At 44.4% G+C, this 72,089-nt stretch overlaps 1 protein-coding gene and 1 non-coding gene across 2 annotated transcripts; both read left to right on the plus strand.

Annotated features, from left to right (window-relative positions):
- The first annotated feature begins 627 nt into the window (after window positions 1-627).
- On the plus strand, window positions 628-41,494 carry nedd1 (NEDD1 gamma-tubulin ring complex targeting factor). Its single transcript, XM_052033676.1, has 16 exons — window positions 628-896; window positions 4,811-4,954; window positions 5,676-5,770; window positions 5,930-6,046; window positions 10,816-10,956; window positions 13,547-13,776; window positions 16,417-16,618; window positions 21,743-21,956; window positions 23,086-23,229; window positions 23,324-23,371; window positions 26,715-26,923; window positions 27,886-27,957; window positions 30,910-31,051; window positions 36,035-36,182; window positions 36,482-36,548; window positions 41,016-41,494. Exons 2-16 carry the CDS (start codon window positions 4,819-4,821, stop codon window positions 41,118-41,120), a joined length of 2,070 nt encoding a protein of 689 aa, XP_051889636.1. The 5' UTR covers window positions 628-896; window positions 4,811-4,818; the 3' UTR covers window positions 41,121-41,494.
- A 10,273-nt stretch (window positions 41,495-51,767) lies between these two features.
- Window positions 51,768-51,925, plus strand: LOC127580647 (U1 spliceosomal RNA). Its single transcript, XR_007957850.1, has one exon. It is a non-coding gene; the product is annotated as a U1 spliceosomal RNA (small nuclear RNA).
- The last annotated feature ends 20,164 nt before the right edge of the window (window positions 51,926-72,089 follow it).

A 72,089-nucleotide genomic window follows, 5' to 3' on the forward strand; every position in this document is an offset into this window, starting at 1 on the left:
GCGCGGGCAGGGGGCGGGGTCAGTGGGCAGGGGGCGGGGTCTGCGGGCGGAGCGCGCGGGCAGGGGGCGGGGTCAGTGGGCAGGGGGCAGGGTCTGCGGCGCGGAGCGCGCGGGCAGGGGGCGGGGTCTGCATATGGAGCGCGCGGGCAGGGGGCGGGGTCAGTGGGCAGGGGGCGGGGTCTGCGGGCGGAGCGCGCGGGCAGGGGCGGGGTCAGGGGGCGGGGTCTGCGGGTGGAGAGCGCGGGCAGGGGGCGGGGTCAGTGGGCAGGGGTGGGGGCAGGGGGCGGGGTCAGTGGGCAGGGGGCGGGGTCTGCGGGCGGAGAGCGCGGGCAGGGGCGGGGTCAGTGGGCAGGGGGCGGGGTCTGCGGGCGGAGCGCGCGGGCAGGGGGCGGGGTCTGCGGGCGGAGCGCGCGGGCAGGGGGCGGGGTCTGCGGGTGGAGAGCGCGGGCAGGGGCGGGGTCAGTGGGCAGGGGCGGGGTCTGCGGGTGGAGAGCGCGGGCAGGGGCGGGGTCAGTGGGCAGGGGCGGGGTCTGCGGGTGGAGAGCGCGGGCAGGGGGCGGGGTCAGTGGGCAGGGGGCGGGGTCTGCGGGCGGAGCGCGCGGGCAGGGGGCGGGGTCTGCGCGGCGCCGCAGTGCGCACGCGTGTCCGGCAGCCGTTGGCGCCAGAGCTCGGGCTGCGCTGCCGCCGGTGAGCGGCCTGGACGGGCGGAGCCGGGAGACCGCGGTCGTTCGCCCGGGGCTCGGTGGCTCCCGGGCACCCAGCTGGGGAGAGAGTGAGGCCCCGACGGCCCACCGGCCGCTCTCTGCACTCGGGCCCTCGGAGCCCGTGTCCCGAGCGGCCTGGGGTTGGCCGGGACCCCCGGAGGGAGAGGCCCGGGAGCCGGCTGAGGCCCGCAGGTAAGAGCGCGTCCGCTTCCCCCACCGAGAGGCCCGGGCCTCCGGGAGGGAGACGCCAGCGGGAGCTGCAGCTTCCTCTTACCTTGGTAGGAAGCGGGAGAGGCTGCGTGTGGGCAGTGGGCAGGGAGACGGGGCGTTGGTCGGGGGAGCCCCCCACCCCCCGCCCGGCACCGGGGTCGGCGGGGTACCTCACCCAGTGTCCGCAGGAGCACCGGACCCCCACCTGGCAGTGAATGGAAGGGAGCAGGGTCACTCAGACAGCGTTCAGGTCATGAACTGCCGGCTGGGCAGGTCCTGGTCTCTGCTGGGGTTTATTTACTTGCCTTATCCCCTGCTCCCAACACAGCCCTGTTTCCCTGTCCAACCTATTGTCTTCTGCATGCCCACTTTGGTTTTCCCATTGACCACACGAAGCAGTAATTTACAACAGCCTGTTAACCTGTCAGCACATTTGTTAAGACCAGGGAGTGATTAGATTCAAACAACTAATTGTTGGATGAAGGCTTTAGCTAAATAAGATTAGTCAAGGATGGGACATAGCAGGTTGTGTGGCCACGATGTGTGGGAATTTGTGGATGATGAGAGTATCCTGAGCAAACACTTCAGGAGGTGTCTCCAATTTGAATCTGTTTGGCTCTTTCATTGAGCTGGGATGTAATACGGGGATTCTCTGACACACAAGAGAAGGGAAAGAATTACATTCTACAAGTAAGCAAGTTCAGGAAGGAATTGGTGTGACTTAGGAACTGGGGATTTACAAGAGACTGTGAGGTAGAGTCAGTAGATGCTAGTTCTGTCCAACGAGTGTGAATTAATCACTCTTGCGAGGATAAGGAGAGAGACTGCAGGGTGGACAGCCACATCTGTCTCAAGTGTGGAGACGAGCAGAATCGTGATGTGTTTCTGACATGGGGCTTTAGTTGTGGTACAGAGATCAGTCCTCTGCAACCACATCTGAGAATCCCAAAAGGTGTGTTGCATATGGTGCCAGGTAGGATGGGCCTCACGGTGGGTAGAAGGGAAATTAAGAGAAATGGAGTAAATGCAGTTATTGTGGTGCATGTAGGAACACTCACAAACCACGTACATAGTAACAGGGAGGACATCCTGTTGAAAGAGTCTTAGGAGTTAGGCTTGGAAAGCAGGATCTTAAGAAAGTCTATTGTCAAAGCCATGTACAAATTGGCCAAAAAATGAAGCAGCAGAAATAGAAGTGAAAGAGAGCATAGAAAACACGTACTCCCACATGTTGTAGGAGTGAAGAAGGATGTCAGTGAGGGAAAGATAGAGGAATTGATAAGAGAGTATGAAGGTGTTCGAGGTCAAAATGTATGGACTGGTGGGGCGGAAGTTGAGTACAAATGCCTCCTAAAAGGGTACTGTCAGTTTCTTTTGGCTCCTGTGTACCTCTTCTAGAACATACAACATTACAGCACAGGAACAGGCACTTTGGCCCACGATGTTGTGCCAAACTAGTAATTAAGTGCCTAAATAAATGAATCCTTTCTGTCTGTATGATGTCCATATCCCTTCATTTGCTACACATCTGTGTACCTATCTAAAACGCCTCTATCCTATCTGCCTCCACCACCACCACCCCTGGCAGCACATTCCAAGCACCCACCACTCTCTGTGTAAAAAAAAATACAAAAACAACTTGCCCCGCACATCTTCTTTGAACTTACCCCCTCTTTCTTAAATGTATGCCCTCTAGTATTAGACATTTCAACTATGGGAAAAAGATATTGGCTGTCTACTCTATCTTTGCCTCTCAGAATCTGATAAACTTCTATCAGGTCTCCCTTCAGCCTTTGTTGCTCCAGAGAAAACAATCCAAGTTTGTCCAACCACTCCTCATAGCACATCCCCTCTAATCCAGGCAGCATCCTGGTAAACCTCTCCTGCACCCTCTCCAGAGCATCCTTCCTATAATAAAGTGACCAGAATTGAATGCAATACTCCAGATGTGGCCTGACTAGAATTTTATAAAGCTGCAACATAACTTCCTGACTTTTGAGCTCAATGCCTGAACTAATAACGGCAAGCATGCCATATACTGCCTTTGTCACCCTATCAACTTGTGCAGCCACTTTCAGGGAGCTATCGACTTGGACCCCAAGATCCCTCTGTACATCAACACTATTAAGGGTCTTGCTATTAACTGTGTACGGTCCCCTTGCGTTTGATATCTCAAAGTGCAACACCTCACATTTGGCAGGATTAAACTCTATCTGCCATTTCTCTGCTCATGTCTGCAACTGATCTATATCCCACTGTATCCTTTGGCAATCTTCTACACTATCCACAACACCAGTGATCTTTGTATCCTCTGCGATCTTACTAACACACCCATCCCCATTTTCATCCCGGTCATTTCTGATAACGTCTTTCACCAGTGCTTGATGCATCTTCCTTTTCCCTTGGCCATGTTTTCCTTCTGCCATAGTTGATTCTCACCTCTCCTGCTATCCCACCAGTTTCCCTATTCTTCCATAAGTTCCATCACCTTAAATGTGTTGCCTTCACCTCCACTCTAAGCATTCTGAAGGGACTGTTCCCTAGGAGACTCACTGTTTGTGTCTGCTCCAACCCCACTCCCCTTCGTATTGCACCTTCATGTACAAATGCAGGAGATGCAGCACCAACCATTTTACCTCTTCCCACTATCCAGGAATCCAAACACTGCTTCCAGGTAAAGCAACGAATCACTTGTAGGTTGAGGTCCCTTGTGGTCCCTTCTACACTGGGGAAATCAAATGCAGATTGGATGACTGCTCTGCAGGACTCGTACATTGAGTCCGCAAGAGTGACCCCTGAGCTGATTGCATGTCGTTTTAATTCTCCATTCAGCTCTCACTGTTCCGTCTTCAGCCTTTCAGATGTCTGAGTATGTACTAAATTGGGATAGCTGTTCCACAGATCAGCTGGGTAAATGACTACCACACACCAGAAAAATATCCTTCAGCCAGTGACCCAGATTTCACCACTACCATTGCTGGGTAACCCCCACCAGGTGTATAAGCACTGTTGTGTATTATGGGTGTGCTGTCACTGTGGTTATGTTACTGGAACAGTAATCCAAGGAAGTAGGATACAGTTCTGGAAATGGTTCAAAATTCCACCAAGCTAGTGAAATTAAACTGGGTTAAGTAATTAAGGTCTGTTGTAATAAATGTTGCTATTAGTGCTCTTGATTGTCTTATGTAATGTAGAATCAAGATAGGAATTGTTTGTCACAGGATACATTGCTGCTTAGTTTCAGTCAAGTTTCTGCTTGATGGTGACCCTCAAGATATTAATGGCAGGCAGCTGATGGGGGTGGAGAAATGCTGTTGAATGTTAAGGATAGGTGTTTAGCTTCTTTCGAGGTGGTCATTGCCTGGTGCTTGGGTTGCATAAATGTCTAGTCTCGCAGCCATGGGCTGCAACGTTTACTGGGGAATAAGAATTGAAATGAGCATCCTGAATTTTGACCTTGTAATGTAGGAAAGTAATTGATGAAGCAGCTGAAGTTGGCAGTACGTAGAGCGGTGTCCGGAGGAAATCCTGCAGTGATGTTCTAGGGCTGAGATGATTAATCAACAACTGCATCTTTCCTCCTGTGGGCAAGGTACGGCGTCAGATAGTGGAGGGTTCAGAAAACAGTCCTGTGAGAATACGTTCACCTGATGAACTCCAGTATTTCAAGATGGGTCATGACAACCTTGTGCTGCCTGATGGAGAAGAAGCATTAATTGTTGCCCTTGCTGGTCATCCAAAGAGTGAATATAAAAAAAATGCATACTTGAAAGAACTGACTAGTGTAGGATGCATGAATTTTGTCTTTTCCATTTATTTGTATAGAGATATCAATTCAGTTTTTATGAAGCTAATTGTTTTTAACCAAAACCTTTACTTTGGCTCATACTTTACAGGACGTACCATGCAGGATAGCATCCAATTAGCCTCTTGTGGGGATGACATTAAAATCTGGGATTCGGTTTCCATGACAGTGGTGGAACAGTTTAACCCTCACAAGAAGCCCTGTGAAGTAACTTGTGTTTGCTGGACTGCCGATAATATCCTTTGAGGCTCCTTGCTGCCAATACGGCTGTAATCATGTGAATCGAGTTAATTGCAAAATGTGATCAGTTGTCATTCTTAAAATGTAGTGATAATTGATTTTAATGTCTTAGCAGGACCCTGGTTTATTGAGGGACGCATTTTGCACTGATGTTTGCAAATCAGTGTTTCTGAGTATGCAAGGAGGAGTGATTTTTTTATTGACATTGATTTTCACATGCAGTTTGCTCTTACTCCCAGTGGAATTTGTTTTCCTGATCTCTCTTTGCCTTTGCTCGCCTTTCCTCCTACTTTTTCATTTGAAGCCCTCGATATGCATTTATTTTACTATGTTTTGTTGCTTTCATGTGGTCTCTGCACTGTTGATCTAACTAAAGGCTAATGCTGCCATGATCAGTTAATTCTCTTGTATATTAATATGTAAAATGTTTAAATTCTTAATACAATAAAACCTAACGTGTGTTCAGTGCCAGCTTTAAAGTAATTTGGCTAAAATAGAGCATTGATGGAAGAATTGAAGATTTTTGTGATGTTGAGGTTTTAAAGACTGTTTTATGTTAATAAATTTCTTGCAGATGAGTTTTGTCTAATTTTGAATGCCTCAAGATATCATTGGTTCATTTACAAAAGTTTATGTCGTCCAGAGTGTTAATAATTAGGTTCTTTTAATGAAGCAAAGTAACCAATTTTTTCAGTCATTTTCCTTCATTCTTCCACATCAGCATCTGTTGAGTTCATCCAGCAGTGGGGACAAAATCGTGTTATCATCCTGCAAATCTACTCCTGTTCCTATAAAAGAATTTGCAGATGGGGTAGGTAACCTTTTCTTCAAATGCTAGAGCTTGTGTTGATTTATGGTTGACCTGCAATTCTTAAGTTGGGGGAAATTCTATATGAATGTAACATCAGTTTTGTTTAAATGTCTTCCATTAATGTGATGCCATTTTGATGTGTTTTGCTTCTTTCTACAGAAAAAACAGACATGTATAAGTCTGGGTTCCACTAGCAAGTATTTTGTAAGTGGCGGCCTTGATAACACAGTTAATATCTGGGATGTAAAGTCAAGGAGATGTCATAGAACGCTGAAGGTATTCTATTCAATAATGGTTCATTGCTGATGGATGTTAGTTTGTTGTGCCAATTGCATATAGGGACAGGAACAAATAATTTAATACCCCTGGCCTATTCCACCAGTCAGTAAGATGTGACTTGTCTTTTTATCCCCATGTCTCTTTAACATCTTTGGTTACATAAAGCATAGAACAGTACATAGTGGGCTCTTTGGCCCACAATGTTGTGCCGAACTAATTAAACTAAGATAAGATTTCTTTATTAGTCACATATGCATGGAAACACACAGTGAAATGCATCTTTTTGCGTAGAGTGTTCTGGGAGCAACCTGCAAGTGTCACCCCCCTTCCGGCGCCAACATAGCATGCCCACAACTTCCTAACCCGTATGTCTTTGGAATGTGGGAGGAAACCGGAGCACCCAGAGGAAACTCACACAGTCACGGGGAGAACATACAAATTCCTTACAGACAGCAGCAGGAATTGAACCCGGGTCATTGGCGCTGTCATAGTGTTGCGCTAACCACTACACTACCGTAGTAATTAAAAGCCTACTAAATAGTCCCTTCTGCCTACACGTTCATATCCCTCCATTCTCTGCACATTTATGTGCCTATCTTAGAGCTTCTTCAACGCATCTATCATATTTGCCTCCACTACCACCCCTGGCAGTGCGTTCCAGGCACCCACCACCGTTCTTAAAAACAAAAACTTGCCCCTCACATCTCTGAACTTACTCCCCTCACTTTAAGTGCATGCTCTCTAGTATTACACATTTCGACCCCGGGGGTAAAAAATACTGGCTGGCTATCTATGTTCATGATCTTATAAAGTTCTATCAGGCCTCCCCTCAGCCTCTATGCTCCAGAGAAAACAACACAAGTTTGTCCATCCTGTCCTTACAGCACATGCCCTCTAATCCAGGCAGCATTCTGGTAAACCTTTACTGCACCCCCTCCAAAGCCTCCACATTGTTCCTATAATGGGGCGAGCAGAATTGAATGCAATACTCCAGATGCGGCGTAACCAGAGTTCTAAAGCTGCAACATAACTTCCTGACTCTTGAACTCAATGCCTCGACTAATAAAGGCAAGCATGTCATATGCCTTCTTTACCACCCTGTCGACCTGTGCAGCCACTTTCAGGGAGCCTTGGACTTGGACTCCAAGATCCTTCTATACATCAACACTGTTAAGGGTCCTGCCATTAACTGTATACTGTCCCTTTACATTTGATCTCTCAATGTGCAACACCTCACACTCGGCCGGATTAAACTCCATCTGCCATTTTTCCACCCATATCTGCAGCTGATCTATATCCCGCTGTATCCTTTGGCAACCTTCTGCACTATCCACAACATCACCAATGATATTCACAATATCATTTGTGAACTTACTAACCCACCCATGTTTTCATCCAAGTCATTTACATACATCACAAACAGCAGAGGTCCCAGTACAGATCCCTGCAGAACACCACTAGTCACAGAAATCCAGCCAGACTAAGTCCCGTCGACCACTACCCTCTCTCTTCTATGGGCAAGCCAATTCCGAATCCAAATGGCCAAGTCACCGTAGACCCCATGCAGCTCAATCTTCTGGATCAGCCTCCCATGTGGGACCGTGTCAAATGATTTACTAAAATCCTTGCAGATGCCATCCACAACTCTACTTTCATCAATCATCTTTGTCACCTCAAAAAAAAGCACAAATCAAGTTAGTAAGACCTCATTTGCCCTGCACAAAACCATACTGACTGTCCCTAATTCGGCCATGGTTTTCCAAATGCTCATAAATCCTATCCAAGAGCTTCCCTACCACTGACACGAGACTCACCGGTCGATAGTTTCCAGGATTATCCCTATTTCCCTTCTTGAAAAACAGAAGAACATTAGCTACTTGCCAGTTCTCCGGGACCTCACCTGTAGCTAGAAAGGACACAAAAGATCTTGGTCAAGGCCCTAGCAATCTCATCTCTTGCCTCTGTCAATAACCTGGGGTACATCCATCAGGCCCAGGGACATCCACTTTAATGTTCCTCAAGAGACCCAACACTACCTCTTTCTTAATCTCAAAATGCTCCAGCATATTAGCACGCTCCACACTGATCTCACTATCCTTCACATCCTTCTCCTTGGTAAATACTGACACAAAATAGTCATTTAGGACTTCACCAACATCCTCTGTCTCCAAGCACGTGTTCCCTCCTTTATCCATGAGTGGTCCTCCCCTTTCCCTGGTTATCCTCTTGCTCTTAATGTAGGTGTAGAATGCCTTGGGACTCTCTTTAATACTGCTTGCCAAGGACTTTTCATGGCCCCTCCTGATTCTCCTAATTCCCTTTAGTATTTTCTGGTTTCTTTACAATCTTCAAGCGCTCTGATTTTTTTTTAACTTCCTAAGCCTTACATGCACTTCCTTTTTCTTCTTGACTAAATTCACCACCTTTCTTATCCTAGGATCCCTACCCTGCCATCCTTGTCTGTCCTTCTTTACTAGAATATACCTGTCCTGTACTCTGTGCAGTTGGTCTTTAAATACCTTCCACGTGTCAGATGTAGACTTGCCCAAAAGCAGCTGTTCCCAATGAACTCTCCCTAGTTCCTTTGTAATACCCTCGTAGTATGTCCTGCCCCAATTTAATACTGTCCTGCAAGGTCCATATTTCTCCTTATTTATAGCTATCTTAAAACTTAATGAGTTGTGATCACTGTTTCCTCAATGCTCCCCCACTGAAAGGTCAGTCACTTGGCCTGGCTCATTTCCCAACACCAGGTCCGGTATGGGCACTGCTCGAGTTGGACCATCTACTTACTGATTTAAGAATCCCTGTTGGATGCCCCTAACAAATTCTGCCCCATCTAAACCTCTTGCACTTAAGGAGGTCCCAGTCGATATTGGGGAAGTTGAGGTTAATAAAAGATATTATTAATGTCAGATTTGAAGTTGATGTGATGCAGCATTAATTGTCATTTGAGGAAGGGAGTTTGCAGATTTCTTCCTCTTTGCAAATGTACTTCACTCCTGAAAAATTGTTCTGTTTTTTTTAAAGAAATTTCCCAACTGGAAAACTGCATTTCACACCATCTAACCTGTCTGTTCCCTTAAATGTCTTAAATCAAAGCACCTCTTAATCTTCTGGTAAATAGAACATAGATGGAGAACAGCACAGAACAGGCCCTTCGGCCCACAATGTTGTGCAGACATAGCTATTCCCTCCTATCTATATTCCAATTCCTTTTTGAACTACTGTCACTGCCTCAGGAATGGCCTAATCGGGACTTTGCACCATCGTAATATAACTCCATCCCTAGGTTAACTGCTTACTGTAAATCAGCACTTGGTATAGATTAATGACAAAGGGAATCAAAGGGATCACGTGAGAGAGAATAAGTTGCAGGGTATAGGGGAATATGGAAAGGGGAAATGGGCTTGAGGTGATTGCTCCCCAGCAGTTGGCATGGATCCAATAGGCTGAATGGCCTCCTGTTATAAGATAAGATGTGACTTTCTCTCTGTTTTGTCTGAGCACCATAACTGCTACCTACCGTCTCTCAGGTGGGTGAGAGAATCAGGAAGCATGCTCGTTAAATAATTTTTATATACCTTTTCATCACTCGACCAAGAGACCTCTTCCAGAAATGGTGGTGTTCTTGTCAGGTTGCACTGGAGAGAGTGCAGAGGAGATTTATGAGAATGTTGCCAGTACTGGAAAATTTTAGCTAATATGAAAGATTGGATAAGTTAGGGTAGTTTTTTTTTGGAGAGCTGTGGCTAAGGAAGACTTAACAAAGTTGTGTGAAATTGAGGGGCTTAGAATAAACAAGAAGGATCTACTTCCCTCTGAGGGGTATAGTTTTAGAGGAATGCTTGGAAGGATGAGGGGAGATGACAAAACATTTTGTTCTCATAGTGTCAGGAGTCTGGAACTCATTGCATTTAAAATAAAAAGTACTTGCATGTCTACTTTAAGAACTGACTGCAGGGCTCTGGGTCTGAAAGATGGATTTAGGCTGGGCAGCTCTTTTTCAACTACAAGAGACATGATGGACCAAATGTAAATTTTGTGTGATCATGTTTTCGCCCTGGGAACAATATCAGGTCCAGGGGATCTGAGACCAGGTTTAGTGAGCTTCATTTCGTGGCTAAAGAATGCAGCAACCTTTGAACAAGACCGCAGTTGTGGTTTTGTTACCGGTACTTGTAACTCAAAGCAATGGATTGGGGAAGGACTTGTGTGATCATGTGAAGATAAGTTACAGATTGAACTTAACTGAGGCAGATCTTAACATCGGGCTATGCCTTTCTTTCCTTTCGAAATAAAGCTGAATAACTATTTGCAAGTATTTCTTTGCACAGCCTTCATGGTGAAATGTGAATATTTGATTTTGGTTTTGAAGCAAAGTGTTGGGTCTGTAATTAGAATTCTTGGTTTTACTCTAGAAATACTGGACAGTTTGCGTTAACTCCCACAATTGTTGTTCAGATTCCTAATAGTTTAGAGAAGGTGTGCAACAGAACTGTATTTGTTTCATACCCACCTAATTTTCCTAACTACTATAACCTTTGCTTTGGAAATGCTTTAAGATGAACACCATTTTTTTTATATCCTCCCAGATTCATTTTCCAAACTGTGCACCCATATTTCTGTACTCTTAATCGTGGAGACATCCAAGTAATACCAAACTTCTACTTTATCGCAATGTTGTCTCTTAATTCAATGTTCCATTTTTTTGAATATACAAACTGTGTATGGGTTTGTACTGATCAACAATATGTGTGCTGCAGGATCACAAGGAAGTAGTGACTTGTGTGTGCTTCAATTGGAACGACTACTATGTAGCCTCCGGTTCCTGCAGTGGTGATATTATTGTACACAGTATTACAACAAATATTTCCAGTGCTCCGTTTGGCCATGGCAAAACTCAGGTACGTACTCCTAACCACTACTGTGAGATGTTTAACATTTTTGTGTTCTTTGCTTGCTTTAGAAAACCTAAGAATATTAAAATTGAGAAATCGTCAATTTTAGTTTATGGCTTGAATATTTGGTTTGAGTAGATATGAAAAATAGAGGGTTTATTGGCTTTACTTGTTAGTTGCACTTTTTAAAACTGTGGGAAAGTTTGGAAATAACTTTCACAGATGATTGGAGGCATACTCAGATTTTCAGGGCTATGTAGGAAGCATGGGAGTCTTATTTAATTGCTTCTTTAAGGAACCAACTTGGGTGCATTGATCCAAATGATTATTATGCTGTATCTATAATTTTATAAATCTAAGTTTATTAATGTTAATTTGTTTGTGTAACACTTGGGAATTAGAATTGATTTTTAAATTTTTAGCTTAAGAGGTCTAATTTCAGCATTCAGTATCAAGTTAACTGTTTAGCACATTTTTATAATTGAGTCAATGCAGGAATCCACATTATAACCCTGGTATTAAAATTTACTCCAATAAGGAGTGGTGGAATAAGGAATCATTGGATTGTCGTTGCACAGGAGGCCTGTTTCCTTTCTCTTCCCACGCTCTGCAATTTTTTTGTAACCTTTAAGCATTTATCCAATTAAATGGAAACACAACTGAATGTGCATCAATTGAGTTTACAGGGAGTGGATTGCATCATCACTTGCTATGCAAAGGGTAAAAAGGTGTCACTCTTGGACCTTTCATAACTCACTAAGTCTGTGTCCCTAGTCCCAGATATCTCCTTCATAAACCTCAGATACCTAGTCCTACATACCTCACTGTTACCCTATTTAGACTCATCAAGATTTTGTATACATCTTTCAACTTGCTTTTTAATGGGGGTCTGCTCCAGAGGTTTCCTGTACAAGAATAGAAAATGCTGGAAATACTCAGAAGGTCGGTCAGTATCTGTGGAGAGAGAAGAAACAAGACTTGACTTAAACCTGAAATTTAATTCTGTTTCTGTCCCAATAGATTGGTAATTGGTTTATGATTGTCACATGTGGTGAGATACAGTGAAAAGCTTGTGTTTACATGCTGTCCAGACAGATCATTCTATACATAAATATATCAAAGTAGTAAAAAGGAAAAGAATAAAAGAATGCAGAAAGTAGTGTTACAGAGGAAGTACGGTACAGGTAGACAAATAAGGTGCAAGGGCCATGACAAGGTAGATTGTGAGGTCAAGAGTTCATCTTTATGATACAAGATACCACCTGACCTGAGCGTTTCTAGCAGTTTCATTTCAGGATTCCAACATTTGCCATATTTTGCTTTTGCTCCCAGGTTCCTGCCGAGCTGCAAAGTTGATAACCCTCATTTCTCGAAACATCCCTACAATATCTTCTGTACCCTTTTGAGGCCCTTCACATCCTTGCTAAAATGTGGTTACTAGAATTGTACTGAAGATTCAATGTAAAGTTTTTTTTTTGCTCTATGCATCCATTTAGGAACTCCAGGATTCCATATATTTTGACAGTTTTCTTAACCAGCCCTGCCATGTCAAAGATTTATACACATAGGTCAAGCTATCACTCATCATACACACCTTTTCTACTATTTAGTTTGTACTGAAGCTCTCTATTTCTGCAAAGTGTATTGCTTCATGTTTCTCTGACCGTAGAACTAAATGCCGCCTTTACCCCCATCCATTGGTGTTTCTGATTACCGTTCTGCATTACGTTAATATACAACCTATATCTCTGACATAGCTGCATTCTGGGAGATCATTATTTATGTGTTGTAGTTTACTCGTGTCCGAAAGATAAACATTATTTAATCGCATACAGGATTTTATTAACCTTTCTGCTTCTCTGTACCCTTATAGGTACCAGAAAAGCTATAAATTCAAGTTCAAATAGATACTTTCACCTCTTAACTGTTTCTATTAAAATGTTTTGAGTATTGATCCTGCAAAATATGCTTGTCAATCTATCAGTAAATTGGAACTATTGCAATCTTTTGTCTTTGTACTCCAAATGGTGACTGGTTACTTAATGATATAATGTAGAACGTGTGTTAAATTAGTAAGACTGTGCATTTAGCATAAGACTATTTCTTTTCTGGTTTACCTAAGCAGCATTTTTTGTCCCAACAAAACAATTCAACAGATCTATCAGATTCCATCATCTTCAACCCTTTGTCACTTCTGGTGCTGTTCCCACTCTCCCCTCCCCCATCTGCCTCTCACCCCTTCTCACCTGGATCCACCTATCACCTGCTGGCTCTTGCTCCATCCCTCCCCTCCACCTTTTTATACTGACTGACTGTCTCTCTTCTATCTTTCAGCCCTGATGAAGGGTCTCGACCTGAAACGTCGACTGTCCATTTCCCTCCACAGGTGCTGCCTGACCCGCTGAGTTTCTCCAGCTTTTTATGTGTTGCTCCAGATCCCAGCATCTGCAGTCTCCTGTGTATCAATAATTTAACTTGTTTCTATCGGTGGTTAATTTTGGAAAACAGTATTTTTTTTTCCATTTTTGATGCAGAAGAATTCACATTTCCTTCCTCTTCCACAAGTAAACTTTTAATTTTTTTTTCTTTCTTTCAGCCAGTGCAAGACCTGAAGTATTCCATCTTTAAAAAAGCTTTGCTGGGAAGTGTCCACGACAGTGGGACTGTAACTCTTTGGGATGTTAACACACAACAGGTCCACCATACCTTTGAAAATGCTCATAAGGCTCCAGCTTCCGGCCTGTGCTTTTCACCAGTAAATGATTTGTTGTTTGCCACAGTTGGTTTGGATAAAAAAATCAACTGCTATGATTCCTCCAGCAAAATGTAAGTTAAGTTACATATGTAATGGGAGATACATTGCATAACTTGATAAATGAAATGATTTGAAAGAACAACGGGACAACTGCAGTTAGCAAATACAAATAAAATGTGGTATGTAGAAGCCCTTTGCTGAGGATCCAAGAAGACTTTTGCAAGGAAGTTAAAATCATTGTCAAATATGGACAAGTGTTTTTGAGAACACATCCTCACGTTCCCGTGAGATGTGTTGGAGTGGTCAAATGTTTATTTTTCAATTTTAGTACGATGGTCAGGGACTCCTGAAAACTGTATTTAATGACATTGATTGTCGGAGAGGATTTTTTGACATGTCACGCTGTGAAGTTTTGCCGCAAAGTGCGAGGCACCAAATCGTGATCCCTGAAATTTGCTACCCAGTTCTTTTAGGTCACCTTAGCTGTATTTGCCGAAACTTACAGGCTCCCGATGCAGTTACACGAAGTTGTATCCTCAGTCTTGTGTCAATAGCCCTTTATGACTTTGTCCATTCCCATACTTGTAATCGCTTCCAGTTGAACAGTCTTCTGAGATTTCAGCAGGCATCTAGTTATGGTCTCTTGCAAATCCTTGAGTGACAGTGTGGGTGGTGAGGAGGATGCAGAGAGGCCTCAAATGTTGACTTGCTGAGTGAATGCATGAGGATGCGGCAGAAAACGTGGTAAAATGTGATTCATTGGTGGAGAAAATGGAAATCCAGTGTGTTTAAATTGTGAGAACTTAAAAGGTGTTGTTGTATGGAGGGATCTGGGTGTCCTTGTACAGGAATTACTGAAGGCTAAAATGCAGATACAGCAACAATAGGAAGGCATACAGTGTCTTGGAGATGGTTGTTACAGTTATGTACGTACTTGTTAAGACCACCTCTGGAGTCATGAAATCATACAACACAGAAATGGGCCATTCTGCCTACTAATGCCAACCAACAAGTACCCATCCATGCCAGATCTGGAATATTGTGTACAGTTCCACTCTTAACTATCCAAGAAACAATATGGTTGTGGTAAAGGAAGTTCATTTGATTGATTTCTAGCAAAATGGGAGAGTTTAAGCGTTTAAACTCTTCAAGAGTTTAGAAGAATGAAAGTGATCTCATTGAAACACACAAAATCCTTATAGACCTTGACAGTGTAGATGCAAGGATGTTATCTTCTTCAGCAGGGGGTGTCTAAAACCAGGGACATGTCTCAAGATAAGGGGCTGTGAGGCAGCAGCTCTATTAGATGCACCACTCTACCGCCCCAACCCTTGATTTGTTGAAGCTCTGACTCCTGCACTCCTTGTCTGAGGGTCATGAATCTCCACCCCAGGGTTCTGCGGAGATGGACTCACTGATTATATTCAAGGTGAGGGTTACAGGGATCAGACAAGATATCCCCTCTAAAACTCTGTCCATGGGTGAGTGTTGGGAAGTATGGCCTCCTAACTCTTCAGCAAAAAACATATCCAAGAACTTGTTTCTGTCACAATCTTCATTACTGAAAAAATTATTAAGATACAATTCCACCAAGCACCCAAGTTTTTGTTATTTTTAATTTGTACAAGCCTAAGTATTCAATGGAGAACTGAAATGGTAGCTCAACAAACTTTTAGGAAACATTTTGAGCATTTTGGCTTGGCACCTTCTTGAGTGGGTTTTACTTCAGTCAGCTTGCAACCTGCTGCTTGGTTTAATACCTGCCCTTTCAATTATGCATGTTTACCCTTTGAATCAAATTTCACATTTATTAAAACAGGTGCAAGAATGACTTAGAAATTTCTGCACACTTGTGCAACGCCTGGGATGTGGTAACAAAGTTTTTCTTATTAGAGATGTTACGAACCAGCAACAAAAGAAACACACTGAGTCATGATTCAGTGTTTAAAAACTACTTTATTAATAACTACTTATAATAAGAAAAATAAAAGTAAATATGTTAGGATGTTAGAAGTAAAAATGTTAAACCTTGAACATGAACCCCAAAACTAAACTCGTCGTGTGTGTGTGTGGCAAAGTCCCAAACTCCAAGTCCAGGAATGGTTATTAAAGTTCAGTTCCACAAGCTGTAAGGTGAAACATGAGCAAAGGCTTCTTCAACAACCACCGTTGTCTGAATGTAAGACGTAGATGTAGAGAACAGAGAGAGTAATTACGAAATCCAAGTGTTCCATGATGGAACCCAAACGACACCTCCGTGTTTACTCGGTAGTGACTTCCTCACCCCGAAAAGCATCCGAATCGTGGCTGTCCACACAAATACCTGTTTCCGTCTACAGGTCAGCAACAAAGTGAACTCCACCAGATTACTCCCAATTTCCATACGTGGATTGTAGTGACAGACACAGTTATTGTTTCTCATCCATCGATAGAGAAACTAGCAGGCTGGTCTCTCTCTCGCTCTCCTGACTGACTTCTTCAACAATGTCATTACGTCCTTTATCTTCTGTAGATGTAAGCACGCCACACACACACACCTCTATCTTAAAGGAATATTCACCTAGTCCGTAACATGGAATAGTAGAAGGATCTTATGGAAAAACTTGAAGTGGCATATGATTGTATCAACTTTGTCATTCAGAAAGCAGAACTGAGCAGAATTTACACTAACATTTTGTGCTGATGTTTTTTCTGAATTTCATTTTGCACAGGGTATTGCGAACTATTTCTGTTGAGGCTCCTTTGACTGCAATTGGCTTTATGACTGATGGAGCAACTTTGGCTGTCGGATCCATCAGGGGCAAAATTTATGTGTACGATTTGCGAGTGACAACTTCACCATTAAAAGTTGTCAGTGCCCATAAGAAATCTGTGCGGTGCTTAAAGTTTCAGAATGGTTCCACACAAATCAGGGTAGGTGGACTGTTTATTCATGGAGTTGTTCTTATGTAATACCAATGTAGTTTTAAATCCAAGTGTATTGAGCTGGAGCAGAGTATTGCCGTTTTATGTTGCAGGCACATAAGCATTCATATTACCACATAATATCTGGTTTCATTTAACATTTGTAGAACATAATGAGTTCAGTAATTCAGCAGTCACTGTCCAGGCTCCCAAATGACCTCCAAGTGTTAACCTGATTTTGAAGTTCCCCTTCTGTCTGTTGGAAGATCACACAGTGCCACAGTTTACTTCAAACTCGTTTATTTAGCAATACATTGCTAGGGAGAAATCTCTTTAGTCTATCGTGGAGCCTGCTGCGGAGTTCTCCGAAGTACAAAGGAGTAAGCAGTTATTTATACAAACATTGTCACGCACATTTTAATTAGCCAGGCTCTACAGTTCTGGGTTGAGCAGGAAACTGACAAAGGGTTACTGCAGATGGACAAAGAGCAGCCTCACACCCGAGGTTCGGCTAATGAGACAAAGGCAGGTATCACCTTCATTGTTTGAGACAGCCTTCCCATTCCCCGTTAAGATTGACTATCATCTCCATAGTCAAACATAATGGGAATCCAATTCAGTTCCAGACACAGCAATTACCACACAGCACCCAGCCCAGGAAAGCAGTGTTGTGGCTGTTCTGGCCTAAAGGACACTTTTTAAATCAGTATTTCAAGCAGCCATAATTCTCATCCATCTTAAGATATGAATATAATTACAGTTTATTAATCCTACACCTCCTCACAAGTATCTAGCTGTGTGAAAATATATTGAAATAGAATACTAGAAACTTGACCATAGGTACATTTTTGCAATGTATGGGTTAGAGTTCGGATGGAGAGATTTCGGACACTGGGATTTGAGTGAAAGTCCGGGATTGGATGAGTGCATTGGAACAGTGAAATCTGTAGGTCAGAAAGGTATGGACAAGGGTTTCAGCAGCAGATAAAGCTAAGGAGGTCAGAGGCATTTGAGGGGGAAATGGGTATATCGAGGAGGAGGAATTCTAAACGTGGCCAGGTTGATGATGAGGCCAGTGGTTACGGAGCTAATTTTTGGGACAACTTCTGAAGACGATGGCTTCAGTCTTCCCAAAGTTTAACCGAAAGAAATTTCTGGTCATCCATGGAATCGAAGAAAAACTACCTTATAGAAGGAGGACTTCGTGCACATATTGTTCACTTCGGCTGAAAAAGAGCTGCCCAGTCTAATCCCATTTTCCAGCAGAAGGTCATGGCTCTTCACGTGTACATTCAAGTACTTCTGAAAAGTATTGAGGGCTTCTACCTCTGCACCTTTTCATGAGAGAGCTCCAGAAACACCTGGGTGATTTTTATTTCTTTAATATTCTCCTTAATTCTTTTTTTTAACCAATTACCTAAAATCTTGATTTTAACCTTCATGCTAAAGAAGGAAGTTCCTTCCTACTTGCAAAGTTTTCAATTGCATCTCTTCTGAGCTGCCTCTATCCAAAGAAAACCAGCTGATCCAACCTTTGTTTAGAACTAAAATTTTCCAGTGCTGACAACGTCGTCCTAAATCTCTCCACTATCTCTAGTAGAATTACATATTTCTTCTAAACTCACTGGAAATTGTATATGGTACTCAAACTGTGGCCTTTCAAGTTATGTAGATTTTTAGGGTTACCTGGGGTTCTTGAATCCTCTGGCACCACTTATGTAACCAAAAAGGACTGAAAGATGGTGAGTCTCTGCTGTTTCCTTTTTAACAGCCTGGGATAAAATCCATCCAGATCCAGCAACTTACCCACTTTCAAAGATGCTAACCTTCTTAATACTTGATAACAGTCTTTATCCCATATAAAGTTCAACACACTCCATGCTTAATCATTGTCTCCTTTTGTGACAACAGCTATGAAGTTTAAGAACTTGACCAGGTCCTCCACCTCAGCACATAGGTTACCTTACCCTAAATTAACCTCCATTCTCTTCATGTACTTAAAATATCTTTGGATTTTCTTCAGTTTTAGTTGCTGATTTTTTTTTATGACCTTATTTTGCTTTCTTAATTTCTCTTTCAATTTCACCCCAACACCTTGCATGCTTTCCGTGTTGTTCAGTTCTCGGTGTCTGACATAACCTTCCCTTTTATTTGCATTATCGTACCCTAATCTAGGGACTCTAGATTTGGCAATCAAGTTTATCTTTTGTGAGGCATGTTTATCCTTAACCCCTTGAATGCCTTCCATTGCTCTAAGACAGATTTACCTTCACATTGCAACTTCCAGCCTATTTTTCCTCAGTCACTTCTTGGCCTAGTAAAATTTGGCCTACTCGGTTTACTCCTATTTTATCTTTGTTCTTTCCAAAAACCTTGCTTATTCTAACTTTCTTTAAACTCAGTGCAGAAATGCAGCCCCATTTCAAGCCTCGTTGGGCTTGCAGTAAACTGACTAACACCACTGCATGTTATTTAGGAATTCCTTCTCTGCCTTTTTTAGGCTGATCGTACCATGGTTAAAGATCAGCAGCTGGTGTTCCAGTGTTACTCCTCTCCCAACCCCCACCTCCCCACCAACCATCTGCAAAGCATCAGACGAGGGACATTAATCTGTTGTTATTCACAGTCTCAACATTTTATATATTTCATGTCTTTTGGTGGAATTTGAAGTTTGGCGAAAGTGTGAAACTCAGAGGGCAGTATAATGGTAGACCAGGAGGTCAGTTACAGGTAAAATGGGTAGCAACTTTGCAAATAAAATTTAATGCGAGTTAAGTATGAAATGATGTACTTTGAGGGAAATGGCATGGAGAAAGAATATAATCCAAATAGTTCCTTTTTGAGGGGAATACGGAAGCAAAGGGACCTGGAAATGCATGTTCAGAAATTAGGGCAAACTGACAAGGCTGTTAAGGAAGGTTGTGGGTTTGATAAATCTTGAACTTGTAATGACACAGGAGGGAGCCATTGGGTCCATGACTGCTCCCAGGAAATCAAACCAGGTTGGGAGTTATTCAGTGAATGGTAGGGCCCTGGCGAGTGTTATGGAACAGAGGGACCTAGGAATGCAAGTGCATAGTTCGCTGAAAGTGGTGTCACAGATAGACAAGGTGGTGAAGAAGGCTTTTGGTACGCTGGCCTTCATCAGTCAGAGTACTGAGCATAGGAATTGGGAAGTTATGTTAGAGTTATATAAGATGTCAGTGAGGCCACACTTGGAGCATTGTGTGCAGTTTTGGTCACCCTGTTATAGGAAAGATGCTATTAATCTGGGAAGAGAGCAGAAAAGATTTACTAGCATGTTGCCTGGACTCGGGGGCCTGAGTTACAAGGAGAGGTTGTGTGGACTGGGACTTTATTCCCTGGAATGTAGGAGATTGAGGGGGTGACCTGATGGAGGTATACAAGATCGTGAGGGGCGTAGGCAGGGTGAAAGCACATCGTCTTTTTCCCAGGGAGGGGGTGCTAAAATCAAGAGGGCGTAGGTTTAAGTTCAGAGGCGAGAGATTTGATAGGGACATCAGGGGCAGCTTCTTCACACAAAGGGTGGTGCATATTTGGAATAAGCTGCCAGAAATAGTGGTTGAGGCGGGCACATTAGCAACATTTATAAGCCATCCACATTAGTACATGGATAGGAGAAGTTTAGAGGGCTATGGGCCAAACGTGGGCAGATGGGACCAGCTCGCTAGACATCGCAGTCGGCATGGACGAGTTGGGCCGAAGGGCCTGTTTCCATGCTGAGTGACTCTGAGTGCAATCCTATTAGACTCAATACTATCCTGTTCTCCGCACATGCCCAAAAAAATTCGCTTTTATTCCTTTTGCCACTAACCAACACTTGGGGTAATTTTCAACAGCCTATGAACCTACCAGAATCTCTTTAGGATATGGGAGGAAACTGGAGCACCCCAAAAAATCTGTCGGTCATGCAGAGAATGTACAAGTTTTGCATAAGTAGCACCCAAGATCAGGATTAAACCTGTGTCCCTGGAACTGTGAGGCAAAGTAGGGGCATTGAATTAAATAAACAAAGTCGCATTAAAGCTGCGAAATTTCAGTTTGGGCATCAGTTGGTGCACTATTATGGGCATCAGTTGGTGCACTATTATGGGCATCACACATTAACAAGGATATTAAGCCCTTAGAACAAGGACAGTAAATGTTTACTAGGATTACACTCAGGGTGTGGAACTTTGGTTATTTTTAAAACCAGGGATTGTTCTTTAGAACAGATATGAAGAGGATAACTAACATATGTATTCACGATTTTGGTGGAGCAGTTAAGGAGAAATTTTCCTTTGGCGAGCGTTGGATAACCAGAGACTAGTGATTTATGAATGCAGTCAGAACAATTGCAAATCCTGTGCCTTGATTTTTGTTTGTGTTAGTTTATGTGGACAATCCATATGTACTTGAAGGATAATGTACATCTGCAGAATAACTTTGAAGTAATGTTTTTCACATTTAATGTTATTTAAAAAATAACTAATTTTATCTTATGAGGATAGGTTGAGTGAGCTGGGGCTTTCCTCTTTGGAGAGGAGGAGGATGAGAGGTGAGTTGATAGAGGTGTACAAGATGATAAGAGGCACAGATCGAGTGGACAGTCAGAGACTTTTTCCCAGGGCGACAATGGCTAACACGAGGGGACATAATTTTGAGATGATTGGAGGAAGGTATAAAGGGTATGTCAGGGGTACGTTTTTTTTACACAGTGGTGGGTGCGTGGAACGCACTGCTGGCAGAGGTGGTGGGGGCAGATACATTAGGGACATTTAAGAGACTCTTAGATAGACACATGAATGATAGAGAAATGGGGGGCTACGTGGGAGGGAAGGGTTAAATAGATCTTAGAGCAGGATAAAATGTCGGCACAACATCGTGGGCCGAAGGGCCTGTACTGTGCTGTAGTGTTCTATGTTCATTGTAGAAATCACTGGTGTTCTGCTAAAAATGCACTATATTTCTGAGGTACCACACAGTGTCAGGCACAGACTAGAAGGGTCGAATGGCCAGTTTTCTGTGCTGTAGTGTTCTATGGTCAGTTAAGACAGCCATTTCATTTTCAGCCTTCCAGTTATAAATCACAGAGTTGTTACACTATTTTAAATGAGCTGTTTTTTCTTCTAGTCAAACGGGAGTAAAAGCTTTGTAAACAGGACTTCATCCTCGTTGTCAACTGCAGCCACAAAGAAGGCTTCTACTAAGGTAAACAGCGCTTCGAATAGCGGCGGTGCAAAAGAGATCCTGGACTTTGCTGCACTGACGACAGCTGCACCAGCTGTTAAAGTACCTCCTGTTATTCCAGAAGAAAAAGGAGCTGAAGCTACCCTAGAGGGAAAAGGTAGGACTATTTGTTTAAATAAGAACGAAATAAATTATAAATGTACGGCTAAAAGTCCTGTTGAAATGGTATCGGACTGGCAACCTTAGTGCAAGTTGTACATGTATGAAATTAAGAATACGTTTAATAATTTACTGTTTAGAACCAGAAAATAACCAGGACAGCTGTCAAATTGGTTTGTTTCGGTGAAATGTGGTGCATCTGCCATTGTCCATATGTTGACGCTACTTCTACACAGCATAGTTAACTCTTAATGTACCATGAACAACTAGGGATGCACAGTAATTATCACCTTGCCAAATCTTTTAGTATTTGTTAATAAGTTGCATAGAGAAATGTTTGGAGTGCTTTAACTGAGTGATTTCAGTGTTTCTGTTGTTGCCTGTCGTGTCAGGAGGGTGGTTACTAAAGCAGAGTTCTAGCATAGGACGTTGGACCTGCAGGTCATGGGCTCAAATTCTGCTGTGGTAAAACAATTCAATGCATTTACCAATTTGAATGCAAGCATCCCAAAACCTCCCTGGAAGCTAGTTCATTTAATTTTTTCAGGGAGGAGTACTGTCAATCCACTTTGATATTGATGTGATTTCATTTCCACTTTTAATGTCAGGGCAACAAAGAATAGTTAATATATACTGGTTTGACAGTGGTGGCAAAATATAATTTAAAAAAAAGGCAGTAGGAATTTTGCTGTTTTAAAACAGCCATAATTTCTTGACTTCTACGCTATCATCTCTGTACTGGTATATCATAGCATAGAACTGAATGATGATGTGAAAAGGCAAATTAATCCAGTCATTTGGCTGAATATCTTCTCTCAAATACATGTGCACAAACAGTTAGAAATTGTCATTGGGGTTGCACCATTTAGCAAAAATTGCATGTTGTACCCCGCTTCTGAAATATGTTCTAGCTGAAATACAGTCCCAATGATTTCAAAATAAAGATCAACATACCACTACTGCTATATTACTATTTAGTTCATGTAGCCAAGGATGAATTTTAGTTTGTTTGGGATTATGGTGGCAAAGTTCTTTGGACAGATGTCCTCTTATTTTTGACGAATGCAAGAAAAGTGAATGTTGACTTGACTGTAAGAGCCTGCTTTACCCTTACGCTGTGTTTCCAGGTCTATCACATAGTACCAGTTTAGATGTTATTCCATCCAAAGAGACGGAAAATACAAAAAGAGCGGATAACAGTGGCAACTTTAAGAACCTTGATTGTTTGGGTAGGAACAGTTTTGGAGATGTGTTCTCACCGGTAAGAGATGGTAAGTTGATTTAAATTAGTATGCTTATCAAAACGTGCAAATTAGTTAATGAACATGGCAATTAGTCATAATGAATTATGGTTTGCTTTTCTAGATGTTTCAGGATTAAAGGCAACGGAAGACTCTGTGACGAGAGGAAATGGTATGATGTGCTTTGTTGAACAACTAACTTAGTTGATCTGCATTAGGAAATTGACCAATAGGGTCGCACACTATTCTTTGAATGTAGCCGGGACTGGCTATAGCCGTTCTTTTATGAGCAGCTGAAAGCCTGTATTAGAAAACTTCTTTGTTTGGTATCATAGCTGCAAAGGTTGTAATTGTATTGGGTGCAGCTGGAAGTTAACTTAGCAGGTCAGGCAGCATCCTTGGGTAGAGAAACAGTTGACATTTCAAGCTGGGTTAAGGACCCTTCATCAGGACTGGAAGGGTGAGAAACAAGTGTGTTCTGTTTGAGTGAGGAGAGGGTGGAGATAACAAATGTCTGTGATTGGATGCAGACAAAAATTATCAAGTGACAATTATTTTAAAAAAAAACAGCAGTTAGAGACCAATAAAGGAACAAATTGAAAATGAAAGGTACAGCCATGTCCAATGTTACTTTTTCCTATATTTTGTCTTCAGACATGGCTAACTTTCGTTCAGTTTTTCTTTTTTCCCCCTTTTTTTTGTCTCTAACTTGTTTCTTAAAGCAGTTGTTACCTGGGTAATTTTGGTTTGCATCCTATCACGGACATTTCCTCTTCTCGCCTCCTGTCCTGTCTCTAAGTTAAAATGCTTATTTTGTCACTTTTCCAGTTCTGATGAAGGGTACTTAACTTGAAACATTGACTGTTTCTCTCCCCACAGATACTACCTTATCTGTTGAGTACTTCCAACATTTTCTCTTCTTGTTTTGGACTTACAGTATCAGTTTTTTTTGCTCCAGAAATTAACTTGGTGTGGAACAGGTTGGCACACTGATATCCACTGGCATTTTGGTGATGATCATCTATGTTTGGGACGAGGTTATATCATGGCCAATTTAGAATTAAGTCTGTATCTGGATGAAATGTAGCTGATTTTGGAGTACTGTTGCTGATACTAGGTGCTCAACATGAAGTGTGAGCTTTAGTTTGACAGTATTCTTATCTCTGTACTGTTTCAGACTGATTCCACTGATTGCATGATTGCTCCTCTGTTCAAACTGCATTCTAGGGCCTCACGTAATCTGGACTGATAATTCAATGCTGTTTTGCAGTTTCAGTTGTGAGGTACAAATCCAGGAGCTCCATCTGCTGGTTAGGATGGATTAAAAAGATCCCCTGGCACTATTTGAAAAAGGAGCGTAGATGGTATCTGACCTAGATGCTTCAAACAAAGAACATCAACCTGATGTTTAGTAGAATCTAGCTGTTCTGAGCTTGTCTGTTAAACTTCTTCCTTTTCTTCTGGAAGAGGAAGAGAAATGCACCAAGGTTCATGTCCCAGAAACTTATCTGACTTTCATACTGTTGTGGGTATAGAATGTCGCAGGTTGCAGGTTCCAGTTCCCTTTATTTCTTGGGTGAATAAATTGATTACTGTTCAGACTTACTGAATTTGCTCTAATTGTTCTGAAGCCGCCATCAGCCTAGACAGAATGAATATTTAATGTGCAGTGGTTGCCTCTTACCTTGGAATGGGCTGCATTAAACTCCCTGCTTTTGGTTACAGCCCTGGTTCAACCATCCATTGCTTTTTCATACCACAGAATTAATATTGTAAAGTGCTGCTCAATAGAACAACACTGCAGAGTTAAAATTGGTTCAGGAAAAATTACATTGAGCTCACATTAGATGAAAGTGGTTTCCTAGCAGACAGTTACACTATCATAGAGCCAATATTCTGTCACTTTTAGCATCACCAGACACCTTTTGGCGGATTTTGCCCCTATAATTGGGGACACCTGCGCAGCCTTAAGGTTTGCCCATATCCCTCTAAACGTGGGCAAATGGGACTAGCTTAGATGGGCATCTTGGTCGTCATGGGCGAGTTGGGCCGAAGGACCTGTTTCCACGCTGTATGATTCTGACTATAAGCAAAACTGCAGACACTGGAAATCTGAAACAAAAGCCGAAATTGCTGGAAATACTCAGCAGTTCAGGCTGTGCCTGGAGAGAGAAGCAAGGTCAGCATTTCATGTCAGTAAACCTTAGGTCATTGACCTGAAAAGCTGACCGTTTCTATCTCTCCACAGAAAACTGCTGTTTTCGTTTCTGATAACTTCTGACACCACCTTCAACTCTGACAAGAATTAGTTTGTTGAGTCTCTATCAAATTATCCCCCAGTTGAGAAGCCTTCCCCTGCTAGTTTATAAACCAAGGCAAATGATTTCTGTTCAGTTACTTCATGCTGGGATTGCGGAGTAAAGCATGTTTGTGCAGTAGGATGTGCTTTCGTGCGATAGTCTCAGACTCGTGAAAATCAGAAAAGCTGCAGATGCTAGTAGTGTGAAATAAGACAGAAACTGTTGGACACACTCAGCAAATCAGGCAGCGTCTCTGGAGAGAGAAACCAAGTTAATGCTTCAGGTTCAAAAATCCTTCATTAGTTCTGTCAAAGGGTCTTGGACCTGAAAGGTTAATTGTTTCTCTTTCCACGGATGCTGTCTGACCTGCTGTGTACTAGAATATTTTCTGTTTTTTTGCCTCAAGCCTGTATTTGGTGAGAGTACATATACTTAATGGCTGATGTAATCTGGGCATTCGAACTAGGTATTAACCAACCAACTTCCTTGGTTTGTGTAAGAACATAGCAAAAAGCAAGTAGGAAGTCACTTCTAAGCCCACATATTGTACAGAATTTTGCACAGACACAACTTGAGCACAAATCACTTTAGTGGAAAGGAGCATTGTGAATGGATCTGAAAGGCATATACTGTGCTTCATTACCAGTGACTCTCACAGGAAGTATATCTTGTGTATTAACATCCATTCTTCAGAACTTGGGGATTATTAACTTTTTCATTAACACAACACAACATTACTCCATCTAAACCCAATTTAGAACATGCATGAAAAGCAATTTATACAACACAAAACATCAGTCAAAAACAAGAAGATTTGATGAAGTTTTTTTTTAACATTATTAAAGTGGTTGTGTTTGAAAGTCTTCCTATTCCATACAAAAGAGTGAAGGAACAAATGTTTGCAGGACTGAGTACTTTACTGAAATTGAAATAGACATTGGGTGAGGGAGAAATATGAAGTACAAATAGTGTAACAAGGGTAGTCAATATACATATAATTTATCCTATAACTAGCGTTAGTACAGTGATTTTAAGCATAATAAAGTGTCCCAGTTTCTTTTGCTCTTTATTCATACGGCTAATCTTGTACCAAACGTTATTAGAAATCACTGGTGTGGATATAATTTTACTCCTTTAAAGAATATACCCTATGGCTGCATGTTTTAAATTACTGCTATGCAAGAATAAAAAGCTCAGATATATTTTTCTTTGCAGGTTTAGGTGTTTCACCAGAAGTGAACACCATATTTTCCACAAGAACTAATCCAACGGGCTCCTGTACGAAGGGAGATGTGCACTCGAGCTCCTTGCATGGCTTTACATCTCCATCCCCTGTGAAAGAACAGACTCAGTGTCGTGACAAGACTTCCATGGTCAGCCAAATTCAGAGTGGGAGGCAATACTTGAAAGAGCCAGTTGGCCAGGTACTTCAAAATCTATGCCAGCAACATTTATTTGTGGAGAGAGAAATGTCAGTAATATTTTAGTTGATCACTTTTGGCCAAAACTGGAAAGATTTGCAGATGAACAACTAAGATGCAATTTGAGGGATGGGGTGGGAGGGGAGAAGGTCAAGGTCTGTGATTGGGTGCAGGGCAGAAGTGATTAAATAACTAAAGGAATGATAGTGCAGAATAAAAGAGGGTGGCAAAACATAGAACAGTACAGCACAATACAGGCCCTTCGGCCCACAATGTTGTGCCGACCTTTAAACCACGCCTAAGACTATCTAACCCCTTCCTCCCACATATCCCTCTATTTTAAATTCCTCCATATGCTTATCTAGTAATCTCTTGAATTTGACCAATGTACCCGCCTCCACCACCACCCCAGGCAGCGCATTCCACATCCCAACCACTCTCTGGGTAAAAAACCTTGCTTTGATATCTCCCTTGAACTTCCCACCCACTATGTTAAAGCCATGCCCTCTTGTATTGAGCATTGGTGCCCTGGGAGAGTGGTGCTGGCTGTCCACTCTATTCCTCTTAAAGGATTAGTAGAAAGCGAAAGGTTGGTTTGGAGAGAGTGTAAGTGGTAGTAAAATAGTTATCTGAGATTACCAGCAGAAAAATCTGCAATATTGAAAATATGTGTTGGGGGGTGGGGGGGATGCCATGTGGAGGATTGTTGGCAAAAAACATTCTGCCAAAGTATTCATTGAGGTTCAAGATTACTTTATCCCTTTGATCGCAGCATGTAGTGCTATGCTGGAGCTAAATTTGCTGTGACCAGATCTATTCAGGTTCGGTCAGTCGTATCAAATATTTTGAAGTGAGAAGTTTTTCTTGGTCTTTCTTGGACCATCATTTTCTTACAATTGAAAGTAATGAAGTGTTTATGCAAGGAATTTTTGTCCTCAACAATATGTGTCCTGAATTCTGTACAGGGAATTGATGTGGCGATCCAGAAATCAAAAATAGAGCAAAATGGTCAGATGGAAAGCAAGAGGTTGGATCAGGTAGGTGTTGGTTGGGCCGTGTCTGCATTAATGAATATTTTCAAACATGTATTTAACACAGTTTACAATTCTTTTCCCTGCTTTTTGGCTTTTCGAAAGCTGGAGTGTAAAATTTACAAAAGCAAAAATGACTTAATTATCATTAAAGAGGATGTTGTTAACATTTTGGAATATTGGGTTTATTTAGCATTTTAATTTTATTATTTAATAATAAAGAAAAATAATTCTGAGCAATTGTGCCTGAAAAGCCTGAATGTATGTTAAGGAAATGTAATTTTATTTTAACAAGGAAGTAGTGAACTAAACGTTAGCAGGGTTCAGCAATAGCATTTATGCCAAAGGTCTCGTAACAGGTTCCAAAATGGTAGTTCCGTGCAGTACTGAGGGAGGTGCTACATTATGTGAGCTACTGTTTTAGATGCAAGGTCAGCAGTTCGTAGTGGTGTTGCACAACATGATTTACTAAGATGCTTTAGAGGGTAATTCAGAATTAGTCAATGTGCAACAAATACCAAGTGGAGACCAGAGGTAGAAATATAATGTCTTTACTTGACCAATGTAGGTATGCAAGGGAGATTCTCTCAGATCGTCAGACCACACCGATTTTTATGTACAGATGAGACAGGCAATAATTGATGTAGTAATCAAACAATACATGTATATTGCTAGTGTTTTGATGACTGCTTTAGCCCTCCATATTGCACCCAATTCCCTACATGTTGGCTAGGACAGGAGGTCCGTGTTTGCTCAACCATATTTTAGACAGCTTGTGAGTAATGGTTTCCCTCCATCTCATCCTCTTCCAATTGAATCTCCCATTTCTCAGTGTAATAAAACTACTAGCATTCCTGAGCCAAATCATTGTGGGTTCACTGGTGCTATTTGAAGAGCCAGCACTGAGCTAATGACTCCTCTGTTACTGGCTTTCTGAATCTCATAGTTTGGTCGTATCCCAGCAGAGTTTGTCATGATACACTGTTTTTCACTGTGCAGAGTGCTCTTTTAAACATTAAGTTGCACAAACAGGGTTACATAATTGAAAATTTTGTAGTTAGTGATGTTACACACTGTGGTAGCACACTATTGTACTAACACAGAATAAGAATATCAGAGGCTGGAGTTCATGGTTAGTATGTTTCTAAACTGTATCTCCCTACTGAGCTATAACAATAACCCAACACTAACAGTCACATTGATGGGGAACTGAATTCACGTATAGGTCAAGTAGAAAGAGTGGCATTTATTTAAAGGATGTTAGTGAGGCAGCTTTTTTTGTAGTCTGATGGATTTATTAAGTCTTTTCCATTTGAATTCTCAAACTGCTGTAAAGGATTTAGAGTCATAGTCATACAGCACAGAACCTGCCTCTTCAGCTCACCATGCTCACGGTGACCATCAAGTACCCATCCATGCTAATCCCATTGACCAGCACTTGGTCCGTGGCCATCTATGCTTGGACGATTCAACTGCTATACTCCAATATTTCTTGTGTTGTGAGAGTAATTACCTCCATCACTCCCTCAAACTATACATTCCAGGTTCCAATCACCCTCTGGGTGAAAAGTTCTTCCTTGGTGTTCCTCCAAGCCTCTAATCCTTTAGTCTAAGCCCAACTAATTTTTTAACAGCTATTGGGTAAATACTGCCTACTGAATCTGTGCTTAATTTTGTATACTTCTCTCAAGTCGCCCTTGGCCACCTCGATTCCAAGGAAAACGAGTCCAGCCTCTCTAATCTCTCCGCATAACTAGTCCTTCTCAGCTGTCATCCTGGTGAATCTCCTCTGCACCCTCTCCAGTGCAATCACTTCCTTCCTATAGTGTGGCAAGTAGAACTGTATGCATCTATGACCTAACCAACGTCTTATAAAGTTGTACCAGAAATTCTTCAGGTTCTTAATCCAGATTTCCTGGATTGCTAGTCCAGCAACACAACCACCAGATTAGAACATTTGAGACCATTTTTAATTGAAACTGTAGAGGAAAAAGATGACAAATTGGTAAAGAAAATAGGTTACTGATCTCTGATTATGATTTATGATGCATGTATTCAGGCTGAGTGTTGGGGCTTTCTTCCTCAGCCTGGGGGTGAGTAACCATCACCCTAGGCCATCAGTGCCATGTGTCACCCTGTTCACTCTACAATCCATGCTCAGGTGGTGGCTGACTACTGGGGAAGGACAGCAGCTGGTTCTCAGCACGAGCCACAATGCAACATTTTGATTTGCAGACATAAAATAGTTACAGCATATTTAAAACAAAAATAGTTCACTTAGTTTGTGGTTTTCCCTTCAGAACACATCAGCAAAGTGACCGTTGCAAGTTACTGTTATTAATTAAAGGTCACTTAATTTTCAGAAACTGTGATATATCTGGAATATTTTGGTTCATGCTGCAGTTTAGGTAGGTTCTTAAAAATAGACAGGGAAATTGCAGATATTCAAAGTGAAGTCAGTTCAGGAACTGTCCCTTTAGATTGAAAATTTCCAGAACTGATGGCATTATTTATGAGAAGTGAGAGAGACAAACCTGAAATTTAGAGACTTTGTCAGTCTAACATGACAATTATTGGCATCTGTATAGTCTGAGCACTTAAAGAGAGAACTTGTAGGAGAGGACAGGCTTGAATTTGGAAAGAATAGGACATACCTGACAAGTCCAACTGAATTGTTTGAGGAAGTGATGGGCAGGTCTGTGGATGGATGCAGTATACATAGATTTCTAAAAGCCAGTCAGTAAAGGTCCACATTAAAAAAACATCCTAAATTTGGTTGGACAGTGGAGACCAGAGTTGTTTAAACCCTTTGCAGAGTTGCCTCTGCAGTTTGAATCCAGTAAAATAAAAGCCAACAATGCAACGGATCATTGCTCTGTTCCTGTTTTGTATTCCTACTTCAACCCTCCGGGATTTCATGTTATTAATTTATTGTTAATGGCTTCAATTTGTCTCAAGTTAAACTCTTCCATAACTGAGTCTGGAATCTTGGAGACGCCTCTGACATCTTCCATGGTGAAAACACCTGAACTATGGGAAAGAAAAGGAAGAGAATTTCCGTTTACCCAGGAATCCATTGAGCATAGTTCTCCCATACCTGGTGAGTATTCCATAGCTCACATTGAGCTGTTGCAGCATTCTAAAAGGACCAAGTTCAACAAGCTCAGGGTATAAAGGAATGCTAAAGAAAGTGGAGTAAAGATTTATTTTAAATAAAAGAAGCAGCAGAAATAATGTTTTAACCAGAAAATTGAAAATCTATATACTTCTAAATATGGCCTGTTTGTGTTTCTCTTTTAGAATGCAACCAGTTGATTTGCTTAAAACCAAAATGGATTTTGTGGTGACTCGTTCAACTCTTATTTATGTAAACTTTGCTTTTGAGTTTTTCTTTGATCTATATCACAAGCGGTCAAACTTGTAACTTAGTCCACAGAGCAGTCACTAATATTTTCACTGATGCTTTTCAGTTGTAACTAAACCTGGGCAATTTTATTTGTGTGTGTAATCACCTCATCAAATTGGGATAAATGCCATTTTAAAATAATAGCCGACGTGGCTTTGTCAATGTTATGCTGGGGCTTGTTTTGGCTCTTGCTGGGTGTGAGAAGTTCTGGTCAGTAATTATTTTTGTGACTAGGCTTTTTTCAGACTCTGGCAATGGTGTCCACTGATGGATACAGGTAGCCAGGGTGCACTGCGGTGTTTGGTGTTGATGAATTGGGACCTTCTAGGTCAGGCATCAAGGTTTCTGTCAGAAATGGTAGCACGTGACTGGCCTGGTATTGGAGTACGTAGTAGGAGAATATGAGGCACTCGAGCCACAGGGCTGAGGGATTGAATGATGGGACCGTGACGTCTACTTCGCATTGTGGGTGCCTCTGCTTCCTGCACTGCTGCCTCCAGCCATCCATTGTGACAACTGCTCCCTGTTTCCTGCTGAAATCTGTCCTGAGGTCTTTGAGCGTCATATCAGTAAGTCAGGACTTGCTCACCAGAGTGGGGCAGCTGGTAAACGTAGCTCCTTTGAGTCATACAGCATGGAAATGGACTCTCTGGCCCAACTGATCCACGCCAACCAAGATTCCCATCTGCCTACATTTGGCCCATGTCCCTCTAAACCTTTCCTATCCATGTACCTGTCCAAGTACCTTTGAAATATTGTTAATGTACCTGCCTCAACCATTTCCTCTGGCAGCTCATTCCATATACTGACCACCCTCTGGGTGAAAAAGTCGCCCCTCAAGTTGCTATTAAATTTCTCCCCTCTCTTCTTAAACCTGTGCCCTCTAGTTCTTGATTCCCCAACCCTGGGGAAAAAGACCATGCACATTTACCCTATCTATGCCCCTCATAATTTTATGCACCTCTATAAGATCACCCCTCATTCCCTGATGCTCCATTACCCGGTCCCTCGAGTCCCAGCAACATCCCCGGAAATCTGCTCTGCACTCTTTCCAGCTTAATGGCATCTTTCCTGCAGCAAGGTGACCAAAACTGAATACAGTATTACAAATGCAGCCTCACCAACGTCTTGTACATCCCAACTTCTATACTCATTGCCCTAACTGATGAAGGGCAGCGTGCTAAAAGCCTCCTTCACTGCCCGGTCTACCTGCGATGCCACTTTCAGTGAACCATGTACTTGTTACTCCTAGGTCCCTCTGTTCTACAACACTCTCCAGGGCCCTACTGTTCACTGTGAAAGTCCTACCCTCATTTGTCTTCCCAACACCTCACACTTAATTGAATTAATCTCCATTTGCCATTCCTCGGCCCACTTACCCAGCTGGGATCCCCCTCTGAATCCTGATAACCATTTTAGACCCGTATCTCAGCCCAAGGAGAATGTCCTCCGAACCAGTTATACTACTCTCCATGCAAGCTGGAATGCATTGCAAAAGAATGAGAGATGTGGCCAGCCCAATTCCATGGTCTGAATGAGTACAAGGTTTTTTTCTTTATCCAATTTATGGAATATTTAGCAGTGAATTGGATAAATATAATTGGGTGATTTATCTCCCTCTCACTGCCCTGTTCAATTTCCTGAATTTGGCTGGGTGGTTCTTCATTTCCAAAATCCCTGGAGTTAAACACAAAGTAATCTCTATCATCTCCACACCCACCCTAACCAAACAAACACTGTAACTGTGGCACTGAATTGGTTGCTCAAGCAACCCTTCAAAGCAGGAGCAGAAATTAATACACTCTGGATCTCAGAATCCTGGGAAGTGTTGTAGCCTTATTGCAAAAACAAATCAGGTGATGTTTACGTAAAGTTCTTCTGTGACTCATTTCATTTTGAGTTTGTTCAAAGAAAAGTATTCAAACAATAATTGTTTGTTTCGCCTGAGAGTCCATCTGTTTCCTTTATTATGTCCTGGGAGGAAATTTTGTGGTAGGTATTACAAGCAGGGTTTCAGGAAGGGAATTTTAAATATTAAAATTACAAAAGGGAATTTTGAGAATTAAGCTTTATTTTGCCTGGGTTTGGTCCTTCAGTGCAATGAACAGCAGTTATAGAAATCAAACTCTGGGATTCAAATCTTCCAATCTTCAAAAAAAAACATTATTTTAGGATTTGAGGTTTAGGAAAAATTTTGCACAAGAACCATTTTTAATTTTTAATCATAGGCTCTTCAATCTTCTTGATTAACTGAACACCACCATTATAATTTGAGAAATTGCATTGGCTTGAACTGATCATTTGAAAAGTTATTTACCTTCAAATATTAAAAATTATTCCTGTAGCTTCACAAAAACATATTAGGTGCCACTTTCTCAAATGTTTGGGGACTGTTAAACATTGCATGTTTTATTATCAGCAGACTGCTTGTTTTTGCATGGAAATGTATATCAATAAACCTGATGGATTGTAAGGGTCATGGATACTTCTAAAAGGCATTTTGAATTATAAAGACAAATGAAAATACAGAGAAACATCTAGAGTAAAATGAATGCTGAAAGCCCTCCACGGATGCTGCCTGACCTGCTGTAAGAAAGCACCAGGAGCAGTTTACTGAAGGCATTTCCTTTCTTGATCCTGAAGCTGAACAGATGGTCCTTGTTCCATCCACTTTTCCCTCTACTTGTTGCTCTTTGAGAGTATTAAGTGCAGATATAGGGACATTCCTGCAAAAGGAAGCCAGTTGTTCTCTGAGCTTTTTGGAAATCTATTACTGACCTGTCATCGCTGCTGAGTCTAAGTCCTTACATTGAGTACCAGAGAGACAGCAGAAGGTTGTGGTTCATCACCTTCTCAAAGGCAAAGGTGAAAAATAAAAGACTTGAATGTGAATGACATCTGGACATTTCAAAGCACCCTGCCTCAAATTGTATATTTGCAATGTGTAGTTGCCATTGCAGTTTTGAAAATACAGCAGCAAATTTATGTACTGTGAGCTCCTCCTGGTGGCAATGTGTTAATGACTAGAAAGTTGACTGATAACATTGGTTAAAGAATTGGCTGGGTCACCCAGATCCGCGGATGACTCAGAATGTTGCCTTGGGATCCTTGATATCTATCTGATAAAGAATAACACCTTAGTTTAATAGGGCATGTTAGAGACTGAATTGCTGAGGTTTCAAAACACTTTTGGTCCTGTGCTGCTAGTTGGCCTTGATTTTTGTATTTGAGTCTCTAGAGCAGAACTTCAGCTCAGCCTTGTAGCTTAGGCAAGAGTGCTGCCAATCTAATTGTGGCTGAAATGAGGGAATTGCCATTCAGGGAGGAAACTTCACTGTCATAAGTTGCAAAGGGCAGAAATTGAAAGGTGAATGAACTTGTGCAGTGAGATCAGTCCAGTTGTGACTTGGGTTGCAGTGCAAAAGAAGCTTCGTGAAGAAGAAAGTTCTATTTATAACAAATACATGTGCCAAGTTCAATAATACATCATTTATCTTTCAGTGACAATCAGAAGAAGCAGGCTGTTTTCACACTAAATTACTTCAGAGTGAAACTCCAATGATCTGCTATACAGTTGTTTAGAACTTCTGATGTTTTGGCAACTGACTCTCTGGGTCCACAGTTATATGGATATAGAGTTTTACTGTATTTGGTATTCAGATACACGTAATGGTTCCTTTCATAACCTGAGAACTATGGGTTATAAATAAAATATGTTAGATGTAGTATTAATATCTGTAACTCTGTTTTATTTACTGTGTTAAGCTCTTAAACAATATTACAACTGGAAATCTGCAATGGTTACTTACTAGCTTCATTGATCTCTACATGAATCATTAATACCAGGTTAACTGTGCAGTCTCAAAGGGACACGTATACCGCCTAGTACAAGTTTGTCACTAGACTTGTTGAAAATTTATAAACAAAATCAAAAATAGTGCCTTTCTGTGCAGGTTCATTGATATAGGTATGCTGAACTAATGCTGAAGACACACTGGTGTTGTGCATAACTATTAACAACAGGTTTTAAATATATGCCGCCTTATGACAAGGTTCTGGTTGAAGGTCCTCATTTTAAGACCATACAACTCAATTTTTAAATTTTAATGTTTGTATTTTTAATTGAATTGTTTGGCTGAAATGACATCTTGCAGCAATGCTGCAGCGGTTTATCTGGGTGGTTTTTTTTGTATTCATTTTGTGGTTCATGGGTATTGCTAACAGGCCAACATTTATCCCCCACCTATTTGCTTTTGAGAAAGCAATGAACCACAGCCTTCTGCAACCCCTCTGGTACTCTGTGTAAGGATTTAGACTCAGCAGTGATGACGGGTCTGTAATCAATTTCTAAGTCAGGATAGTGGGTAACTTAGAGAAGAGGCTGCAGGTGGGTTTTGTTACCATGTGTCTGCTGCTCTTGCTGACAGTAGACTATGTAGGTTGGATTTGCCTTGATATTTGTGATGAAGAGACAACTGGCCAGTTTGCCGTATTGATGGGTCAATGCCAATTGCCAAGCAAGCAAACTAAGTTTTCACTGATAGTTTAATGGACTATCTTCCAGTGGTACCTAAATTGTGTTCTGTTCGCTGCAGTTCTAATATTTCATTACCAGCTGCAAGTGCTAAGACTTGTGCACTGCTCAGATCAGTGGTTATGAATGTGCTCACTTTACAGCTGCAAAGATAACTCCTGCTCCAGGAATTCCTAACGCCTCTGAAAAATTTGTGGATGCATTTGGAAGTGAAGGGATTGGGCAGCAATTAACATCCGCTCAAGTTCAGTTAATTAAGACCATGATACATGAAACCTTGGAGGATTACAAGTAAGGAATATTCATTATTAAAACAAAATTTTCCTTTTAAATAAAGGATTTAATGCAAGCCTTGTTTCAAATATGCAACACAAGCGAAAAGCCTTGTTTCAAATATGCAACACAATAACAAGTTCACTGTGGATTTTTGTGTTGAGATTTGGCATCCTGCTTCAAAAAAGCTGATAAAGAGCTGGTTCTAATTGTATGTATTCTCCATTTTCTGTTTCACTGTGCAACTGTTTTAGACACTTTGCAAACATTTGTCAAGTTATGATACTGAAATTCTAAACTTTCCCTAATTAACCTAGGGACGCGTGGCATCGAGATATCGTGAACTTGCAGCTGGAGATGATCAAGCAATTCCAAATCCAACAGGTAATTTAAATGCTCAATGCCTTAGGTATGGGATTGTGGCTGATTGAGTGGGTTGGTGTGTCTGCAGTGTCAACAAGAGATAATTGGGGGTAACTGAACCAGTAACTACTTTCCAAAAAGTATTCCTGCAAATGTCTTGTTTACTCTATCTTAAATTCCAGTGTTTGAAACTTCAGTTGTTTTGTGTTATCTGAAAAAAATAAGAACGTAATAGAAGATAGACATCATGTTAAACCTCAGCTGTTCTGCCATTCAATAAGATCTTTGTCTTGGTTACACTTTCCTCTCTGTTTCCCAAAACTTTTGATTCCCTTACACACAAAAAAAAATCTCAGTCATAATTAAATCTCGGTCTGTCAGGCGACATCAAAAAACTACAGATGCTGGAAATCTTAAGATAAAAAAACAATGCTGGAAATACTCAGCAGGTCAGGCCGCATCTGTGGGAAGAGAAACAGAATTAACGTCTCAGGTCTGTCACGAACCAGCAACAAAAGAAACACACTGAGCATGATTTAGTGTTAAAAACTATTTTATTAATCACTACTTATGATAATACTTAAAATAAAAGTAAAAATGTTAGTATGTTAGAATTCAAGAATGTTAAACCTCGAACGTTAACCCCAAAACTAAACTCTTCATGTGTGTGTGTGACAAAGTCCAAAACTCCCAGTTCCGGAATGGTTCTTAAAGTTCAGTTCCGCAAGCCATAAGGTGAAACATGAGCAAGGGCTTCTTCAACAACCAGATGTTGTTCAACAAGATTCTTCAACAAGATGTAGATGTAGAAAAACATAGAGAGAGTACATACGAAATCCAAATGTTCCACGATGGAACCCAAACGACACTTCAGTGTTTACTCGGTAGTGACTTCCTCACCCCGAAAAGCATCCGAACCGTGGTTGTCCACACACAAATACCTGTTTCCTTCTACAGGTCAGCAACAAAGTGAACTCCACCGGATTACTTCCAACTTCCATACATGGATTTCAGTGGCAAACACAGTTATTGTTTCTCATCTATCGATAGAGAAAACAAGCAGGCTGGTGTCTCTCTCCCTTCTCTCTCTCTCCTTCTTCTTCTTACTTCTTCAACAACGTCATTACGTCCTTTATCTTCTATTGACGTAAGCACGCCCCACACACACATACACACACACTCTATCTTAAAGGGACTTTCACTGAGTCCATAACAGGTCGAAGACCCTTCGTCAGAACTGGAAAGGAAACGACAAAACCTCAAGCTGCAGGGAGGGTGAGGAGTAGGGGGTGCGATAAAACCAGGGTGACCGTGGGGGTGAGCTGTCCACAGGTTATCTGGTCGATGAGTGAATGGGAGCAGTTAGAGTGAGAACATAAACAAAAGAGTGTGGGGTTGTGAAATGCAGAGCGGGAAGCCATGCCCAGCATTTCTAACTTTGAGTATTTCTAGCATTTTCTGTTTTCATTATGGGCCTGTCAGGGCCATACTGACTCTTGTCACAGCAACTCTGCTGGCCCTATTCCCCCACCTTATCCACAGAGCCCTGTGACTTCTTTCCACTACTGAACCAGATCCCATTTGAATGGTTCAATTGAATTGATGACCCTCAGAAGACTTCCTCCAGTTATGAATTGGCAAATTGGTTTATTATTGTCACTGGTACTGAGGTACAGTGAAAAACATGTCTTGCATACTGTTCATACAGATCAATTGAGGTAGTACAAGCTAAAATAACAGAATGCAGAATAAAGTGCTACAGTTACAGGGAAAGTGCAGGCAGGCAATAAGGTGCAAGGCCATAACAAGGTAGATTATGAGGTGGTATCTGCATAGAGCAGTACCGCATAGGAACAGCCCTCCGGCCCACTACTGAACTAATTAAACGGTGGTATCATCTGTAAACTTTTAGATGGAGTTAGAGCAGAATCTGGCCACGCAGTCATGAGTGTATAGGGGGCAGAGTAGGGGGCTGAGGACGCAGCCTTCTGGGGCACCAGTGTTGAGGATAATTGTGCTGGAGGTGTTGCTGCCTATCCTCACTGATTGCGGTCTGTTGGTCAGAAAGTCAAGGATCCAGTTGCAGAGGGAGGTGTTGAGTCCCAGGTCTCGGAGTCTGGTGATGAGTTTGCTTAGAATGATAGTATTGAAGGCAGAGCTGCAGTCAATAAACAACAGTTGACATCTGCTCAGCAACAACCTTGTCACGCCCTTCAGATTCTTGTTTCAATGAGATGACACCTCATTCATTTAAAAACCCATCCAGCTAACTCTTTCCTCATGGCAATCCACTCATCCTAGCTATCAACCTAATCTTTCCCCTCCCACTCCGAGTTTCTCTCTGGATCAGAGCAGATGGCCTTCACCTTGACCCTGGGCAGCCAGCACACCTTTCAGCATTCTGGCTCCCTGCTACAAAGAATAGTATCTACATAGAGCAGTACAGCATAGGAACAGCCCTCTGGCCCACTACTGAACTAACTAAACGCCTAACTAAACTAATCCCTTCTGCCGACACAATGTTCATTCGTGTGCTGATCTAAGAGCTGCTGAAATGCCTTTATCGTATCTGCCTCCAATATCACCCCAGCAGCGCATTCTAGGCACCCACCACTCTGCCTTTTGGGGAAAAAAAACTTGCCCCGCACATCTCCTTTGAACTTGCCCCCTCTCACCTTAAACGCATGCCCTGTAGTATTATTTATCACCCTACTGTGCCCTTGGGCTACTGTATTCCATTTCTGTACACCCCAACACCCAATCTTGAATGGCCCCCTGTACCATGCAAGTGCGATCAGTTCCTCATCCTCCACTCCTGTCCACACTGGTGCAAGAAGTTCAAATCTGTTGGATGAGTGCTAAGGCAAAGGCTCTGAGAGGTTGATACAGTTCTTTGAGAAGCCAAATTAGGTAGCTGCCGGGCATTCAAAGCAGTTTAAAAATGACTAAAATTGAATATTTAAAAATGTTTTAAAACTTTCTATGAATTAATACTAGAATATTGGTAAATAATTCAGATCACAAAACAAAGCAAGTCCCTTGCTTACTGATGTGCAGGCCAACAAGGCTCATAAAGTCAATGGGCCTCAGCTCTAACGTGGCACAGGATCTAACTCGGGAACTGAGAACCAATTCCACAGCATAACACTGGAGGCTCCTTGAAGGCAGCCACAGCACTGGACCCTACCTTTTGTTAATTCCTGGATATCTGTATTTGGAAGGGTGTGTAAGGAGGTCCAGGACTTAACAGCACCAACATTATCAAAAGTGACTCAGTGGCACATTGCATCATTGCCCTTCGTTTTTTTTCCTTCTCTGATTCGATGCTAAGTGTGCAAGCCCATGGGAGGATCTACGCTGGACACATCTGAAATCAAGGACGGTAGTTTAGTGGTTAGCATGATGCTATTACAGCACCAGTGACCCGGGTTCAATTCCTGCCACTGTCTGTAGGGAGTTTGTACGTTCTCCCGTGTCTGCGTGGGTTTCCTCCGGGTGCTCCGGTTTCCTCCCACATTCCAAAGACGTACGGGTTAGGAAGTTGTGGGCACGCTATGTTGGTGCCGGAAGCGTGGCGACACTTGCGGGCTGCCCCCAGAACACTACACAAAACCGATGCATTTCACTGTGTTTTGATGTACATGTGACTAATGAAGATGTCTTATCTGTAATACAATACTATGTGCCAATGGAAATGGTGAAGAGCAGACAGCTAAGAAATTCCACAACCCATAGATCAGTCCCACCACATCCTGCTGTGAATGGTGTCTTAACAGTTACATAACTAAAGAGGGGCAGGGGCTCTGATAGTCCCCTTCGCAATCATGCCACAGCCTACCACGTAACTACAGGTGACAAGGTTGAAGCATGTGCGGATGGATCCAGATGAGCAAATGATCCGTCTGAGACTCCTCCTGAGAGTCGAGGACGAAGCCAGTCTTCAGCCAGTTCCATCCATTCCGTGTGAAATCCAGATGCAGCAGAGCCTGTTGCTCCAAACCTCACCCACCATTGCTGAAGGTCCGTGCTCCTGGTAATCATGTCTTGCCTGAAGGTTCCAGTATAACTACACCGCTGGTATCTACACAACAAGATGTGAAAATCCTGCCTACCAGGCAAATCAAGCTATTTTGTGCCACATCAGCCTGTTGTTGGGTGACTGGCAAGTAACAACAGTGGGGCATTCACAGTCTCCAAGGCAGAGCCTGACATTCAATGACATTACTATTTCTATGTTGCTCAACATTCTGGCACTCACTCTTGAACAGTAACCAAACTGCGCCAGCCGTGGTTGGGACAGGCTTATAAAACAAAGTGGAAAAATTAACGTTAGGGAGAAATAAAATCCTATTATTGTACATGGGAATCCTAAGGCTACTGACAGTTTGTTTCATTTAAGTTTGTATTGCATTTGTTTGAAACATCTGTTACAGAAGTGCTTTGTGCAGATTTGTCAAATGCCTCAAAAGTATTGCATTCTCCTTTCAGAATGAAATCCACGGTTTACTTGAAAGATACTCCATTAATGAAGCTTTGGTGGCAGAAAATGAGAGGTTACGAGAAGAAAATAAGAGACTACGAACTACGTTTTAAGAGTAGAATATTGCTGAATGCTCGCTAAAGCAAGCAAGTTTCGCACTGAGAAAAAGCAATAACTTCCTGCCATAACGCAAGCATAGATCGAGACTGACTTCAACCTCTTAATATTTAATATGTAAATATTCCATAAAGCAGACCAGTAATCTGAGTAGCTGGCCCTTTTGATATAAAGTGAGCCAAACCCATTTGTCTGAATGGATGGAATAAAAGTATTAAAGGTCTTTTCAGAGGCTAAACAGTTGAACTCTGATAAATGTTACAACTAACCTTCCAGGAAATGTGCTACAATCAGGACTTTTACATAATAGAATTGTATGAAAAAGGTGTATTGCAAAATAAGAATCAGATTAAAGATTCGATTAGATATGCATTTGTCCAGATTCTAATGCAAAGGATTTACTCAAAACAAATTAGCAATAAATGAAAAGATTACGCAGAGAAAGATCCAGCACACCGGGCAAAGATTATTTTATAAATTGGCATTTTCTACCACTTATGATTTTGTACAAATTATTGGTTTTGTCCTACAATGACCATACTTGTTCAGATACTAAAATCGTTGATTGCTTGTTGCAGGTATCTTTAATTATTTTACATCAGCTACGTAAAAACAATAACTGCAGCATTTTCTATGTTTGTTTCTGGTACAAGCAGTATTTAAAATACTGGATAAGTGAATCTAAATATTTTAACATGTTGCATTATTACTGAAAGATTGGTCTAAAGTGCCTTTTTCAGATTTATGGAATGAGCAGGTGACACAAACAGTAAGACAGTAATTCTGATGCACACTGTCGTTGCTTGACCTGACATTCAGCAATTGTGTAGAATTGTCATTGTTTATATTGATCAACTTACACTATTTTGTAAAGAATTTCGTATCGATTCTGTTTTTGAATTAACAATTAAATTGCAGTATATTTTTGATGGAAAATATACTATATTAAACGTGTTGCAATATATTGGTAAGCATTTTGTGCATAAGGTAGCACTTAAAAGTAAAACATCAAAGAAAATCAACATAGTATTTTTTTAAATTATCAAATGCTTCAATTAAAATGATTGGATTTAACAGGAACTTGCAACATGATTTACTGTATTGTAGGTCATATGGGATTTGAAGATCTCTAAAATGCCATGAAGTCCAATTAAATCCAATCCTTTTTGTACTAAATTTTTTAGATATTAGAAGGGAAGGCTGGTGATACGGCAAGAACCCGGTGCATTTAATCATCTTCATTGGTTAAAGAGAGATTTTGAACAGGATGGGAAAGTTTGGTACGAGCTATGTCCTCTCAAATAAATTGCTGTGTTTTTTGTTTCATTGAGATCTGTATCAACCTGGCTGTTCAGAAGTTGAATTTAATACTCAGTGATGGTAATTAGTTGGAATGAAGTAAGGTTCCTCTTAAAGATGTTTTTGAGTTCCAGTCCAATATTTATTTCTGGAACATGGGCATTGCTGGCTAATAAAATGTCATTTCTGCCACTTTATCTGTTCTGTAAATCTCATCCATTGAGCCTGGTAGTTAGAGGTGGCAATGAGAACTGCGTACAATAAATTCCTGTACTCAATTTCATTGTTTTTTTATGACGAGCTTTAGAACATAGAACAGTACAGCACAATACAGGCCCTTCGGCCCACAATGTTGTGCCGACCATTAAACCTCGCCTAAGACTATCTAACCGCTTCCTCCCACATATCCCTCTATTTTAAATTCCTCCATATGCTTATCTAACGATCTCTTGAATTAGATAAAGTCCAGTTAAAGTTAATGATATTGGGGCATCTTTTGCTGTTCATTTGGTGCCAATACATCTGAGTTCAGACAGGGCATCTGTTTATTACTGTAGCTGATGCCACTGACAGACTCAATGTTGCCAGGAGTGCTGACTTGGTTTACGAACATGAATGGTGCTCGAGCCTGCCTTTCTGATTCAGGCAAGGGTGGTATCAAATGGACGAAGCTGATGTTTATTAATGAGCTGTACCGAGGCAAAGTGGGAGAAGTGACACTGGCACAAAATGTGTTAGGAGGGACAAAGCATTACGTAGGACCATAGAGACAGCACAAAACCAGGCCCTTCAGCCCACTGAATCCATGCCAACCATCAACCACCCATTTACAGTAATCCTACATGAAGCCCATTCTCCCTACATTCTGCCAACTCCCAACAGATTTTGCCATTCACCCTACACACAAGGGGCAATTCGGAGTGGCCAGTTAACTTACCAATCCCCACATCTTTGGGACGTGGGAGAAAAGCTGGGTATCCGGAGGAAACCCATGCGGTTGCAGAAAATGTGCAAACTTCACACCAACAGCACCCGAGGTCGGGGTTGAACCCGGGTCTCTGGTGCTGTGAATTTGAATTCAGAAAAGTGGTAACTGAACCTACCAAAAGTAAAACATGCAGAGCAGTCAGGAATGGAGAGGACATACTAGTTTGCAGGACGGTGGGGAGGAATATTGCAAAGATGTGGTGGTGGAGATCATGGGAGGGTGGTTATCAGGATGTTAATTGGGAATGAAGGACTTAACTGTTACGTGACAAGATTGGGGAAAGTCTCCTCAAAGCAGAGATTATGGGAACATTTCATCAAGTTATTCCAAACCATGAAGGGTTATCCTATTGTGTGGAGTTTGTCCATTCTCCCTGTGACCCCATGGGTTTCCCACTGCTCTGGTTTCCTCCTACATCCCAAGGATGTGCTGGGTGGCTAATTGACTGCAGAAGGTTACCCCTTGTATGTGGGTGGGTGGCAGAGAATAGATTACAGGGAAATAAGTGGGTTGATGGGATTACTCTCAGAGCTGGCATAGACTTGATGGGCTGACTGGCCTCCTGGTTGTAAGGTAATATTGGGAAAAAAAGCAAATAGAAAAGGCTGTGCCCAGTGATAGAAGGGTTGCTATCAACAGATTGTGGATTTAAGATTATTGGCAAAAGAGAATTAATTTGTTAATGCAGTGAGGGGTTGCAGTTTGATTGTGCTGCCTGATCAGGTGGTAACTTGCAGAGTTACAGGCAAAGAGCTGGGGAACAAGACTAATTGGGTGGCCGCATACACACCAGCTCAGGAACAGTGGGCCAAGTGAACTCCTTTCAGATAATGCATCACGTGAGAGATGTATGTGGAGTCAGGCCAAGGTAGAAGCTGACTGCAACTGTAAGTGGAGGGAAGTTCTCCTGTTGAGCAGTGAGGAAACAGTGCTGGGGCAACCTTTCAATGGATACATATAACTTTGGACATGGGGGCTTTGAAGTATTTTGGTGACATGACATACTTTGAAGTTGTGAGAAGTAGGTCTCGGGTTGACAGATTGCCTCTTCTTGGCTTTCCACTGCAGACTAAGTGTGTGGTTTATAGTGCAGAGGGCAAGTGCCCGAACTCTGATGCATCAGGTAGGGAAAGGGCAGTTTAGTATGCGTGGAATATGAACTCTGGCTTGGACCATGTGATGTGTTTTCACACTGTATATCCCAAGTGCCGAGTTTAGTTCTCCAAAGGTAATGAAAATAAAGTCGGAGGCTTGTACAATGCGTGTGGACTGCCTCTGATTTCCAACAAGAAGAGCAGGGTTGCTGCCGTGTCGGAAATAAAGTGGGCCAACCAGGGAGGATCTTGGAGCCGGTCACCAAAAGGCTTGAAATGGAGTGGGTAGAGAACAATCAAAGATACAAGTACTTGGAGAAAACAAAAGTTAATTTTAATGAGATGGAGTAGATCTGACCCAAAGAGGTGAATGAAATGGTGCGTAATTAATGCAAATTGAAATAGATGCACGGGGCATTTTTCAGAAAGGGATTCTAGCAAAATCTGGCCCTTCCCAGAGATTTAAATCCAAAGTTATCCTTTAAACATTCTTATAGCAAATAGAGTCAATGAAACAAACTGAAAAAATAAATCAACTTGGAATAGAGTCATAGAGCTGTACAGCACAGAAACAGGCCCTTTGGCCCAACTGGTCCATGCCAACCAAAATGCCCCATCCAGGTGAGTCCCATTTGCTAGCGTTTGGCCCATATCCTTCTAAACCTTTACAATCCATGTGCCTGTTCAAATGTCTTTTAAAAGTTGTTACTGTACCTGCCTCAACCACTTCCTCTGGCAGCTTGTTCCACATAGATATCACCCTTTGCGTTTAACAAAATGTCCCTGAAGTTCCTTTTAAATCTTTCCCCTCTCACCTTAAGCATATGCCCTCTAGTTCTTGATTCCCCAACTCTGAGAAAAAGACTGAATGCATTGACTCTATATATGCCCCTCATGATTTTATACACCTCTATAAGCTCACCCCTCAGTTTCTTATGCTCCAAGGAATAAAGTCCTAGTCTGTCCAACCTCTCCCTATAACTCAGTCAAGTCCTGGCAACATCCTTGTAGATCTTTTCTGCTCTCTTTCCAGTTTAATAACATCTTTCCTATAGCAGGGTGACCGAAACTGAACACACTGTTCCAAGTGTGGCCTCACCAGCGTCCTGTACAACCGCGCCATGACCTCCCAACTTTTATGCTCACTGCCCTGACTTACGAAGACCAGCGTGCCAAAAGCCACCTTCACCACCCTGTCTACTTGTGACTCCACTTTCAGGGAACCATGTACTTGTACTCCAAGGTCCCTCTGTTCTACAACACTCCCCAGAGCCCTGCCATTCACTGTGAAAGTCTGACCTGGATTTGACTTTCCAAAATGCAACCCCTCACACTCCAAATTAAACTCCATTTGCCATTCCTCGGCCCACTTACTCAGCTGATCCAGATCCACTTGTAATTTTTGATAACATTCTGTATTGTCCACTATACCACCTATTTTAGTGTCATCTGCAAACTTACTAACCATGCCCTGTACATTCTTATCCAAATCATTGATATAGATAACAGACAACAATGGACCCAGCACCGAGCCCTGGGGAACACCACTAGTCACGGGCCTCCAGTCTGAGAAACAACCTTCCACCATCGTCCTCTGCCTCCTCCCATCAAGCCAATTGTGTGTCCAATTAACCAGCTCTCCCTGGATCCCGTGCGATCTATCTTTCCGGAGCAGTCCACCATGTGAAACCTTATCAAAGGCCTTAATGAAGTACATATAAACCACGTCTACAGCGCTGCCCTCAACAACTTTCTTGATCGCTTCATCAAACAACTCAATCGTTCATAAGACGTGATCTCCCACGCACAAAGCCGTGCTGACTACTCCTAATCGACCTCTGTCTTTCCAGATGTACGTATATCTGATCCCTCAGGATCCTCTCCAGTAACTAACTTACCACAGATGTTAGACTTACTGGTTTATAGTTCCCAGGTTTTTCTTTGCTGCCCTTCTTAAATAAAGGCACAACATTCGCTACCCTCCAGTCTACCAGTACCTCACCCGTGGCTAACGATGATGCAAATATCTCAGCCAGGTCTCCTGCAATTTCTTCTCTAGCCTCCCACAGTGTCCTTGGATAAACCTGGTCAGGCCCTGGAGAGTTGTCTACCTTCATACCTTTTTAAGACAGCCAGCACCTCCTCTACTGTAATGTGGACTGTCCCCAATACTTCCCCATTTACTTTTCCTAGATCCGAAGTCTCCACGGTAAAACAGAGGAGAAACACTCATTGAGGACCTTGCCCATCTCCTGTGACTCCACACAAAGGTGTCCCCTTTGGCCTTTGAGGGGCCCTATTCTCTCTAGTTACTCTTTTTCCCTTAATATACATAAAATCTCTTTGGATTTTCTTTAATCTTCTCCGCCAAAGCTATCTCATGCCCCCTTTTTGCCTTCCTGATTTCCTTGAGTACACTTCTGCATCCCTTGTACTTCTCCAGGGATTCACTGAATCCCAGCTGCCCGTACCTGGCCCATGCTGCCTCCTTTTTCCTGGCCAGGGCCTCGACATCCCTCATCATCCAGGGTTCCCTACTCCTACCAGCCTTGCCCTTCACTCTAACAGGAACATGCAGACCTTCACCTCTCATTATCTCATCTTTAAAAGACTCCCACTTGCCTGTGGTCCCTTTGCCTGCAAGCGACCTACTCCGATCAACCTTTGCAAGCTCCTGTCTCATACTGTCAAAACTTGCCTTGCCCCAATTTAGAACTTGAACCTGCGGACCAGATCTGTCCCTTTCCATAACTATTTTAAAACTAATAGAACTATGGTCACTGGTCCCAAAGTGCTCCCCATTGTCACCTCAGTCATGTGCCCCCACCCTATTACCTAAGAGTAGTTCAAGCTTTTCCCTCTCCCTAGTAGGGCCCTCTATGTATTGCCCAAGGAAACTTGCCTGAACGCACTTAACAGTTTGGCAGTCCCGGTCTCTGTTAGGAAAATTAAAATCCTCTACGACAACCCTAATATTATTACAACTCTGCACAGTTTCCCTGCGTATTTCTCTTCTAGTTTCTCTTGACTGTTTGGGGGCCTATAGTACAATCCCAACAATATGATCATCTCCTTGTTTCTCAGCTCCACCTATGGAGCCTCCCTGGATGATCCTTCAGCAATTTCATCACTGACTACTGCTGTGACATTCCCTATAATCAAAAATGCAGCTCCCCCTCTCTTTCCTCTCTCTGCCTCTATCCCACTGAAAGCACCTGTACCCCAGAACATTAAACTGCCGGTCCTGTCCCTCCTTAGCCATGTTTCCGTAATGACTATAATATCCTAGTCCCATGTAGCTATCCAAGCCCCAGGTTTATCTGCCTTACCTGTCAGACATCTTGCATTGAAATAAATGCAATTTAATCCAGTAGGATTTCCTTGCTCCTGGCCATTCTCCTGCCTATCATGCCTATTCAACCTGCTGTCACAGATTTCTGCACCACTTTCCAGCCTCTCATTTGCCTCCCTGATGCTTGGGATCCCACCTCTCTGCCAATCTACTTTAAACCCACCCTAGTAGCCCCAGCAAATCTGCCTGCTGGGATATTGGTCCCCCTCTAATTCAGGTGTAACCTGTCCTTGTGTAGGTCACCTCCGCCCCAGAAGAGATCCCAATGGTCCAAGAATCTGAATCCCTGCCCCCCTGCACTGATTTTTCAGCCAAGCATACATTTGCCATACCCTCCCATTCTTACCCTCACTCGCACATTGGCACTGGAAGTAATCCAGAGATCACTTGCCCTCAAGGTCCTGCTCTTTAACTTCTCCCCACATTGACTCCACAGGACCTCATCCCTTTCTCTACCCATGTCATTTGTGCCAACGTGCACCATGACGTCTGGCTGCTCCCCCTCCCCCTTGAGAATGTTCTGTAGCAGCTCTGTGACATTCCTGGACCCTGGCACCAGGGAGGCAACACACCATTCCGGAGTCCCTTTTGCAGCCACAGAATCTCCTGTCCACCCCTCTAACTATGGAGTTCCCTATCACTATAGTCCTGTCAGCCTTCACCCGTCCCTGCTGAGCCTCAGAGCAAGTCCTGGTGCCACAGACCTGGCTGCTGCTGCCGCCTTCTCCTGAATGGTCATCCCGTCCAACAGTATCCAACATGGTCCACTTGTTTTCGAGGGGAATGGCCACAGTGGAATCCTGCACTCTCTACCCTACTTTTCCTTACCTGGTGGTCACCCTACCTGCCTGTACCTTAGGTGTGACCACGACGCTAAAGCTTCCATCTAGGACACTTTCAGCATCTCGGGTGATCCTGAGTGCGTCCAGCTCCAACTCCTTCACGTGGTCAGTCAGGAGCTGCAGCTGGACACGCTATCGCCTCTGTCAGGATCTCAGAACATCAAATTGCTTCATGGTCGATGAATTACTCTTGACGCGTAGTCACTGTTGTAATGTAGAATGTAGGATGCAGCCTGCAGTTTCCTCAGAGAAGGAATTAGATTAGATTAGATAAGATTTCTTTATTAGTCACATGTACATCGAAACACACAGTGAGATGCATCTTCTGCGTAGAGTGTTCTGGGGGCAGCCCGCAAGTGTCGCCACGCTTCCGGCGCCAACATAGCACGCCTGCAACTTCCTAACCCGCACGTCTTTGGAATGTGGAAGGAAACCGAAGCACCCGGAGGAAACCCACGCAGACACACGGGGAGAACGTACAGGAAGAGGTTGGAGCAGTTAATCAGGAAATAATTCTAGTGTCTTAATTATGTTGCTGAACATTTTAGCATTTTACTGCATTAAACATGCAGTTGTGTGGTCCAGCGCAGAGAGAGCTGTATTGTCTACCTGGTCTCTGATGTATATGAACAGTTCTGTGGCAGTACCAACCAAATCTCCAGAAATAGATGTTCTGGCCATGATCAGAAAACAGTTTGTGGAACCTTGCTATGCTGAAGTCGGCTGTTGCATTTCCTACACTGCAACAGAGAATACTCCATTCACGCTTCATTTACGCAAAGTGCTCAGGACATGCTGAGAACTATAAGGCAAAGAGCAAAGGGTCGGAAGGCAACCTGACAAACTTCACTGAAGTTAGAAGTGGATTGAGTTGCTGATGTGACACCGAAGAGGAACAGCTGGCCAGCCTGACCTCCGGAGTGGCGAGTTGCTCGTATGGAGTGAAATCACTTACCCTACCTATAGGATGTGGATTAATTACAGGCAGGCAAAGTGGCTCTGCAAGAAGCTAAATTGAATGGGGGCTGTTGAGGAAACAAAAGGTATTTAAACAACAATGCAGTGAACGCTGGGTGTATGGATTTCCTAAAAGCAGTTGGCATGGTACACAAATAATTAGCGTGTTGAGTAAAAGCAGGCACGTGGAACATGGGACAACGAGCGCCGTGCAGCCTGTTCTTCCAGTCCAGTCACAGCTGATCTGTACTTCACTCCCACCCCTGTGTGGTTTACCTTTCCCTTCCCTCCCCGCTGAGAGTGGAGCATTGAACTGGCACTCGGTCGCCTTTTGTTGGCAGAGCGTTCCAGATATCCACCACCTCATCAAGCCATACATCACAGAAACAGGCCCTTCGGCCCACTGAGTCCGTGCCGACCGTCAACCAGCCGCTCACTAATCCTACTCCTTCAGTGTGGGAAAGTAATACAGGCCAACTTATGGATGCCCCGCCACACACGAGCGAGCTCCCCGTAATATTATTACATTCAAAGGTCAGACGTACGCACAGACGTTTGTTCCTACGATTGGTAGAACTAGTTTTCTCTCTCCACTTTTAGTAATTTAGTTTTTTTTTGGTGCCGTTCATTACAGTACTGTGGAGGGGTGGTTACCATGTCGAGTGATTTTTGTGTAATTTCCAACTAATGGACAAAATTGACTTAAGGATGTCTGTGAAAACAGAGAAACAAAGGACCGCAGATGCCGGAATCCGGATGAAAAACACGACGACGCTGGAGGAACTCAGCGGGCCAGGCAGCATCCGTGGAGAAAAGCAGGTGGTCGACGTTTCGGGTCAAGACCCTTCCTCAGGACTGAAGATAGGAAAAGGGGAAGCCCGATATATGGGGAAACAGAATATATAGAAAACAGCCCTGTCCGTTCCCTGGGAGGGTCTGTACCTGCTCTCACTTCTAAGTGACCCAGCGTTAAGGGACGACTGATGACGGTAGTAGTGCTTGAGAAGGGGCTTGGACCTGAAACATTGACTCTGTTTGCCTTCCCACAGCTACAGCCTGACCTGCTGAGTGTTTCCAGCGGTTTGTTTGTCTTGAGAATTACGGAGTGTTTTTGGACATAACTCCCTGTGCCCACCAGGGGCCAGCGTTGGGCTGAGTGTTGGCATCGGCCTTGAACTGACAGAATCTGATGGAGAACTCCCTGCCACTGTCTCCCCCGGGCTCATTAATTCACAACAGGTGACTGCTTCAACACTTGAAAATTAAACGCTAATGTTAATCATGAACGATTTTAAACATAAACACATTGCAGAAAAGATGAGGAGTTTGAGACCAAGTCCTCTGCTCAGCACCCGTGGACCTGGCGCTGAGGAGACAGATGGATGAAGGAATCATCCACACATTCAGTTGGCCGTGGGGAGGGATGGGGGTACAGCAGGGGCCACAGGGTGTGGACCAAGCACCAGTACGCCCCCACTGCTTGCTCAGGAAGCCCTGTGGTGGAGCTGGCTCTTCAGACCAGACCTAGAAGCTCCCCGCCACGGATCCCGGAGTGGAGTCAGGCGGCGAGGGCTGGGACCCTCGGACCAGATCACTGCACCTGTCACCTACCGTTCCCACGGAGGCACGGCCGGTGACATGGACCTCACTCGCCCTGGGAACGACAGCCCTGGCAACAGATGCCCCAGTCCCTGGACAGTACCTGCAGGAACGCCAATGCCCAAGAACACTCAGGACAAGGCTGGAACCACTGATGCTGGAAGCTGACTGTGTTATTATGTCGTTATAATACAGAACTACAGTTCCCGGTAGGCAATGCAAGGGGTCACATGAGGGAATAGGAAGTGGCTGTAAAAAAAGTGAGGGAAAGCAAGCCTGTCTGTTGTTGGTTAATAAAATGTTCAGATGTTAAACCCACGCGAAGTTTGTCTCTTGATGAAGAACAAACACTGACGTGCAGTTAACCAGGGACTGGGCGGAGGGTTTTGGCATTTGGCCCAGTCAGTGTGGGTTGAAGTTGGAGGAATGTAATCCGAGCCCGTGAAGGATGAGTCCAATACTGCTTCTGTCCCAAGAATTGTTGTATATAGTTTGTTTTTTATGATGAATAAAAGTTTATTTTGGAGTAATAAATTAAAAAAAAAGGTTCTCCCAGGATGAGGCTAGCCTGTTGCACTCTGGGCGTGCTGATGCCTACGATGTCCCCAGATGCGGGATACTCGACTGCAAAATTTGTGGTACTGGGGGACTGCGTCCGCGCTCTCCCCTGGTTTGTGTTGAAAAGTAGAACTGGCTCTAAGTGTTGTTACAGCCGACAGTTTACATTATTTTCTGTGAGCTTTCTCTGTCTTGCAGTTTTTATCATTTTCTTTCTTATTTTGTGACATTTAGAGATCCTGCCTTGGGTCTGGTTATTCTGCTGCAAGGAGACAACTTCATCTCCTTGGTACCGTGGTAAGAATGTGTTCAGAAAGCAAGAATCAGTAAGAAGGAATTGTGTCAAATTGTGTACAGAACGCTTGCCTTCATCAGTACGAATCAGGTTGCAGCTGTATAAAACTTTGGCTCAGCTGCATTGGGTGTATTGCGTGCAGTTCTGGTTGCCCCGACAGAAAGGATGTGGAGGCTTTAGAGAAGGTGCAGAAGAGGTTCACCTGCATGGTGTCTGGATTAGAGAATATTATTGAGAGGTCGGACAAACTTGGATTGTTTTCTCCGGAGCATTGGAGGGTCAAGTGGAGATGTGATGGTTTATAAAATAATGTGGGCACACATTCCTGCAAGGACTTTGTTACCAGGATCCCTCTTTGCATAAACTGAGGGTGGTTTGAGGATTCAGCCAGGAGTCACTTCTACTAACAGCTCTGCGAGGGGAGGCTCTGAGTGAATGCACCCTGTGCAGGACACCTCGTCCTGACTGTGCGATGTGACAGAATAGGTGCAGGGTCTGCGCCCCAGCTGGTGGAAGGCGTGATCATTGGAGGTGTGACCTGCACGTCCAGAGCCCAGGAAACCCTCCAGGTCAGATACGAGGAGGCCTTGGAGGCCGCCGGACTCAGCGTTGTCCCTGGTCTGTGATCACAGAGCACAGCGATGTGCAGCGACCTCCCAACCCAGGTGAGGGCCGGTGTGAGGGACAACACACTCGTACACCAAAATCCTGCAGATGCTGGAAGTCCGAGATAGAAAAAACAGGAAATATTGGGAAGGTTCCACAGATGCTGCCTGACATGTTGAGAGAGAAGGAGGGTCAATATTTTATCAGAACTAGGGAAGAGAGGGGGAGAAAACATCCTCCTATGGCCGTGCTGTCAGCATCTGACAGTCAGGAGTCCAAGCCAGCGTTGGTATCTTCCATCACAGGCTCACACACTTAACACGGCTCAGCCACGGCTTTCAGTATTCAACACTCCACGCAGACGCACTGGTCTGGCAGGGGAGCCAGAGACCCTGACACCAGGCCCTGAGGGTGGCCCCTCCTGCAGTGGCCGTCCAGTCCACGGTGACTGGAGGTCACTCGGGAGGATGGGTGACTCGTCTCGGGCTCCCTGCTCCCTGGTCCTTCAGCCTTTCCTGGAGTATTGCGTTCGGATGGGTTGTCCGCCTCGCCTCTTCACAATTCCCCTTTCTGCCTCCCTCACTTCAGTCACCCAAGGAACGAGAAAACAAAACCAGAAAATGCTGGAAACACTCGGCAGGTAAGGCTGCATCCGTGGGGAGGGAAACAGACCAATGTTTCAGGGTGGAGACCCTTGGGCAGAACATGGAACAATTAGCTCCGTCTCTCTTCCCAGAGATGCAACCTGACCCGCTGACTGTTGGTATTGGTTTATTATTGTCATTTGTACTGAGGTACAGTGAAAAACTTGTCTTACAAACTGATCATACAGGTCAATTGATTACACAGTGCAGTTACATTGGGTTAGTACAGAGTGCATTGAGGTAGTACAGGTAAAAACAATAACAGTACAGAGTAAAGTGTCACAGCTACAGAGAAAGTGCAGTGCAGTAAGGTGTAAGGTCACAACAAGGTAGATCATGAGGTCAAGAGTCCATCTCATTGTATAAGGGAACTGTTCATCACCATGGGATAGAAGCTGTCCTTAAGTCTGGTGGTCTGTGCCCTCAGGCTCCTGTACCTTCTACCTGATGGAAGAAGAGAGAAGAGAGAATGTCTCGGGTGGGTGGGGTCTTTGATTATGCTGGCTGCTTCACCAAGGCGGCAAGAGGTAAAGACAGAGTCCATGCAGGGAAGGCTGTTTTTCGTGACACGCTGGGCTGTGCCCACAAGTCTCTGCAGTTTCTTGCGGTCCTGGGCAGAGCAGTTGCCGTACCAAGCCGTGATACATCCAGATAGGATGCTTTCTATGGTGCATCGATAAAAGTTGGTGGGTGTCAAAGGGGACAAATCAAATTTCTTTAGCCTCCTGAGGAAGTAGAGGCGCTGGTGAGCTTTCTTGGCCGTGGCATCTATGTGATTAGACTAGGACAGGCTATTAGTGATGTTCACTCCTCTCGACCTCAGCACCATCGATGTAGACAGGTGAATGTACACCACCCCCTTTCCTGAAGTCAATGACCAGCTCTTTTGTTGTGTTGACATTGAGGGAAAGGTTGTTGTCATGACACCATGTCACTAAGCTCTATCTCCTTCCTGTACTCCAACTCATCGTTATTTGAGATACGGCCCAATATGGTGGTGTCATCAGCAAACTTGTAGATGGAGTTAGAGCAGAATCTGACCACGCCGTCATGAGTATATAGGGAGTAGAGTAGAGGGCTGAGGACGCAGCCTTGTGGGGCACCAGTGTTGGGAATAATCGTGCCGGAGATGTCGCTGCCTATCACCACTCATTGCATAATTGATTGCCATGTTTTCCGGTTTTGTTTTAGATTTCCAGCATCTGCAGTTTTTTTGATTTTCATCCCAAGAAATGCCGTGCGGCCAAGGACCAGCTGACGAGGCTCTTCACTCAACAGGATGCCCACCTCTCCTCCGTCCTCAGCGCCTGCCCAGCAGACTGTGCAGGAGAGACTGGTGTGGAGGTGAGCTCTGCAGACATGGTGAGGGCTGGGGGGAAGAAGGGGAACTGGACTCCCAGCTCCCGGGGACAGGTCGCACACCTGCTGTGTTGCAGGAGACACCAGGGGACCACAAGGAGGCAGACGAACGCTGGCGGGCAGCAGTTTGGGACGTTTTGGGGGAAGAGGAAAGAGAATACAGGTAGTCCCGGGTTACGTAAGGGTTCAGGTCCTGGGAACTGTCCGTAAGCTGACATCTCCGTGAGTCGGAAACGTCCGTTGTCTGTAGTTACCCAGATGGCTCCACATACACTTGCTATAATTCTGTCATTTCGTTGAGTATTCACCCTACCCATAATTAAACTGATGGGAAATATATTGTACCCAGTCAGTACCACAAGATATTTTATTCATATTATTACTGGCTTGAAAAATGCTTTAAAAATGTGTGGGAGAAGTTGTGCAATAAAATTTTACTTTATAAGTAAGTTATGATTTCTCCCTAAACCCACACCTATCACTGTGAGTCAGGTAACGTGGGGAGTCCCTGGACACACTCACTGCACTGGAATGCTTTGCATGTGGTGGCAGAAGGATTGAATCAGTCGGGTGCATTTTCCCTTCCCACTTTTACCCAAACCGTAGAAAGCGAAGGCCTGGGGCACTGTGGTGTGATCAGTGAGACCACGGCGTAATAGAGTGCAGAGTATTAGAGGGAAGGAGCAGTGATGAAGCTAACAGCTCATTAGTTCGGCAAGAGAACCTTGGTCTGGTGTGAGGGCCTTCTGTAAGGGCTTGGCGGGGGGTAAAGGGGGCAGAAGGGGGATGTTGTGGGGGGTGTGGTGGGTGGGAGGGGATGTTGTGGGGGATGAGGTGGGTGGGGGATGGGATGTTGTTGGTGGGGGATGGTGGGGGGGATGTTGTGGGGGTTGTGGTGGGTGGGGGATGTCGTGGGGGATGAGGTGGGTGGAGGGGTGGGATGTTGGTGGGGGTGGTGGGGGGGATGTTGTGGGGGTTGTGGTGAGTGGAGGGGTGGATGTTGTTGGCGGGGGTCATGGTGGGCAGGGGGTGTGGGGATGTTGTTGGCGGGGTGTGTGGTGGGTAGCTGTGATCGGTGTAGAGCTCTTCCCTGTCTTTACGCCCACCAGCTGGAAGTAAAAACAAACCCCCTTGGTACTGAGCAGTAAGGGAGTTCTCGATGTCCCGCCAACATCCAGCCCCCGAAAACCGCCGTGTGCAAGCCTGCAGGGCATAAATCGCTGGCTGGACCTCCTGCATTGGGATGCCTGATTACAAATGTTCTTCTGCCCTCATTGCCCACTGCTGATTCTCACCAGACTAACAGCGTGTAGTTAGTGCAGGCTAAACAAGGATGTTTTGCTGGTAATTTGAGAGAAATAGTGATTCCATTTCACAGCTTCATCACTTGCATTGAAATTTAACGTGTCCTAGTCCAAAGGAAATCCTCTTCAGTGCAACAGTGAGTGTGCTTGAGCCTCCTAATTAATATTAATAACTCAATCTAGGTGCATTTCCAGCCAGTCTTCCTGGCTTACGGGCCTGGGGAATTTAAACTTTGAATGGCTGAACTTCGGAGTGAGCTTATAAATATTTAAAAAATTATTATTTTACATCACCAGGGTATAGACGAGTCCTGAACCCTGTCATTGAGGTGTATTTTTTACCCATGCCGTAAGATGAAGGGATGTGCTGAAGGTTAAGCTGATTGACTCCCTCCTGGACGTGCTGACTTATTGCTCCGCATACACAGAAGATAATCTGAACACTCACCCTGTTTTAAAACTTGTGGGAGTCTTGTGGTTGATCTGAGGGTTACCACTGTAATCCTTTGACTATCTTGGTCTGGGAGCCACAGACAGTCAGTGACATCACGCAGTTCAACCGTGTCAGCATCATTCATGGCCAACGTTTTCTTGTTGACCTGTCAGTTTATCAACAGCCTCAGATGTTCAAGTCTCGAAGGCAAAATCAATTAATGAGGCCAAAGATCCAACACAATTGCAAATTCCGAGCATCTTTCTGTGTTACTTACATTAAAACCGCTTGAGCACACTGCAGTTCGGGAAGAAATGTACACTCTCTGATTTAATAGACTAGTAAAACTCTAGTTAGACTGCCAGAGAAACAAAGGACCGCAGATGCTGGAATCTGGATGAAAAAAAACAAGATGCTGGAGGAACTCAGCAGGCCAGGCAGCGTCCGTGGAGAAAAGCAGGCGGTCAATGTTTTGGGTCAGGACCCTTCTTCAGGACTGGAGATAGGAAAAGCCCAATATATATAGGAGGGGAAAAGCAGAGCAGTGATAGGTGGACAGAAGAGGGGAGGTGGGGTGGGCACAGGGTGGTGATAGGTAGATGCAGGTAAGAGACGGTGATGGGCAGGTGTGGGGGAGGAGGGCAGAGCAGATCCACCGGGGGATGGGTCACAGGTATGGAGGCAGGCGGCCCATGGGGGGAGGGGACGAGAGGGGAAGGAGAGAGAGAAAATGGTGAGGAGAAAAAAAGAGAGAGGCTAGGGAAGGGAAGAAAAGGTGGGGTGGGGGGGGGTCGGTTTACTTAGAGTGGGAGAATGGATCTAAACAAAGACTGGGAAAATGACTGAGTACAGTCACCCTATCTACGCCCCTCATGATTTTATACACCTCTATAAGGTCACCCTTCAGTCTCCTACGCTCCAAGGAATAAAGTCTTAGCCTGCCGAACTTCTCCCTATAATTCAAACCCTCGAGTTTCTCGTAGATCTTCTTTGCACTCTTTCCAGTTTAGTGACGTCTTTCCTATAACAGGGAGATTTGGAGCGGGGCGTTTGAAAAGAGGTGCGTCTCTTGTGCCTGAGCTGGTGAGTTTCACCTTGCAAGAGTCTAAACGAGGCACATTTGCAAATTGTTACCTGCTGATTGGCTTATCAACAGCAGCAAATAAAGGTAAGGCAAGTATAAATGGAGTGGCCATTTTGGGAGTGGTCGGTGTTGGAGCGGGGAGCTGAGGCTTTGGTTCCAGAAGCTTCAGTGAAAAGATCCGAAGGTAGGTCTCTGGTAAGTTTCTTTCTTTCTTTGATTTGGTGTTCCCCGTAGTGCAGAGTAGTGAGAATGGCTCCAGGGTCAGTGGTGTGCTCAGCTTGTGAGACGTGGGAGTTCTGGAGACCTCCAGTCTCCCTGATAACTACATCTGCACGAGGTGCATCCAGCTACAGCTCCTTACAGACTGTGTTAGGGAACTGGAGGTGCAGCTGGATGACCTTCGGCTCCTACGGGAGATTGAGGAGTACCTAGACGAGAGCTACAGGGAGGCAGTCGCTCCTGAAGCTGCAGGAGGCAAGTAGCTGAGTGACTGTCAGGAGAAGGATGGAGAATAGGCAGCGAGTGCAGAGTACCCCTGTGGCTGTTCCCCTCAATAACAGGTATACTACTTTGGACACTGTTGGGGGGGGGAATGGCCTATCAGAGGAAAGCTGCAGTGACCAGGTCTCTGGCACTGAGCCTGGTCATGTGGTGCGGGAAGGGGGGAGAAGAGGAGGGCGGTAGTGATAGGGGATTCCATAGTAAGGGGGGGCAGACAGGAGATTCTGTGGATGTGAAAGAGACTCCCAGGTGGTATGTTGCCTCCCTGGTGCCAGGGTCAGGGATGTCTCGGATTGGGTCCACAGTATTCTGAAGGGGGACGGTGAACAGCTAGAAGTTGTGGTCCGTATTGGTACCAATAACATAGGTAGGAATAGAGAAGAGGGAATATAGGGAGTTAGGTAGGAATCTGAAAAGCAGGACCTCAAGGGTAGTAATCTCTGCTGCCTGTGCCATGCACCAGTGAGGGTAAGAATAGGATGATTTGGCAGATGAATGCGTGGCTGAGAAATAGGTGCGGGGGCAGGGTTTCAGATTTGTTGATCATTGGGATCTCTTCTGGGGAAGGTACGACCTGTACAAAAGGGATGGGTTACACCTGAACCGGAGGGGGACCAATATTCTTGTGGGCAGGTTTGCTAGAGCTGTTAGGGAGGGTTTAAACTATTTTGGTAGGGGGATAGGAACCAGAGTGATAGGTCGGAGCTTGGTTCATTTACTGTACAAGTAGATGCAGAGTGTAGAAGGACTGAGGAAGGACAGGCAGTTGAAAGGGCAAAATTGCAGTCAGTTGGATGGGCTGAAGTGTGTCTACTTTAATGCGAGAAGTATCAGGAACAAGGCTAATGAACTCGGAGCGCGTGGGTAAGTACATGGAGCTATGACGTAGTGGCCATTACAGAGACTTGGCTGTCACAAGGGCAGGAATGGCTGTTGGATATTCCGGGGTTTAGATGTTTCAAAAGGGACAGGGACGGAGGTAAAAGAGGTGGGGAGTGGCTTTGCTGATCAGGGACATTGTCACAGCTGTAGAAAGCGAGGACGTCCTGGAGGGATCGTGTACTGAGTCAGTGTGGGTGGAAGTCAGAAACAGAAAGAAAGCGATCACACTATTGGGAGTATTCTACAGACACCCCAATAGCAGCAGAGACACTGAGGCGCAGATCGGGAGGCAGATTTTGGAGAGGTGCAAAAATAACAGGGTTGTTGTCATGGATGATTTCAACTTCTCTAATATTGATTGGCACATCCTTAGTGTAAAGGGGATAGATGAGGCAGAGTTTGTTGGGAGTGTCCAGGAAGGATTCCTGACACAGTATGTGGACAGGCTGACTAGAGGAGAGGCCATACTGGACCTGGTACTAGGCAATCAGGTTTCAGATCTCTCGGTGGGAGAGCATTTTGGAGACAGTGACCATAACTCCTTGACCTTTACCATAGCCTTGGAGAAGGATAGGAGCAGACGATATGGGAAAGTATTTAATTGGGGGAGGGGGAATTATGATGCTATTAGGCAGGAACTTGGGAGCGTAAATTGGGAACAGATGTTCTTGGGAAAGTGCACAGTGGAAATGTGGAGGTGGTCTAGGGAGTACTTGCATGGTGTTCTGGATAAGTTTGTCTCATTGAGGCAGGGTAAGGATGGCAGAATGAAAGAATCGTTGTTGACACAAGATGTAGAATATCTTATCAAGAGGGAAAAAGAAGCTTATCTAAGGTTTAGAAAGCATGGATCAGACAGGGCTCTAGAAAGTTACAAGGTAGACAGGAGGGAGCTTAAGAATGGACTTAGGAGAGCTAAAAGGGGGCATGAGAAGGCCTTGGCGAGGAGGATGAAGGAAAACTGCAAGGTGTTCTACACGTATGTGAAGAATAGGAGGATGACTAGAGTGAGGGTAGGACTGATCAGGGATAAAAGGAAACATGTGCCTGGTCCTTAATGAATACTTTGCTTCGGTATGAGGGAGGGAGAGAGATGTTTTTCCTTTGTTTAAGAAAGGAAGTAGGGATAACCCTGGGAATTACAGACCAGTGAGTCGTACTTCAGTGGTGGGCAAATTACTGGAGAAGATTCTTAGAGACAGGATTTATGGGCATTTGGAGAAGCACAGGCTGATTAGGGACAGTCAGCATGGCTTTGAGAGGGGCAGGTCGTGCCTCACGAGCCTGATTGAATTCTTTGAGCATGTGACAAAGCACCTTGATGAAGGTAGAGCAGTGGATGTGGTGTACATGGATCTTAGTAAGGCATTTGATAAGGTTCCTCATGGAAGGCTCATTCAGAAAGTCAGGAGACGTGGGATCCAGGGAAACTTGGCTGTGTGGATTCAGAATTGGCTCGTCCATAGAAGACAGAGGGTGGTGGTAGATGGAGTGTATTCTGCCTGGAGGTCGGTGACCAGTGGTGTTCTGCAGGGATCTGTTCTGGGACCCCTGCTCTTCGTGATTTTTTTTTAAATAAATGACTTGGATGAGGATGTGGAAGGTGGGTTAGTAAGTTTGCTGATGATACAAAGGTTGGTGTTGTGGATAGTGTAGAAGGTTGCTGTAGATTCCAAAGGATATTGATTAAAATGCAGAGCTGGGCTGAGAAGTGGCAGATGGAGTTCAACCTGGATAAGTGTGAAGTGATACACTTCGGGAGATCGAATTTGAAGGCAGAATACAAGGTTAATGGCAGGACTCTTAGCAGTGTGGAGGAACAGAGGGATATTGGGGCCTACATCCATAGATCCCTCAAGGCTGCTACACAGGTCGATAGGGTTGTTAAGAAGGCATAAGGAGTGTTGGCCTTCATTAGTTGGGGTATTGAGTTCAAGAGCTGCCAGGTGATGTTGCAGCTCTATAGAACTCTGGTCAGACCACATTTGGAGTATTGTGTTCAGTTCTGGTCACCTCATTATAGGATGTGGAAGCTTTAGAGGGTGCAGAGGAGATTTACCAGGATGCTGCCTGGATTGGAGAGCATGTCTTATGAGGAAAGGTTAAGTGAGTTAGGGCTCTTCCCTTTGGTGAGATGGAGGATGAGAGGTGTACAAGATGATAAGAGGTATAGATTGAGTGGACAGTCAGATACTTTTTTTCCTGGGGCGATAGTGGCTAACTCGAGGGGACATATTTTAAGGTGATTGGAGGAAGGTATAAGGGGGATGTCAGGGGTAAGTTTTTTACACAGAGAGTGGTGGGTGTGTGGAACGCACTGCCGGCAGAGGTTGTGGGGGCAGATTCATTGGGGACATTTAAGACACTTAGATAAACACATGAATGATAGAAACATGAGAGGGCGATGTGGGAGGGAAGGGTTAGATAGATCTTAGAGCAGGATAAAACGTCAGCACAACATTGTGGGCCGAAGGGCCTGTACTGTGCTGTTCAAAAACTGTACACAATACTCTAAATGTGGCCTCGCTAATGTCTTGTACAACTGCAACATAACATCCCAACTCCTATACTCTGCCCTGACTGATGAAGGCTAGCGTGTCAAAAGCCTTCACCACCCTGTCTACTTGTGATGCTGCTTTCAGGGAGCTATGTACTTGTACTCCCAGCTCCCTCTGTTCTGTAACACCTGCCAGAACCCCACCATTCACTGAATATCCTACCCTGGTTTGACTTCCCAAAGTGCAATGTCTCTCCATTATCTGAATTGAACACCGTTTGCCATCCCCTGCCCACTTACCTAACTGATCGTGATGTAATTTTGGATAACCTTCTTCACTGTCTATTTTAGTGTCACTTGCAGATACAACTGCATTATTTAAAAGGCATCTGTACGGGTACTTGGATAGGAAGAGTGTCGAAGGAAATGGGCCTCATACAGGCAGATGGGATTTGTGTAGACAGGCATCATGGTTGGATGGAGGAATTGTGCTGAAGGCCACGTTTCTGTGCTGTACAACTTACTTAGAGGTTTCTCACACCCAAGCTGAGAAAAGATGCTGTAGACCAAACCGATAGGAGAAGTGAATGCACTGATGTGAAGCTGAGAGAGACGGCATTTGTTGGAAATAAAATGGACAAGAGAGCGGTGAGGACCTGGAACATGCTGCTGGAGAGGGGTGGAAGCAGAGTCATTCTCAGTCTAGAGATGGGATTAATATGGTTGGGTTCCCACTGGTCAGCATGGATATGTTGGGCCAAATGGCCTGTTTCCATGCTGTATGACTCCACAACAAGTAGTGATTCCTATTGCCAGAGTGACAGTGATGTTTGGGTTAGGGTGAGCATACTTCAGAGGGGAAAGCCAGTGGTGAGCCTCTCATTGCATTGTCCTATTCACTGTGAGGATTGTAAAGAACTCCAGTACTGAACAGAACCAAGGCAAACTGTGGCTTTATTGAGCTCTGGTAACATCTCCCTGGGGCACCTTGTTCAGTCTCGGGCACCACCCCTCAGGACAGATTGGCCATCACTGCACAACAGCATCTAACATCATTCTTGACTCCCATGGAGTGGTACTGGGAGGTGTCTCTTAAACCTCTGCAGTGCCTGGGTGAAGGCACTCCCAAGGTGCTGGTATTTCCAACTTGGGATGTCTGTGACTTGGAAGCCTCCTTGCAAGCGGTTGTGTACTTGGACAATCCCTGCATTTGGTCTGATGGAGGTGAGGGAGGGAGTGCTCACAATGGAGGAGTTGATACCATTCAAACCTGTGGCTTTGTCCTGCAGGGTGTTGAGCTTCCTGACTGTCAATGGCACTACACCCATCCAGGTGAAGGGCAAGAATTCCATCACGGCCCTGAATAGTACCCTGTGATGGGGTAAAGATGGGTCATTACAAGAGATGTTTCTTCTCGCTGCCTCGGTAAAGCAGCCAACATAATCAAACACCTGACCCACCCACCCCGGACGTTCTCTCTTCTCCCCCCTCCCATCAGGCAGAAGATACAAAAGTCCGAAAGCACGTCCCACCAGGCTCAAGGACAGCTTCTGTTATGAGCCACTGTTATAAGATGATTGAACGGTTCCCTAGTATGATGAGATGGATTCTCGACCTCACAACCTACCTCATTTATGACCTTGCATTTTATTGTCTGCCTGCAATGCACTTTCTCTGTAGCTGTGACTCTACTGAAATAATCTGCATGGATGTCATGCAAAACTAAGTTTTTCACTGCACCTCAGTACATGTAACAAAAGTAAACCAATTTAATTATATCTCTCGCCACCTCTGATTGTGTGGATAGTCTAATATATTCCTATTCAAAGGTAGCTGACATGCCGTTGGGCCCACAATGTTCCACCAACCCCAGCAGTGCATTCCAGGCACCCACCACTCCCTGTGTAAAAATACCTACCTCCGACATCTCCCCTAAACTTTCCTCCACTCACCTTAAACTGATATCCTCTGGTATTGGCCATTGCTGCCCTGGGGAAAAGGTGCTGACTGTCCACTCTGTCTGTGCCCCTCATAATCTTATACACCTCTGTCAAGTTGCCTCTCATCCTGTGTGGCTCCAAAGAGAAAAGCCCTAGCTCACTCAACCTTTCCTCATAAGACATGTTCTCTAATCCAGGCAGCATCCTGGTAAATCTCCTCTGCACCCTCTCTAAAGCTTCCACATCCTTCCTATAATGAGGCGACCAGAACTGAACACAATACTCCACGTGTGGTCTAACCAGAGTTTTATAGAGCCGCAACATTACCTCGCGGCTCTTGAACTCAATACCCTGACTAATGGAGGCCAACACACCATACGCCTTAACAACCCTATCGACCTGCGTGGTAACCTTGAGGGATCTATGGACTTGAGCCCCGGGATCTCTCTTTTCCTCCAAACTGCTAAGAATTCTGCCATTAACCATGTACTCTGCCTTCCAGTTCGATCTCCCAAAGTGTATCACTTCACACTTCTCTGGATTGAACGCCATCTGCCACTTCACCCAACTCTGCATCCTGTCTATATCCCATCATAACTTATGAAACCTTCTACACTTTCCACAATACCTCCAACCTTTGCGTCATCTACAAACTTACTAACCCACCCTCCCACATCCTCATCCAAGTCATTTATAAAAATCGCAAAGAGCAGGTGTCCCAGAACAGATCCCTGTGGAACACCACTTGTCACCGACCTCCAGGGAGAATACGCTCCATCTACAACCACCCTCTGCTTTCTGTGGACAAGCCAATTCTGAATCCACGCAGCCAAATCTCCATGGATCCCATGCCTCATGACTTTCTGGATGAGCAAACCATGGGGAACCCCACATCCACTGCTCGACCTTCATCAATGTGTTTTGTCACATCCTCTAAGAATTCAATCAGGCTCGTGAGGCATGACCTGCCCCTCACAAAGCCATGCTGACTGTCCTTAATAAGACTATGCTTCTCCAAATGCTAGTAAATCCTGTCCCTAAGAATCCTCTCCAATAGCTTGCCCACCACTGACGTAAGACTCACTGGTCTATAATTCCGGGAGCATTCACACTCCAGAGGAGGAGGGAGATGTGTCGGTCCTGGGAAATGGATCCCAGTTCCTGGAACAATAGGGTTCTGGGAACCTGGACATCTGCTGGCTCTTTAATTTTCTTCAGAGAATCATTTGCATTCTCAACACAGTTTGAAGTTTACTTCCAGTGTTTGACAATATTTCACGGACCTTACTCCACTTGCAGTGTGAGGCTGCCACGATATGAAAGGCCAGCCTCTGCTCGTTGAACCGCGCCGATCTTTCTTTGTTTCTTCTCCAAACACTTGGCTTGTAAATTCAGTTTAGATCTGACACTATTTTTACCTTCAGTTAACAATTAAATGAAATATTTACTGAAAGTTAGCTGAAGACATTGTATTGCTCCCCAGTGTCCAAGACACTGGAAGAATGTGCTGATATCTAATCCATGGGACAATAATTTGTTGACACTTATTTAAAAACATCAGAACACAATAAATAGGAGCAGGAGTCGGCCATCTGGCCCGTTGAGCCTGCTCCGCCATTCAATAAGATCATGGCTGATCTGGCCGTGGACTCAAATCGACCTGCCTGCCTTTTCCCCATAACCCTTAATTCCCCTACTATTGCAAAAATCTATCTGACTGTGTCTTAAATATATTTCCTAAGGTAGCCACTACTGCTTCCCTGGGCAGAGAATTCCACAGATTCACTACTCTCTGGGGGGAAAAGCAGTTCCTCCACATCTCCCTCCTACATCTACTCCCCTGAATCTTGAGGCTGTGTCCCCTAGTTCTAGTCTCACCTACCAGTGGAAACAACCTTCCTGCCTCTATCTTGTCTATTTCTTTCATAATTTTATGTTTCTATGAGATCCCCTCTTTCTTCTGAACTCCAGTGAGTATAGTCCCAGGCAACTCAATCTTTCCTCATAGGCTACCCCCTCATCTCCGGAATCAACCTGGTGAACCTCCTCTGCACCGCCTCCAAAGCCAGTATATCTTTCCTCAAGTAAGAAGACCAGAACTGCACGCAGTGCTCCAGGTGTGGCCTCACCAGTACCCTGTACAGTTGCAGCATAACCTCCCTGCTCTTAAATTCAATCCCTCTAGCAATGAAGGCCAACATCCCATTTGCCTTCTTGATAACCTGCAAACCAACCTTTTGCGATTCATGCACAAGCACTCCCAAGTCACTCTGCACAACAGCATGCTGCAATCTTTCACTATTTAAATAATCTGTTCTATTTTTCCTTCCAAGGTCAATGACCTCGCATTTACTGACATTGTACTCCATCTGCCAGACCCTTGCCCACTCACTGAACCTATCTATATCTCTCTGCAGACTCTCCGCATCCTCGGCACAATTTGCTTTTCCAGTCAGTTTAGTGTCATCAGCAAACTTGGATACGTTACACTCGGCCCCCTCTTCCAAATCATTGATGTATATCGTGAACAGTTGCGCGCCCAGCACTGACCCCTGTGGCACCCCGCTCACCACTGATTGCCAACCAGAGAAACATCCATTTATCCCAACTCTCTGCCTTCTATTGGTTAACCAATCCTCTATCCATGCTAATGCATTATCCCCAACTCCGTGCATCCTTATCTTATGGATAAGTCTTTTATGTGGCACCTTATCGAACGCCTTCTGGAAATCCAAGTATACAACATCCACCTGTTCCCCTCTATCCACTGTGCTCATTATATCCTCAAAGAACTCCAGTAAGTTTGTCAAACAGGACCTGCGCTCACTGAATCCATGCTGTGTCTGCCTGATGGAACCACTTCTATCCAGATGTCTGGCTATTTCTTCCTTAATGATAGCTTCAAGCATTTCCCCGACTACAGATGTTGAGCTAACAGTTACCTGCCTTTTGCTGACATCCTTTTTTTAAAAAAAATGGTATAGTCTCAGACTATATTGTGTTTATGTTGTGGGTTCAAATCCCACAACAGAGATCTGAACCATTATCTAGACTGGTTCTTGCAATGTGGCAATGTCAGAGGTTCCATCCTTAGGACAGGACATTAAACCAAGGATTCTGAATCCACTCAGGTTCCACTCAGCTCAACAAGTAAATTGGATAATGACTGTCCTTGGGTCAGAACAATAACAGTAAACTGGAAGTCCATCTTTCTTTTTTGATTCAATGGAAGAGCAGCACACTGGAGTGTGAGGCAGCCTGATGGTCACCCGTTGGGTGACTTCATGCTGAAACATGAACAGGAAATACACAGAAACTGCATCAAGATCCAAGTAGTGATAAAGCCACATTAAGATGCACTTCAGGCTGATACTGTGGGTCTCAAGGAGACACAAGAGACGGCAGATGCTGGGATCTGGAGCAACACACAAGATGCTGGAGGATCTCAGCGGGTCAGGCAGCATCTGTGGAAGGAGATGGGACAGTCAACGTTTCGGGTCGAGACCCTTCGCCCAGACTGAAAGATAGAGGGGAGATAGGGTAGGCAGGTGAGGGAGTGGGGAGGGTGGGGAACCATTGGGAGGAGTGCGTGGGGGGGATGGGCAGATGGGGAGGGGAAAGAGACGGTGACGGGGGCTGAGGTGGATCAGGAGGGGAGAGAAAGGGATGGGGGAAGCAGGTTACAGGAAGTTGGACCATTCAATGTTCATGCCGCCGAGTTGTAGACTACACAGGCAGAATGTGAGGTGACGTTCACCTCGTCTGCATTTGGCCTCACCCTAGCAGTGCAGGAGGCCGAGGACAGACATGTCGGTGTGGGAATTGGGGGGGGGGGGGGGGGGGGGGGGGGGGCCGGGGGGGAGAACTAAAATGGCTGGCCACCGGGAGCTCCAGACAGCCACGGATGCACCCGGTCTCACCAGTGTAGAGGAGGCCGACAAACTTTGTCTCAAGACTATCAGTTTGCCCCATTAGTGGTCTACCTGTGGGCGCACTGAGCCTGTGCCTCCAGTGGTATTTGACTGGTTTTATTTTCTATGCTTAGTGAAAGCTGCTTACACTGGATTCGGGATCAGACCACAAGGCACGTATCCGCCCTCCCTCCTACCCGGCTGTCCTCCATGCTCCTGACTTCCTTCACTCTCTCTCGTTGCCGGCCATGCCTTCAGCTGACAGGGGCCTGGGGATCGTGTACTTCCTTGCTAGATCAGATTTTCAGCATTGTAAATGTTCTCACATTTTAAGGGAGTGGTTTAAGTTGCAATGATTTTAGTTTCAGTAGTTGGAGAGCTTGGATCCAAGAGTGGCTTTATCCATGAGTAAATGTCCACGTTAAATCCAATGGATTTGCCCCCAACTCAAGTACTGTGTTTGCAAGCCACCCCGGGTTACAAACGTCTGACTTGTGGACATCACTACGTACAAATGAGCTCCCATAATATTATTATGGCAGGACCCTTAACAGTGTTTATGTACAGAGGGATCTTGGGGTCTAGGTCCTGAAAATGGCTGCACAGGTTGATAGGGTGGCAAAGAAGGCGTAAGGCATGCTGGCCTTTGTTAGTCGAGGGATTGAGTTCAAGAGTCAGGAAATTGTTACAGCATCCCCTCACGGTGCATCCTCTCATATACTGCACCCCCTCGCAGTGCACCCCCTCGCAGTGCATGGATGACAGGGCCGCTGGGTGTGTACGTGTGATGTGCTCGGCTCCTTCCACTGCACAACGCATGGACCCCTGGTTGCGGGCGCCATCCCCGACGCTCCCTCTGCCTTCTGTGTGGCCACGGAGCAGAGGTTCCTGGAGTCCGTGCGGATGATCCGTCCCTGTCCACTGCGTGCTCTCTTCCCGTGACCGAGCTGAGACACCAGCGTCACTTTGGATCTGTCATCGGCCACGTGGGAGACTTGGCCTGTCCAACGTGAGTGTGATTAGGGCCCCAGTACTGGGGACGTGGTCTTGGAGGGGACGCTGACATTGGTTTACCAATCCTTCCAGTGAGTTTGGAGGGCTTTGCAGAGACAGGGCTGGTGACATCGTTCCAAAGGCCTGAGGTGTTCTCGTCAGGAGGACAGAGAGCACGGCTTGCCGGTATTGTTGTGCTGTGCCCGAGACTGTGACCTTTTCAATGCCCTTTCCTTCACTGAACCAAGGATTCCCAGCTCACTGGCCACAGCCAGATCCAGCCCACCTGCTCTTGGCTGCACCCTGAACCAGCCACCTAATGCCCAGATCTGGTGAGGCCCAGAGGCAACTCTTGTCCTCGGGGAACGCATGTCCACTAGCCCCCCCCACCCCCCCAAGCTCGCTGGCTGCCAAAGCCATTGGAATGTCCATGAAGTGGCTGGACCCTGGTCACCCCTGGCCTGGCCTTCCACTGGGAACCTCCTGCAACAGCTCCACCCTGACACTGGGGGTCCAAGATTGAGACGCCATCGCTGAACTGACAAATGGGTCTTATGTTATAAGATATCTTTATCTTTATTCATCACACGTACATTGAAACACACAGTGAAATGCATCTTTTGTGTAGCGTTCTGGGGGCAGCCCGCAAGTGTCGCCACGCTTCTGGCGCCAACATAGCACGCCCACAACTTCCTAACCCGTACGTCTTTGGAATGTGGGAAGAAACCGGAGCACCCGGAGGAAACCTGCGCAGACACAGGGAGAATGTACAAACTCCTTACAGACAGCGGCTGGAATTGAACCCGGGTCGCTGGCACTGTAATTATTATAAATTATAATCTTAAATTATTTTTTAAGAATTAAGTTTTTTTAAAATATATTTGAAACATTAGAAGATAGGGCCTGACAGGATCTATACCAGGGTGAGCTACCAGAAGACTAGAGGATCGTTAATGTTGTCCACTGTGATAAGACTATTGAATGGTTCCCTTATACGATGAGATAGACTCTGACCTCACGATCTACCTTGTTGTGACCTTGCAACTTATTGCACTGCACTTTCTCTGTAGCTGTGACACTTTACTCTGTACTGTTATTGTTTTTACCTGTACTACCTCAATGCACTCTGTACTAACTCAATGTAACTGCACTGTGTAATGAATTGACCTGTACGATCGGTATGCAAGACAAGTTTGTCACTGTACCTCGGTACAAGTGACAATAATAAACCAATACCATCAGCGGTTGGGACATTGTTGGAGAAGATTCTGAGGGATAGGATTTATGTTCACTTGGAAAGGCAGGGGCTGATTAGGAGGAGTCAGCATGGTTTTGTGCCAGAGAGATCGCGTATCACAAATATCACTGAGCTTTTTGTCAGGAGGTAACTAAGAATCTTGATGAAGGCAAAGTGGTTGACATGGTTTACCTGGACTTGAGCAAGGCTTTCGACAAGGGTCCGCGTGGTAGACCAGTCCAGAACGTTAAAGCACAGAGGGTTTGCCAAACGGCATCCAAACTTGGGTCAGTGACAGAAGGCGGGGGTGGAGGTGGATGGGTGTTTCTGTGACTGGAAGTGGCGTTCCCAGGGATCGGTGCTGGGACCTTTGTTGTTTGCAACATATATATGACTTGGATGAGAATGTGGGCGGTCTGATTGACAAGTTTGAAAATGACACAGAAATTGGTGGAGTCGTTGGCAGTGAAGAAGATTGTCTGAGGGCACAGTGGAACGTAGTTCAGCTGGAAAGTTGGGCAGAGCAGTGGCAGATGGAGTTTAATCCAGAGAAGTGTGAGGTAATGCATTTTGGGCAGTCAAATTCTGGTATGGAGTAAATGGCAGGGACCTTAGGAGCGTTGATACAGAGGGACCTTGGGGTCCCTGTAGCTCCCTGAAAGCAGGTGGATAGGGTAGTGAGGAAGGTACTGAGTATAAGAGTTGGGACATCATGTTGCAGCTGTACAAAACATTGATCAGGCTGCACTTGGAGGATTGTGGACAGTTCTGGTCACCACACTGCAGGAAGGATGTGGTTGCAGGAAGGATGTGGAGAGAGTGCTGAAGAGATTCACCAGGACGTTGTCTACAATGGAGGGCGGTAGGTATAAGGAGAGGTTGGACAGGCAGGGTTTGTTCCCACTGGAATATAGGACGCTGAGGGGTGACCTTATCGAGGTTTATAAAATGATGAGGGGCATAGATTGTCAGATCCATCTCCCCAGGGTAAGGGGAGTCTCGAACTAGAGGGCACGGGTTTAAGGTGAGAGGGGAGACGTTTTGAAGGAGATCTGAGGGGTAAATTTTTCACACAGAGGGTGATGAATAGCTGCCAGAGGCAGTGGTAGAGGCAGGTACAACCCCAAGGTTTAAAAGGTGCTCGGACAGGTATTTGGATAGGAAAGGTGTAGAGAGATACGGGCCCAATGCAGGCAAATGGAATTACTATTGATAGCATCATGGTTGAAAGGGCCTCTTTCTGTGCTGTACAATTCTATGATGTATCTGTGATCTATGAACTGGGATAGATTTCCTTTATTTCCCTTTGTTTTCAACTCTGACATTGAAATCAATCTTTTTTAATTAAAATGCCATGTGTCAGATGAAGAGAAGACTTTCTTTTTAAAAACTCAAAGCAGTGGGCTGCACCATGGTCTAGTTGTCTCAGATAAGCTCTCTCCTTGTGGTTTTATCTGTTGCATTTCACTCTGTCTGAGAGAAATGAGCAGCGATTGTTAATGTTATCTTCAGGGTATGTGAGTGATCACAGAATGTAATTGGGTTGAGATGTACTTTGTGTTTACGTTAAAAAAGTGGTTTGCTTCTGTGAGTTTCAGAGGCCCCTGGTTCTGATGGGACTGCCAGAAGGACATGATGAGTATTTGCATTCTTCTGTAGAAAGGGATCATTTTTCTTTCAGCTTTCTCCACTGTGTTGCCGAGTTCTCTGTCAGACTCTTAATGTAGTCCTGTTAGCAAGAGTCACTTGCTCATCAGTGCTTTGTAATAATCAAGTAATAACACCGGGAGGTATTGTTGCAGCTATATAGGACCCTGGTCAGACCCCACTTGGAGTACTGTGGTCAGTTCTGGTCACCTCACTACAGGAGGGATGTGGAAGCCATAGAGAGGGTGCAGAGGAGATTTACAAAGATGCTGCCTGGGATGCGGAGCATGCCTTATGAAAGCAGGTTGAGGGAACTCTGCCTTTTCTCCTTGGAGCGACGGAGGATGAGGGGGGACCCGATAGAGGTGTATAAGATGATGAGAGGCATTGATCGGGTAGATAGTCAGAGGCTTTTCCCCAGGGCTGAAATGGTTGCCATAAGAGGACACAGGTTTAAGGTGCTGGGGAGTAGGTATAGAGGAGATGTCAGGGGTAAGTTTTTTACTCAGAGAGTGGTGAGTGTGTGGAATGGGCTGCCGGCAACGGTGGTGGAGGCGGATACGATAGGGTCTTTTAAGAGACTTAGATAGGTACATGGAGCTGAGTAAAATAGAGGGCTATGGGTAAGCCTAGTAATTTCTAAGGTAAGGACATGTTCAGCACAGCTTTGTGGGCCGAAAGGCCTGAATCGTGCTGTAGGTTTTCTACGTTTCTATACCGCAAGTTTCTGGGGCCAACACAGCGGCACAGCTGGCAGAGCCGCTGCCTCACGGCTCTGGTGACCCAAGTTCAATCCTGACCTCGGGTGTTCTCCATGTGGAATCTGTACGTTCTCCCTGTGGCTGCCTGGTTTGCCTCCCACATTCCCAAAGACGGTAGGTTAATTGACCGTGGTGTGTGGGTGAGGGATTGAACCGGGGGGGTGGGGGGGGTTGCGAAGTTG

The sequence above is a fragment of the Pristis pectinata genome, chromosome 19, assembly GCF_009764475.1.
Source record: "Pristis pectinata isolate sPriPec2 chromosome 19, sPriPec2.1.pri, whole genome shotgun sequence".
Classification (NCBI taxonomy): Eukaryota; Metazoa; Chordata; class Chondrichthyes; order Rhinopristiformes; family Pristidae; genus Pristis; species Pristis pectinata.

Bases quoted from the DNA above. Each gene is read 5' to 3' on its own strand.
- nedd1 (XM_052033676.1), top strand. From the start codon at position 4,819: ATGCAGGATAGCATCCAATTAGCCTCTTGTGGGGATGACATTAAAATC. The intron at 21,957-23,085 runs GTAGGACTATTT...CTGTGTTTCCAG, and splicing joins AGCTACCCTAGAGGGAAAAG to GTCTATCACATAGTACCAGT. The intron at 27,958-30,909 runs GTAGGTGTTGGT...ATTTGTCTCAAG, and splicing joins AAAGCAAGAGGTTGGATCAG to TTAAACTCTTCCATAACTGA.